A 71,873-nucleotide genomic window follows, 5' to 3' on the forward strand; every position below is an offset into this window, starting at 1 on the left:
TTCGGTAGCTTCCGCTATTTTTCTAGCATCGTGGATGCCTTTTTCACTCCTCTAAATAATCTCTTGCGCCAATTCTCGGCCGTCGTTATCCCAGATATCGGTGAAGAATTTCCCACCAACCATGCTTGCTTCGGGTGAGGGGTCTTTAATGTCTTCAGAGGACAAGGTAGCTTCGGTCTGCGCTAAGGATTTTACATGCTCGCAGCCTTTCCTCTCCAAAACAGCAGCAATCCCCCTAGCACCCGAAAAGGCGCAGATGTCACCACGGCTATTCAGAATTTCCTCGAAGGCCTCTGCTTCGTGACTAATCCATTCCATTGGACCTTCAGGATTGCCTCTTGAAAAATTCTCTTCACTAGAGAATGCGCCAACGCTGGTGAAGCTAGATTTTATCTTTTTGACGCACTCTATGGATTTAACATAACATTTACTCTGGGACGCACGAAGCTCTTTAACACTCATCTCCAAATGATTGGCCAGTTGATCACTAAGCTCGCGTCTTGTTTCTTCAAGTATACGCTCTTCTTTAGCTCTAGCTAGCTGTTTCTGAAGATCTTTAATCTCACGTCTTTGGGCTTCGACTTGGGCCTTTGAGGTAGCTTCGTCCTTTTTTACCTTGTCTACCAATGTAAGCAGAATTTTATCCTTTTCCAGAGCTTCATTTCTCAGTTTAATAACTTCTGATCGTAGGTTATTGAACGCAATTTCATAGCTCTCATCTTCGGCACTCTTTTGTGCTCTCAATGCGTTGCTTAAAATTAAACCCTATATAAAAAAATGGTTCGTATAAGAATAAAAGAATGAGTTACGAATTATAAAATTTGTAAACGTCCAATTCCCATACCTTCAGGCTATTGTACGCAAGACTATCCGCAAGATCCTCCTTCGTCATAGCACATAATCCAGCCTCAAGCTTTGGAAACCCCATACTTCTAGACATCTCCCGACAGACGGATAATTCTTTATTGTCTGGGAGGCAGTATAGGAAATCCTCTTCGTCAGTCCCATTGAACACTAGTGCCCCCTTCGGATATTTCAATTCTTTGGCATAGTGATTAGCTTCAAAAACTTCTTCTTCCGATAACTTTTTCCCCGAAGCATGACGCACAATATAATCGTAAATTTTGGAAGTTGCTTCGGGGACAGCAGTATCAATTTCTTTGACCAAAGTAGGCTCTGACATTTTCATTTCTTCAGTTGCCCTTGCAATTTTTGCTTCTTCTGCTTCCAAAGGTATTACCTTGGTTGGTTCTGAAGGCCCAGTGCCAACTTCAGTCTGTTGCTTCGGAGCCTCAGCAACGGATACTTCAGCAAGCGCCTCAGAAGTTTCAGCAGTCTTCTTTGGGGTTGTGCTTGGAAGTTTAATTGTTTCCAAAACATCTAACACATTAACCATTCTTTTTCTTTTTGGGGTCGCTGTTGGCCCCTTTTTAATTTTTGCTGCTTTAATTTCTTCTGAAGGACTCAAAATTTCTGATATTTTCACTCCCTCAGTTGATGCTTTTGCTTCTTCCATCTTTTCTGTCGATGGCGCTTTGGCCAGCTCTTCGGTTTCTGGTAACAGAGTCTTTGATTCTTCCAATTCTTTTGTTATTGGCACTTCGGCCAGCTCTTTGGCTCCGGGCAACGGAGTTGGTTCCTTAGCTTCGGGGGCTGAAGATGTTCCACTGTCGAATTCAGGCACTATGGCTAGTTCAATGTAACGTGGCCGGTGTGTGAGAACTTTCACCCTTTTTCTCTTCGGCGCTGGCTCGCTAGGAGCAGCTGAAGCAGTACCTTTCCTTTTCTGCCCTCGCACTGGATAATGGTAGTCGGGGTACACGAACCCAATTGCATCAAAAACTCGGTTTAGTCTTTTCTTTCTTCGGCCTCCGAAGGCTGCTGACATTGCGGTATCTTCGGCCTTCGAATATACCCCAAGCAATTCATCACTTAAAGTCTCAATGCTCTTTAACCAATCGTCATTTGGTTCAACGAATTTGTCTCCATACTTGAATGTATATTTCAGCCTAATTAGCCCACCTTCGTCAGTTTCTTTAACAGTTTCTTTCGGCATTTCCCAGTTATCTGCAAGAGGCCACACTCTGAAAGCAATGTGCTCTTGTATTAAATCCCTTGTCCCGATAAAAGAGCAGACTGCGCCGAAGGCCCGTTGGCATTCTTCGGCTACTTCGTCCATTTCCACCTTCGGTTTCCGGAGTCCGAAGCGCTACCAGATGGGGCGCATGATGATATCCTTAATATCTTCTCGAACCTTCAAATCATTTTTTACATAGAACCATTCTTTCATCCATTCTCCGGGCCATCTCTTCCGAAAGGTGGGCACGGGACAGCTTGATCCAGAGCGAGCACCGAAGTTGTAGCAACCAAAGTTGTTATGATATTGCTCTTTACCCCAGGGTTTCGTTTCATATAACAATTCATGTATATTGCAAAAGCTTTTCGCACTTGGCTCTAGACCCTGACTCTTCACAGCCCAGAAGAAGATTCCCATTCTTATTATTGCTTCAGGGGTAAGTTGATGAAGGTAAACCTGATATATTTTCAGAACTTCTACCACGAATCTGCTTAAAGGGAATCGTAGCCCAGCTTTTAGAAAGCTTCGGAAGATAACGACTTCATCATCTTTAGGGCTCGGCACAGTTCTTTCTCCGGCATCTGCTCTCACAATGGACATATCTCGAAAGTATCTCCCCTTCATGTTTTCAAGGTGACTTTGCCCAATAGTTGATTTTCCGAAGACTGAATGGCTTGGTCGCCATGGCCGATCTTCGGAATCTTCACCCCCGCTATCTGCATCGTAACTGTCACTCTCACCAGTATCTTCAGATAAACCTTCTAAAATCTCCCTTGTAATCTTCTCCGTATTCGTCTTCGCCATTGACTCAAGAAAACCCAGATGCATCTCTTCAGAAAGGCTCAGCTTCATTTTGGCAGCAACCTTCTTCTCCTCAGACATTCCTTCGGAATTCTTGCCTCTCGCTTCCGAAGCTTAAAACTAGGGAGGCAACCAAATTTTTGTAGGCAGAAAACTATTTGAGCAGGAAAAACAGATGGCAAGAGAGCGTGCCCAATAAATTGTGGCGAGCCCGTATTTATAAACCTATTATGTCGGAGACTGGAGGGCACCATTTGCCAATGACTGTTGCTATTCTAGCAAAAGAAAGGTGTTTTTTCGGACCTTCGGCTTATAGCCTTCGTCCATTTCGCAATCTGAATTTATCATTCTAACAAATTAATATTGCGAGGGGCTACTGTTGGGGGCCTTCGGCTTCCGAAGGTCCTCAAAAACATGATTTAACAATGTTTTCCAAGAGAAATATGTAAACAGGCACCTTCGAAGTTAGATTGCGGGTATACAAAAGCACGATTAAAGATGAAGCTTGACTGGGACGAAAGGCGATCACGACGAAGGATAAGACGATCACGAAGTTATGTGCAGAAAAGCTTCGGCATAACGGCAGAAAAGGGGAACCGACTTAAAGATGAAAAGCCAAATTAGACCTCGAAGAATTACTATAGGGTTATTGTTAAATGTAATGGGTATCAATGTAATTTTGCATGGGCTGTGACCCGTGCCTATAAATAGGTGAACAGTATTCCTGTACTGTTCACGCTGATTTGGCATTGGCTTTTGCGTCACACTTGTACTTTTACCTTCTCACAAGCTGAAGGTACATTTGTAATTTGATATCATTTCTATTCTTCCATCATAGTAAAATAGAGATGAGTTGTCAATAATACATAACCGATTCATGTTAACTTATATGTTTCATATGATTCTTTCTTCATTATTATATTTCATGCTGATGAAGGTATGTCCTTCATAACCTTCGTCCAAAAATCATTATATCCTTAGGGAAATAATGCTTCGAAGGGCGAAGGATATTAACATTTAACATTTTGTGTTGCCTTGTTCTTAATTCCTAGCATTTGAGAACAAGTCCCCAACAGGCTTGTAGTGTGCTTAAAGTTTGTGAATTTCAGTTTTCGCCTATTCACCCCCCCCCCCTCTAGGCGACTTTCAATTGGTATCAAAGCCCGGTACTTCATTAGAGTCTAACCACTCGAAGTGATGTCGGGAGGATCCGCCAAGAGGGAGATGGAAACAAGCCCAAGCCATGGGAAAGCTCCATCAAAGGAGTCCGGCGCTAAAGGGAGGGAGGAATCACCTCCCCGCGTCAAGTCGCATCGGAGTGGCGACAAGAAGAAGATGATGAAGAAAGTGGTCTACTACGAGACCGATTCTTCGTCGCCCTCCACCTCCAGCTCCGACGTCGCATATGTCACTTCTAAGCACCAAGAGCGCAAGAAGTTTAGTAAGATCCCCTTACATTATCCCCGCATTTCTAAACGCACTCCTTTACTTTCCGTCCCATTAGGCAAACCACTGGTTTTTTATGGTGAAGACTATTGTATGTGGAGTGATAAAATGAGGCATCACCTAACCTCACTCCACGCAAGTATATGGGATATTGTTGAGTATGGAGCGCAGGTACCATCCGTGGGGGACGAAGGCTACGACTCGGACGTGGTTGCCCAAATCCAGCACTTCGACTCCCAAGCCACTACTATACTCCTCGCCTCTCTATGTCGAGAAGAGTATAATAAAGTGCAAGGGTTGAAGAGCGCCAAAGAGATTTGGGACGTGCTCAAGACCGCGCACGAGGGAGATGAGGTGACCAAAATCACCAAATGGGAGACGATCGAAGGGGAGCTCGGTCGTTTCGTCCTCAACCAAGGAGAGGAGCCACAAGCCATGTACAACCGGCTCAAGACCTTGGTGAATCAAGTGCGCAACCTCGGGAGCACTAAATGGGATGACCATGAAATGGTCAAGGTTATTCTAAGATCACTCGTTTTTCGTAATCCTACGCAAGTTCAATTAATATGTGGTGATCCTAGATATAAGCTAATGTCTCCCGAGAAGGTTATTGGAAAGTTTGTGAGCTTTGAATTGACGATCAAAGGCTCCAAACAAATCGTCAACTTGGAGCAAGGCGGCACCTCCACACTCGAGGTGCAACCCGTCGCATTCAAAGCGACAGAGGAGAAGAAAGAAGAGTCTACATCAAGTAGGCTCCCCATCGATGCCTCCAAGCTCGACAATGAGGAGATGGCGCTCATCATCAAGAGCTTCCATCAAATCCTCAAGCAAAGGAGGGGGAAGGACTACAAACCCCGCTCCAAGAGGGTGTGCTACAAATGTGGTAAGCCCGGTCATTTTATCGCTAAATGCCATATGTCTAGTGATAGTGACAGGGACAACGACAAGAAGGGGAGGAAGAAGGAAAAGAAGAAATACTACAAGAAGAAGGGCGGCGATGCCCACGTGTTGCACCACCGACATGAGCTCTACTGACTCCTCCTCCGACGAGGATGCCGCCAACATCACCGTCAACAAGGGTCTCCTCTTCCCCAACGTCAACCACAAGTGCCTCATGGAAAAGGACGGCAAAAGGAAGAAGGTAAAATCTAGAGCCTCCACTAAATATACAACATCTAGTGATGAGGGTAGCTCTAGTGAAGATGAAGATAATTTTCTTACCCTTTTTGCCAACCTTAACATGCAACAAAAAGAAAAATTGAATGAATTAATAGAAGTTATTCATGATAAGGATGAACTTTTGGATAGCCAAGAGTAATTCCTTATTAAGGAAAATAAAAAGCATGTTAAGGTAAAGAATGCTTATGCTCAGGAAGTAGAGAAAAATGAAAACTTACTAAGGAGCTTAGCATTTTCCATGACACCATTTCCAACCTTAGAACTAAGAATACTAGTTTAATTGATAAGGTTGAAAAATCAAATGTTTGTCATGATTCAATTGCCAATCTTAGAAATGAAAATGCTAGTTTAATTGCTAAGATTGATAAATTGAATGAATCAATTTCTAGCCTTAAAACTGAGAATGCGAATTTAATTTCCAAGGCTAGAGATTTAAATACTTGTAATAATTCTATTTCTAGTCTTAGAAATGAGAATGCTATTTTACATGCTAAGATTGATGAATTAAAATCTTGCAAACCCTCTACATCTACTGTTGAACATATTGCTATTTGTACTAGATGTAGAGACATTAATATTGATGCTATTCATGATCACCTTGCTTTAATTAAACACAAAATGATCAATAGCTCAATTAACTAGTAAAATTAACGAGCATGAGATAGAAAATGAAAATTTTAAATTTGCTAGAAGCATGCTCTATAATGGGAGACGCCCTGGCATCAAGTATGGCATTGGTTTCCAACAGGGAAGCAATGTCAAGCTTAATGCCCCTAAAAGATTATCTAATTTTGTTAAGGGCAAGGCTCCCATGGCTCAAGATAACGAGGGCTATATTTTATATTCTGCTGGTTATCCTGAGCATAAGATTAGGAGAGTTCATGCTAGGAAAACTCATTCTGTTTCTCACCATGCATTTATATATAAGAATGAGGCTTCTAGCTCTAGGCAATCAACCCATGTTAAATTGCCTAAAAAGAAACTCCTACTGCATCAAATGAACCCAATGTTTCATTTAAAACTTTTGATGCATCTTATGTGCTTACTGTCTTTGGAAGAAGTGATGATTCAGTAGCATTTAAGGGAGTATTAGAGGGTCAGCTATACTTAGTTGATTTTAATAGAGCTGAACTCGATACTTGCTTAATTGCTAAGACTAATATGGGTTGGCTCTGGCATCGCCGACTAGCCCATGTTGGGATGAAGAATCTTCACAAGCTTCTAAAGGGAGAGCACATTTTGGGACTAACCAATGTTCATTTTGAGAAAGACAGGGTTTGTAGTGCATGTCAAGCAGGAAAGCAAGTTGGTGTTCATCATCCACACAAGAACATCATGACAACGGACAGGCCTCTGGAGTTACTCCACATGGATCTATTCGGCCTGATAGCTTACATAAGCATCGGCGGGGGTAAGTACTATCTAGTAATTGTGGATGATTATTCTCGCTTCACTTGGGTATTCTTTTTATAGGAAAAATCACAGACCCAAGAGACCTTAAAAGGATTCTTGAGACGGGCTCAAAATGAGTTCGGATTAAGGATCAAGAAAATAAGAAGCGACAATGGAACAGAGTTCAAGAACTCTCAAATAGAAGGCTTTCTTAAGGATGAGGGCATCAAGCATGAGTTCTCTTCTCCCTACACACCTCAACAGAATGGTGTAGTGGAGAGGAAGAATAGAACTCTACTGGACATGGCAAGGACCATGCTTGATGAGTACAAGACTCCAGATCGGTTTTGGGCTAAGGCGATTAACACCGCCTGCTACTCCATCAACCGACTCTACCTTCACTGAATCCTCAAGAAAACATCGTATGAAACTCCTCACTGATAAAAAGCCCAATGTTTCATATTTTAGAGTCTTTGGTAGCAAATGTTTTATTCTTATTAAAAGAGGTAGAAAATCTAAATTTGCTCCTAAGGCTGTAGAAGGATTTTTACTAGGTTATGACTCAAACACAAGGGCATATAGAGTCTTCAACAAATCCACTGGATTAGTTGAGGTTTCTTGTGACATTGTGTTTGATGAAACTAATGGCTCTCAAGTAGAGAAAGTTGATCTTGATGAACTAGATGATGAAGAGGCTCCATGTGTCGCGCTAAGGAACATGTCTAATGGGGATGTGTGTTCTAAGGAATCCGAAGAGCCTACACAAGTCCAAGATCAACCATCATCTTCCATACAAGCATCTCCACCAACTCAAGATGAGGATCAGGCTCAAGACAATGTAGATGAAGATCAAGAAGATGAGCTACCTCAAGAGGAGGACAATGATCAAGGGGGAGATGAAGTTGATCAAGACAAGGAAGATGATCAGGGTCAAAGACCGCCACACCCAAGAGTCCACCAAGCGATTCAAAGAGATCACCCCGTGAACTCCATCCTCGGCGATATTCATAAGGGGGTAACCACTCGATCTCAAGTCGCTCATTTTTGTGAACATTACTCTTTTGTCTCCTCTATTGAGCCATACAGGATAAAGGATGCACTAAGAGATTCGGATTGGGTGCTGGCAATGCAAGAGGAGCTCAACAACTTCACTAGGAATGAGGTATGGCATCTTGTTCCACGTCCTAATCAAAATGTTGTAGGAACCAAGTCGGTGTTCCGCAACAAGCAAGATGAGCATGGTGTGGTGACAAGGAACAAAGCCCGACTTGTAGCCAAAGGATATTCACAAGTCAAAGGTTTGGATTTCGGTGAAACCTATGCACCCGTAGCTAGGCTTGAGTCAATTTGCATATTATTTGCCTATGCTACTTACCATGGCTTTAAGCTTTATCAAATGGACATGAAAATTGCCTTCCTCAATGGACCAATCAAGGAAGAAGTCTATGTTGAGCAACCTCCCGGCTTTGAATATAGTGAGTACCTGTTGGGGGCCTGCTTCGTCGCCGAAGGTCCTATAAGCAAGTTGGCACATAAGCAGACACATCATGAAGGTACAGGCCGAAGCTACGATCCAGGGAGCTTCGGCACAGTGACATGCCTTGAGATGAAGGGCTGCACCGACCTAAAGAGGAAAAGATCGATCAGTCCGTGATAGTTTGTGTCATGTTTATAGTTATTTGTCAAGGGCATGAATGTAATTTCGACCGGGCTGCGTCCCGTGCCTATAAATAGATGAACAGTAACCCCGTACAGTTCATGCTGACTTGTATTCACTTGCATGTCACACTTGGAATTTTGCCTTCTGTCAAGCCGAAGCATTTGAGAACAAGTCCCCAACATTGGCGCCCACCTCCGGTGAACTCACTTCCACTGTTGAGCTGATGGCTTCGTTCAACAACCAAGTCGTAGCACCTTCGGCTACGAAGCTGGTGCTCCCAATCACGGGCGGTTCAAGTTTAGAGCCAGCTAACAAGAAGCAGAAGAAGGAAGCACGGAGAAGAGTGCAGCATGTTGGGGTGCAAGGACCCTTCATCAGGTCCAAGTGGTCCCACATTCCAATCACCTTCTCCCAGGAGGATCTTCAGCTAAAAGATTATCCTCACAATGATGCTATGGTCATATCTTGTGTCATCAAGGGTTTTCTGGTCCATAATGTTCTGGTCGACATAGGAAGTGCAGCGGACATTATATTTGCAAAGGCCTTCAAGCAGATGCAAGAACCATAGGACAAGATTCATGATTATACACACCCTCTTTGTGGCTTCGGAGGACGGCAGATTGTGGCAGTTGGCAAAATCACAATGCCAGTTAACTTCGGCTATGTCCACAACACAAGAACTGAGCAAGTTGTTTTTGACATTGTCGACATGGAATACCCATATAATGCAATCATTGGTCGAGGGACACTTAATGCCTTCAAAGCAATACTTCATCCAGCATACTTATGCATGAAGATACCTTCGGAACAAGGGCCCATTGTTGTCCATGGAAGTCAAGAAGCTACTAGAAGGGCTGAAGGGAGTTGGACAGATTCAAAGGCAATACATAACATAGATGGAGCCGAAGTTTGTCAACAATATAAGCACAAAATAGAGAAGGCTGCTTCAGCAGACCAGCCGAAGCCTATGCTTTTATATGAAGACATAGCAGATCAAAGGGTACTGCTGGGATCTCAGCTATCTGATGAGCAGGAAAAAACTTTGATAAGGTTTTTGTTCAACAACAGAGATGTCTTCGCTTGGACAGCTAATGATCTCTTTGGTGTCAACAGAGATGTCATCGAGCATTCACTTAATGTGGATCCATCTTTCAAGCCAAGGAAGCAAAGACTTCGGAAGATGTCAAATGATAAAGCTGAAGGTGCTCGGAACGAAGTTAAGAGACTCCTCAGTGTCGGTGTTATCAGAGAAGTAACATATCCAGAATGGTTAGCCAACACTGTTATGGTGAAAAAGGCTAATGGTAAATGGAGAATGTGTATTGATTTCATAGATCTCAATAAGGCATGCCCAATGGACGAGTTCCCATTGCCAAGAATAGACTCCCTTGTAGATGCAGCAGCTTCTTTAGAGCTCATGAGTCTACTGGACTGTTATTCAGGCTATCATCAAATTTGGATGAAGAAGGAAGATGAGCCAAAGACCAGCTTCATAACTCCTAGTGGCACCTATTGCTACCTTCGGATGTCTGAGGGGCTCAAGAATGTTGTAGAAAGCTTCAGCAGAATGACAGCCAAAGTCCTTTACTCTCAAATAGGCAGGAATGTGCTGACTTATGTTGATGATATCATAGTAAAGAGCACGAAGCAAGAGAATCACATTGCTGACTTACAAGAAACATTTGCTAATTTGAGGCAAGCTGGTTTGAAATTAAATCCAGAAAAGTGCGTTTTGGAGTAAAGAAGGGCAAGTTTCTTGGTTGTCTAGTATCAACGAAGGGAAACGAAGCTAACCCCAATAAGATCGAAGCTATCCTTCGGATGGAGCCGCCAAATACAAAAAAGGGGGCCCAACGGCTGGCAGGAAGACTGGCATCATTAAATAGATTCATATCCAGATCAGCAGAAAGAAATCTGCCATTCTTTGAAATACTGAAGTCAGCCGAAGTTTTTCAATGGGGTCCGACTCAGCAAAAAGCTTTCGAAGAGTTAAAGCAATACTTGATAGACTTGACAACTCTAACTCCACCTTCGCCAGGGGCTCTGTTGCTTCTATATGTAGCAGGTTCTCACTCTATAGTTAGTGCAGCGCTTGTTCAGGAGATGCAAGACGACCACGTCAAAAAACAAGCGCCAGTATACTTTGTCTCCGAAGTTCTAAGCTTATCAAAGAGAAATTATACAGAATTGGAGAAGGTGCTATATGATGTGTTGATGGCCTCAAGGAAGCTTTGGCACTACTTTCAAGCATATCATATAATTGTTCCTTCATCACAACCTCTGAAGGATATAATGAGAAATAGAGAAGCTACTGGGAGGATCGGAAAATGGGCTGCCGAGCTCAACGAATTTTCTATTGATTATGTTCATAGATCCTTAATTTAGTCTCAGGCCTTAGCAGACTTCATTGCTGATTGGACGCCAGGGGCTCAAGGAGAAGAAGCAACAAAAAATGTCGAAGCCTGGACGGTTTTCTGTGATGGTTCTTGGGGAACCTTCGGCGCAGGAGCGGTTGCTGTTCTAGTAGCGCCTTCCAAAGTCAAAACATGCTATGCAGCAAGGCTAGATTTTAGTTATACAAATAATATTGTTGAATACGAAGCCCTTCTGTTGGGGCTTTGAAAGTTAAAGGCAATGGGAATAAGAAGGGCAATCCTTAAAATTGACTATCAAGTCATTTCTGGTCATGTAGACAAAAGTAGCAAGGCAAGAGATCCGAAGCTTGAAAAATATCTGGATACAGTTCGAAGGCTGGAGGCTTCTTTCGAAGGTTTTTCTGTCAAAAATAATCCAAGAGGAGAAAATGAGCATGCAGATCTGTTAGCCAAATCAGCGGCACAGGGGCTCCCTCTACCTTCGGAAGTATTTTTTGAGACAATAAAAGCACCTTCGGTTGAACTCATGGAGAGAGCAGTACTTGCAATATCCCCTATACATATTGAAGATTGGAGGACTGAAATTATATCTTTCCTCCAAGATAATTGTCTTTCGGATGACGAAGCTTATAATAAGAGAATGGAAGCAAGGACAAGACCGTATGTGATAATAGAAGGGGAATTATACAAACATGGAGTCTGTTCTCCACTCCTCAAATGTTTATCCAGAACCGAAGGTATAGAATTAATGAAGGAGATACATGCAGGTCTGTGTGGATCTCATATTGGGTCTAGGCCCTTGCTAGGAAAAGTTTTTAGACAAGGATTTTATTGGCCAAAGGTAGCTTCGGATGCAGCAGAGCTGGTTCAAAAATGCGAGAATTGTCAAAAATGTGTAAGAGACCAGAAGCAACCTTCATCTCTCACGTAGCTGATACAGCCTACTTGGCCATTGCAAAGATGGGGCCTGGATTTGTTAGGTCCACTTCCACCGGCATAAGGTAATTTGAAGTATGTTATGGTGGCAGTAGAATATTTTTCTAAGTAGATTGAAGAAAAGCCCTTGGCTACAATAACTTCGGCCACAGTCCAAAAAATCTTCTAGCATAATATTGTTTGTCATTTCAGCGTGCCAAAGGCAATAACCGTGGACAATGGAACACAGTTTGATGCCGAAACATTAAAGGATTTATGTGACCAGATTGGTACGAAGATCCATTTTGCATCAGTTAGGCATCCGAAGTCAAATGGGTTGGTAGGAAGATCAAATGGCATCATAATGACAGGAATAATGAAGCTAATCTTCAATCAGCCCAGAGGAAAGTGGCCACATGAGCTGATTAAAGTGGTGTGGAGCCACAATACAACCACGTCAAGATCAACAGGATTTACACCTTTCAAGCTATTATTTGGTGACGAAGCTATAACTCCAGAAGAAGCAAAAGCAGGATCAATAAGAACAATAGCTTCGACAGAATACGAAGCTGATTATCATGTAACAAAAGATACTATAGAAGGGACCAGACTTCAGGCTATAGAGAACATCAATAAATATCAGGTCGAAACAATAAAATGGTGTGACAGAAAAGTTCGATTGAAAAATATCAAGCCTGGACATCTGGTGCTTCGGAGAGTGGCCAATCCAGACACAGTGGGCAAATTGCAACTGAAATGGGAAGGTCCTTTTCTGGTAGTATCTTCGTCAAGGCCTGGTTCTTATAGATTAAAGGATATGGACGGCAACGACATACTCAGATCTTGGAATGCGGATGAGCTTCGGCCATACTATGTGTAATATTGATGTAATCTTTTTTCATTTTTTCTATGGTACCCTTTTCCTTTCAAGAGGGGAGAAAGGTTTTTAATGGGCCATAGCTTGTAATTTTTCATTCTTAATTAGCTCCATGAGGGCCAAATCCCCCAAAAAAGATGTAATATGTAAATCTGAGCATGCACCATCGGGTGCAAAAAAGAAAAACAGGAAGAAACTCAAAAGTCGTCCCCAAGGGGATGTAGAGCATGACGAAGCTACAAAAAGTCATTCCTAAGGGAGCACAGCGTAAGTTTTCTGCTCAAAAGTCGTTCCAAAGGGAATGCAGAGCCAAATACCGCCGAAATACAAGGCGAAGAAGTTCAAAAGTCGTTCCTAAGGGGATGCAGAACTTATACCACCGAAATATAAGGCGAAGAAGTTCAAAAGTCGTTCCTAAGGGGATGTAGAACTTATACCACCGAAATAGAAGGTCAAGAAGCTCAAAAGTCATTCCTAAGGGGATGCAAAGCTTAAGACTCAAAAGACGTTCCTAAGGGGATGCAGAGTCTGGGTGTGGCTTCGTGTGTGTATTTGGACATTCATTTGCACATTACATTTCATCATTCATTGCATTCATACACATCCATGTAGACATTCGTAGGTTCATCATCAGCATAACATAAAGCACAAGCAGATGCTTCAGCTTTGATAACAATGCTTCGATGAGCAAAAAGAAGCAAGAATACGCTTCGTTGTGTACAAAAAGAAGGGAAGGTGTTTTTCGCCTTCGACTCAAAAGATACAAGTTTCATCCACAGCCAAGCAATTCACACACGGATGGAAAGGTAAAAATATATTACAAGGTATGGACAAATTTACAAAGTGATGTTCGATTCCCAATTACAATGTCTTTTACAAAGATATTTCAAATGTTTCTAAGCTTTGTTCAGCGGTTTCAGCAATCTTCGAAATGAGCTTCGGACTATTGACCTTCGGCATCGTCATCCTGTACACAACAAAGCAGTATAAGGTAAAGAGTAATTACAAGAAAGCAAGCAACAGGTATAAGTATCGTACCGGCTTTAGCAGGCTTCGGGCCTCATCACTAGCCAACTCTCGACCACCCTTCGCCCAAATTTGTGTTATAAACCTGCTCCCTATGCTTCGAGCTATATTGGGGAGATCAACCAAATCCGATGCAGATAGGCTGAAGTTTGGTCTATTTAAAATTTTTGCGTGCGTACAGCCAGCCTTTAGAAATGTTGTAGCTGTGCCACGAGAAGCTAGCAGGGCACAAAAGTCTCCATGCCCGGCTATTACTTCGTCGAGCGCCTCTACTTCGCCCTCGATATGTTCGAAGGTGCTGGAAATGTTTTCGGCCGAAGGAGTAAACTTTTCAGCGCTAGCCCCAACCGAGTTGTATGCAGCGGTAGCCAAAATCCAGACACAAGTTCCGAAGCTCTTCCAAAGATTGTTTCAGCTTCGTGTTTTCAGCAGTTTCAGCTTCGTATTTTGTTTGCAAGTTTTTTCTTTCCTGTTCGAAGCTCTCTGATTTCTGCAGGAGTTCCTTGTTTAATCTGATATTCTCGGCCTGCGCTTCTGCAAGGGAACCTTCCACTTCTTGGATTAGGAAATCTTTCTTTTCAAGAGAAGCTTCGTATTCTTTGATTTTGCTTTCCAGACCCTCGATTATAATTTTATTCTTCTTATCCTCGAGGTCCTGTTGCATTTGCAGCACTTTACTCAGCAGCATACTCTGTTTCATCGATTCAAACAAATAATAAAATTTTGTTTTATTATAAGAATCTTACCTTAAAGTTGGAATAAAATAAACTACCAACGATATGTTGTCGTCGGTAGCTGCTAATATCGGCTTCAAGCTTCGGAAAACCGACACTCTTCGATAGAGTGCCAATTACCTTCGCCGGGATACGGTCACGAACACATCCCAAGGCCTCTTCATTGATTCCACCAAAGAGCACGACTCCTGGCTGGTAGCCACAGGAAATGTTGTATTCCTGTAGCTCCTTCTTCTCAGCCTCAGATAGTTCCTGTCTGATCAGGTTCCAAAGCTCAAAATCTTCTTCAGCCGAAGCAGCTTTGGCAATTTTCTTTCCTTTGTCATGCACTGGGGCCATGACCTGTTCCGCAGCTGCAACTGTTTCTTCTGTGGCCATATCCAATAACAATTTATCAATCCCAGATAAGGTAGCCTCCAGGTTGGTAGCTTCGGTGGCAGATGCAGCTTCGGCAGATGTGTTTGCTTCGGCAGTGGATTCGGTACTTGCAGTAGGTGCTATCTTAGATACCGAGGCCGAAGGAGGCGTCTTTTCAATAGCTTGCATCACGCTACCAATCCTTCGCTTCTTCAGCCCATTTGCCTTCTTTGTAGCCGAAGGTTCTTGTTTCTTCTAAAAAAGCTTCGTTAGATGCGGTCCCAGAGGACTTAGCAGCTTGATAGGTAAAGATTTGGTCATTATCTTTAAAATTTCTTCTACTTCGGCAGCGGGAGGTGTTGAAGGAATTTCCTCTTCCACCTCGGTCACCTTCAGCTCTGGAGTTGCAGCCTTTCTCTTCTTCAAAGCCGCCGCTTTCAGCTTGGGACTGGATTTTCTCTTTTTCAAAGTTTTTTCATCCTCCTTTACCATTCTGGCAGCCTGCCTGCTCAGAACGCTGACAACTCTCTTTCTTTTTGCCCCTTCGGCACCTTTGTTGAGTCGCTCGTAATCAGGGTATTCAAAATTTAGAGCGTCCATTACCCGGTTCAACCTTCGTTTTGGTCGGGTGCCGAAGGATGCAGTCATTAATTGATCTTCTTTTTTGGTGTAGTTTCCCAAAATTTCATTGCACATTGTCTCAATCATTTCTAGCCACTCTTGGCAAGGCTCCTTAAACTGTTTTTCAAACTTAAAACGGTAAGGCAATCGCACAAGTTCAAGTGCTTTCTTTGTTCCCTTTAGCTTCGGCATGCTCCATTCACTTACCGTTGGAGACGTTCTGTTAGCCAAGTATTCTTGAACTAGATCTCTAGTGTTGATTTGTTCAGCCACCACCCTGAATTCTGATACAGACAGGTGGCAAGCTAACCTTGGCTTCATGTTGCACAAAGGTCTGTCATTCTGAAGCTCAATGCCAACGGGCACATGACCACACTACAACACATGTGACCTTCTATGACATTCCCATTACGTCATAAATAAGGGTTTTTTTGTTATAGTCTTTATTGTTGTGACGACTCTGTGACGAAAATACCATCGTCATAGAAGGTGCGTGTTAAAAGACCTTTTATGACGAAAGGCAAAAATACGTCATAAACGTAGTGACGAAAAATGTATTCGTCACAAAATTTATGACGCTCTAAATCATCATAAACGAGACCAAAAAACGTCACAGACTGTAGCATTGTACCATTGCCACGTGGTAGCTTTGTGACGGATATATTCGCCATAAATGTGCTGACATGGCAGCTGACGTGGCATTAAAATTATGACGATTAATTTCGTCATAAGTAGGATGAGGTGGCAGATGACATGGTAGCTGACATGACAAACAAATTATGACGAATATTTTCATCATAAAGCGTGGTGACATGGCAATTAACATGATGGTTTATTACACTTTTAGGTCATTAATTAAATTAAATTCAAATCAAACATGTGTATACAATTTCATTAAACAACATGAGTGTACATAACTTTGTCTACATCCATATATAACTGTAGCATAAAACATCCAAAACAAGTATTAAAGATCAAATATTTTTAAATATCCTATAACTTAAATCTAAAAGTAAGTAGAATGGGTTCAACGGCCACAAGTTGCAGTTGAGCACAACATTCCAAAACTTGAAAGGTGCATGCATCATCTTAACATGAAGCTCCACTCCTCCTTTTAGTTTAATTGTTGGAGACCCGACGCTCCAACTGCATAGAGAGAACAAATAACACATGAGTCCTATACATGGAAAAGAAGAGAACAAATCATAATCACATTATAAATATGTAATGGCCAAAATTAGGAACGAGCAAGAAGCAAGACCGAGAGAGATGTGGTTGGAAGACCGAGAGAGTGACTAATTGTTCAAAGAAATCACAGTATGGTCCAAACCGAAAGCAAAAAGGGCAACAAGATGAATCAATATGCAATATTTGCAGGAATTTTTTCTAAGATAGCCTTGCAAATCTACACTCTGACACGCTAGAACAAACAGGAACATACCTTGAATATGTTCAACCAAACAATGTTAGAATACAACAATCCAAACATTCCTGGGACATCAAGGAATTGGTGGTGCCACCTCCACTTATCTCCACTCTCTAGGCATAGCTATATCAGTGATCTAATAATGAAATGCGAAGCACTTTGTAGACATCAATTTCAATTTAAGCAACCTAAGGAAGAAGGGTTAGAAAAAATGTTTATCTTATACACAGGAAAGGAACAGAAACACCTTTCAACTTCATACTATGATCAGAAATGCATATTTACATTTAATTTAGAATAGCTTATTAATTTCTCACTCAACTACTGGGTAGCTCCCAAGAAGACTACTTGTACCAGCTGTTGCATTGACATGAATACGAAAGAACAGTAGCACACCTCCTTTTTTGGTTTCATTGTAGGAGAAGAGCATAACCTTGTCATGGGAATAGGACAATCCAGAGCTTTGTTTGGGGCTAGATCAGCTCGGAAAAGTACAATATAACCTTTAATATGTAAGAGGCTGAAAGATACCTGCTAGTCCATATGGTAAACACTCTGACCAAGTTTCATCCTTGTACTACAAATGGCTTCTCAGAAAGCAATGTGCTAAATGAATTCAAAATCACATCAATCATGTGAGCAAGAAACATAAGGTATATTGCAAAATTCCCTGCACATAATGCAGCTTAGACTGTAAAAGATAGGAAACCATTCAAGAAAATTTTCTAGAGTCAATTTACCAGAATGGATTAATTATGATAATATTATGATACAATAATGATGCCAAACTGAGCGGAGGAAAAATGTGGTTCAGCAAAAAATAGTGTATTCACCCGGAGGAAGAAGTCAATTCAAGACTCGGAAATTTTCAAGGAAAACTTCGTATGTCATTTTTGGATTGCCAATAGTAGGGAGAGTTCCTATCAACAGTAGGGCTGTTATCTGCTAGCTCTTGTGGTCAGGCGTTGGGAGTGCTTTTGGGTGGTCTCGCCTACTACAACCTCATGCATGCCTCTGAATTAGGCTGTGAACAGATGTAGTGTGTGAACAGATGAGAACAGATGCAGTGTGAGTACTACAACCTACTAATGTATCTTTAAGACAGAAACATATAATCTGCAATGCCACCAGTAAGTAAATAAGCTAAATATGTACCATTTAAGTAGCAGTTCACCTACTTCGCATGCACAAGTATCACAGAACAAGAAACACCAAGCTAGGAGCCCTAAGCAAAAGACATTTGTCAAATTAAACTTTAATGTATCTTCCAAACACCACCAATCACATGAGTCAGCCTCAAGAAGCAATATAGGTAAGCACATACCTTCACAAAAATAGTCTGGGTAGGCTATTTGTATCAGCAGCGATGTATCAAAAGATCACTGAAGAAGTCCTGAAGGAGGGGAAAACAGGGATGGGAAGGTGGACATTAGAAACCAAGCCAGTACATGTTCACATGGCCAGTCACAGATAAAGTACAAGTAACAAAATCAAATAAGATGAACTACATCAGGAATATTATCATAATTCCTTACAATGTGTGCGGTGTTGACAGGACCAAACAACTATACGAATTATGTTTACTATGCATATTTTGTGCACTAACACGGATATATTTTCTGCGCTTTCTTTTGAAGACACCAACGGGCTAGTCCAACAGAATGCACAACTAAGAAATCAAACTCACATGCTCTCAGCTATTCTTGACCAGAGGACATGCAACCACATGTAAGTGCGAGACGACACTGTTTTTTACCACAAAATTTTAATTGTTCAATCAATCAATCGCTAGTTATATTATCAATTTCAACTGTGAAGATACTTCATCTTATTATTACCTTTGCAAGAGAGCTTCCAAACTAAGTCAAGGAAATTACCGAGGCTGTTGTGCCCAAGGCACAAAAGGCTATGAAGAAATCTGAAGAATAATCAATGATGACTGATTCTCTTCACCGATCTATATGTCCTACATATCGTTCTTTTGGAGACATAGAAAATCCCTCTGCGTTGAGAACATAACTATACTAATCGCTGCATGCACCATGAACCACAGGGTAGGCTATTGTTATTCCATTTTTTTGCTGTGTAGATGGCGATGTATGGGAAACTTTGTGAGGAGCAGTAGAAGGCTCATTCAAATATTTAATCAGCATCCACTACTGTAGAAGAAGGTTTGTTCCAATATTTCTTTCTCTTTGTAACTGCGGCACTCGCATAGTGAACTCTTGGTCTTTCGTTTATCTATTGATGAGAACTTTTCTGTGTTATTCTTCATGCTGATTTGGTACAAGACAATTTGTACAAAATGACATATTCAACTGCTCGATGCAATTAGGAGTACAGTCTACAGCAGCCTGCAGCTCTAGTCATAATCAACAACACCGTGGATGCACAAAGGATTGAATGTGTGCACCTGATGATTTTTGCAAGAACTCGAAGCAAGTAGGAATCATGGCCAGGTCCGGGTTCAGATAGCTTAGAATTTGGGGTGCTTGGCTTCAAAAAGGAAGAAAAGGGAGAGAAGGGAGCAGGCGTACCTAGTGGGTGATAGTCTCTGGCGAAGAGGTGGCGAAGCGAGGCATCGTTCGCTCGGCCGTCGTTGGTGGTGCCGGTGAAGACCTGACCGTTGAGGTGGCAGTTGCCAGGTTAGTCATTGCATGGAGAGAGAGAGCGAGTGAGGTGAAGGGAAAGGACTCTAGGGTTGGGTTGAGACCTCATAAGATTTGGGTGGCGGGGACCGGCGACTGAGGACCCGGAGGGGGGCAACTTCACTTCGCGCATTGCGTGCGGCGGTGATAATCGCCTCGCCGAGGCCCAACACATCCAGATCCGATCGCCGTGGCTCTCCTCGGAGCGGTGGCGGCGAAGGCATCAACAAGAGCCGACGGAGGATCCAAGAGGGAGGGGATAGGATGCGGCGATGTTTGGGATGAGTGGGAGCACGTCCATGGTTGAGGCATTGAGCCGAGCGACAACAATAGAGGATCCGAAGGGGGAGGGAAGCACGAAGTATGGGAGAGAGAAGGGGACGGCGACTTCGCGACCAGAGAAACAAGCGGACTAGACGACCGAGCAAGACATCCAACCCATCCGAACGGCCATGATTTTCCCGATGACATGGACCGCCCCATAACTTGGAAAATCACACCGAGTTTTAATATAAGAGAAGAGATGATAGATAATAAAAAGAGATATATTACGTTTCTATGTAACCTCTCTGTTTCAATATATTATTCATTTTAGCATCTTATTTTTGTATCCATATTCAAATAGATAACAATGAATTTAGACACATATATAATACACATACACCAAATATCGTATGAATCTATTAACACTCTAAAACAATTACTATTTTGGGACAAAGGGAATATTATATAGATAGACAATATTTATTTAAATGAGACATTTATTTAAACTTGATTATATTTTTTTGATTTGGTCAGAATTTATTTGCTTGGCTCTCCAACAGATGTGCAGCATGTGGGGAACGCACGATGAAAACTCGTGCTTTAGAAAAAATGATATTAGAGATAGGGGTAGAGACAAAATACCTAATTAAAATAAATAAAATACCTAGTTTTTTATTTATCATATAACGAAGGCCGCTGTATATTAATTACACATTTTTTGAAAAATTAAAAACATAATTATAATATCTTTTGATATGATCTTACGTAAAAATCTAAAATAGAGCTAAAGCATGAAATATATTAATTTGTAAATGAAGAGGTAGAATTCATGTTCAGCTAAAAAGATGAGACGACGACTGACCCAAGACTCCCACAACATTGGCAATTTCTATAAGATATTTACACATGGACAATAATATTTTAAAAAACTACATTATATGTCTATGACATATACGCATTGTCATGCAATATCGTCATAATTATTATGTTGACAAGGTTATGACAATTTATTCTTATGACAATTCCTGCATTGTCATAGAAAATTGTCATAAACATGATGCTAAATTATATTATGATGGTTTTAATGACGGAGATTAAATTTTCGTCAGTACACTAAGATATCTTTTCAAAATCGTCATAAACAAGGTGATCTAATGACGAATTGTTCTAGTGTCATCGACTAATCGTCATAGAAGGCCATAAGTGTTGTAGTGCCATCGTCATTAGTTTCCCCCTTTTCTTCTCATCGGCCTTAATATAAAACCATTCACTCTTCCAGCCGGTTGGCCACTTGGTGCGGTAGCTAAGAACTAGAGCCTTCGTATCCTTGCGATACACGAAATTATAGCAGCCAAAATTTTCATGCAACCCGTCTGCTCTGGCTTTCGTTTGGTAGTGCAACTCATGCACTCGGCAGAATGCTTTGGCATTTGGGTCCATCCCTTGGCTTCGAAGGGCCCAGATGAAGATGCTGAACCTAACGATAGCGTTAGGCGTCAACTGATGAAGATATATTTCAAAATTTTCCAAAACTTCTCCTATCATCTCGTTCAGGGGAAACCGTAATCCTGCTCTGAAAAAGCTTTTGAAAACCACTACTTCATCATTCTTCGGCGATGGAGTGGTTTCTTCTCCGGCAAAAAGAACAAGCTTCTTTTCAGCTTCTCCGAAGTAGCCCAGTTTCATCATCATCATGGGCACGTCGGCTTCAGACACAATAGATTTCTCAAAATCTAGGTGGCTGGGTTTTGATGGGATCAAAATGTTATAATCTTCCTCTTCTTCATCAGCATTTTCTTCAATATCAGCCTGCTCAGTTTCGGCAGCAGAAGTACCTTCGTCAACGGTTCCCTCTGTCACAACTAAGCCCAACTGCCTCATGACTTCAGAAATCGGAGCTATCTCAGTGGCCTTGGTCTCCTCTCCTTCACGAGTTACCCTTGCAGTCGAGCGTACTCAGACCATCTGATGGATCTTTTCCGGTTTTTATGAAGTTGATGTCTTTTACAGTTTTGACGAAGCTCTCTTTTTGACGAAGCTAATTCAAAATGATGGTTCGCTTGAGAATGCAGTGAAAAAGCTTTGGCTATGGTTAAATTTTTTAAACAGCACAACAGTGCAATGATAATGAATGTTGTGGTAACTCCACACCTACCTGTCTGTTTATATAGTGCTGCAGGTGGGAAGGTGAATCGCCAAGTCACCCGCACCCACTGAACAGTCGCCCGCACCCGCTGAACGGTGGACCACTCGACGCCTGGGAAGTGAATCACTAGACCGTTCATACCCGCTGCATGGTGGGCCACCTCGCGCTCGAAATATTTTAATCGTTTCTCGACAACGAGCTCAGGGAAGGTGTTTTTCGGACCTTCGGCATTCCGAAGCCTTTGAGATTTTTTTTCACAGATCAAGCTCATTACGAAAAATGATCTAGCACTGCGAAGGGGCTACTATTAGGGGCCTGCTTCGTCGCCGAAGGTCCTATAAGCAAGTTGGCACATAAGCAGACACAACATGAAGGTACAGGCCGAAGCTACGATCTAGGGAGCTTCGGTGCATTAACATGCCTTGAGACGAAGGGCTGCACCAACCTAAAGAGGAAAAGACCGATTAGTCTGTGATAGTTTGTGTCATGTTTATAGTTATTTGTCGAGGGCATGATTGTAATTTCGACTAGGCTGCGTCCCGTGCCTATAAATAGATGAACAGTAACCTTGTACTGTTCACACTGACTTGTATTCACTTGCACGTCACACTTGGATTTTTGCCTTCTATCAAGCCGAAGCATTTGAAAACAAGTCCCCAACAATACCCTAACCATGTTTATAAACTCTCAAAGGCGCTTTATGGGCTCAAGCAAGCCCCAAGAGCATGGTATGAATGCCTGCGATATTTTCTTATCACTAATGGCTTCAAAGTTGGTAAAGCCGACCCTACTCTCTTTACTAAAACTATTGCAAAAGATCTGTTTGTATGTCAAATTTATGTTGATGATATCATATTTGGGTCTACTAACAAATCTACTTGTGAAGAGTTTAGTAGGATCATGATTCATAAATTCGAGATGTCTATGATGGGGGAGTTGAAGTATTTTCTAGGATTTCAAGTCAAGCAACTCCAAGAGGGCACTTTCATCCGCCAAACCAAGTACATACATGACATACTTACCAAGTTTGGAATGAAGGATGCCAAGCCCATCAAGACACCCATGGGAACAAATGGGCATCTCAACCTCGACATGGGAGGTAAATCCGTAGATCAAAAGGTATACCGGTCGATGATAGGATCTTTACTCTATTTATGTGCATCTCGACCGGATATTATGCTTTCTGTATGCATGTGTGCAAGGTTCCAAGCCGATCCTAAGGAAGTTCACCATAGGGCCGTAAAAAGAATCATGAGATATTTAGTTTATACTCCTAAATTTGGTCTTTGGTACCCCAAGGGATCCACCTTTGATTTAATAGGATATTCAGATGTTGATTGGGCAGGGTGTAAGATTGATAGGAAGAGCACATCAGGGACTTGTCAGTTTCTGGGAAGATCCCTGGTGTCTTGGGCTTCAAAGAAACAAAACTCAGTAGCTCTTTCTACCGCCGAAGCCGAGTATATTGCCGCAGGTCATTGTTGTGCGCAATTACTCTGGATGAGGCAGACCCTCAGGGACTATGGCTACAAATTGAGCAAAGTCCCTCTCCTATGTGACAATGAGAGTGCAATCCGCATGGCGGATAATCCCGTTGAACACAGCCGCACTAAGCACATAGACATTCTGTATCACTTTTTGAGGGATCACTAACAAAGGGGGATATCGAGATAGCTTATGTTAGCACCAAAGAACAATTAGCTGATATCTTCACCAAACCATTAGATGAGAAAACCTTTACCAAACTTAGGAATGAGCTAAACATTCTTGATTCTCGGAATTTTGATTGAAACATTGCACACATAGCTCATTTATATACCTTTAATCATATCTCTTTCACTTTGGTACAAATGCATAATTCTTATTATTTGTGTACCAAGGCTATGACTAATGTGTTTTGAAGTGTATTTCTTGCTAAGTCATATATTGAAAGGGAAATGGAGTCTTCGGCGACGACAAGGCTTCCACTTCACTCTGTCGGTATCATTTACCCTTCGCAGCCACTCCACATCACTCTCCGATTGGTATAATCTTCACTCATATTTTATTTACCGATGGAGGAGAAAGTACAAGGGCTCACAAAGTCTCTGTTTTGGCGATTAATGCCAAAGGGGGAGAGAGTATTAGCCCAAAGCAAAAGGACCGCACCACCACCTAATTTCAAAATTTTCAAAATAACGTTTTCAATTGGTATAAGTTTTTCAAAAACTAGCATCTCAATATATTTCCAATTGATATATATTAAAACCCTCTTGAAAACTAATAGGAGAATTTCATTCAGGGGGAGTTTTGTTTAAGTCAAAGGAAAAGCATTTGAAACAGGGAGAGAAAATTTCAAATCTTGAAAATGTTTCTTGCTATCTTACTCATATACCTTTGACTATTTGCAAAAAGACTTTGAAAAGATTTTCCAAAAGAATTTGCAAAAACAAAACAAGTGGTGCAAGTGTGGTCCAAAATATAAATAAAAGAAAGCAAACCATGCATATCTAGTGAAACTATAAATTGGTTTAATTCTAAGCAACCTATGCACTTACCTTATGCAAACTAGTTCAATTCTGCACTTATATATTTGCTTTGGTTTGTGTTGGCATCAATCACCAAAAAGGGGGAGATTGAAAGGGAAATAGGGTTAAACCTTTTCCTATAAATAATTTTGGCGGTTGAATGCCCAACACAAATAATTGGACTAACTAGTTTGCTCTAGATTATATATTCTACAGGTGCATAAAGGTTCAACACAAACCAATAAAAGATCAAGTTAGGGTTCAAAAATAAAGGAGCAAAAGAAACCGAAGAGCACCCTGGTCTGGCGCACCGGACTGTCCGGTGTGCCACCGGACAGTGTCCGGTGCACCAGGGCCGTACGACTCTGAACTCTTCACCTTCGGGTTTCTAAGGCCGCGCTTAGCTATAATTCATTGGACTGTCTGGTGTGCCACCGGACTGTCCGGTGCACTAGCGGAGCAACGGCTAGCCAGCGCAAAGGTCGGCTGCAACGGTCGCCTGCAACGCTACAGTGCGCGGACAGTTCACGCAGAAGATAGAGCAGCCGCCAGAGGCGCACCGGACAGTGAACAGTACCTGTCTGGTGCATCACCGGACTGTCCGGTGCTACCAGAAGACAAAGCTCCAACGGTCGAAACGTCAGAACCCTAACGGTTGGGTGAAGTGGCTGGCGCATCGGACACTGTCCGATGGCGCACCGGACTGTCCGGTGCGCCCATCGACAGCAGCCACCCCCAACCGTTGAATTGGTGGTTGAGGGCTATATATACCCCCAACCACCTCTACTCCAACCATCCAAGCATTCACAACAGTGCATTCAATACAAGAGCAATACACTTCACTCCAAAGACACAATTCAAGTGATCGTCGATCCGCTCAAAGTCTCAAATTCAACTCTAGCGCATTAGGACTTGTGAGAGGATTCTTTGTGTTCCTTGTTGCTCTTGTTTGCTTGGCTTGGCTTTCTTTTCTTTCTCACTTCTTACTCTCAAGCTTTGTAAGCGAGGCAAGAGACACCAATTGTGTGGTGATCCTTGCGGGGTCTAAGTGACCCATGAGATTAAGAAAGAAGGCTCACTCGGTCTACGTGACCGTTTGAGAGAGGGAAAGGGTTGAAAGAGACCCGGTCTTTGTGACCACCTCAACGGGGACTAGGTTCTTTAGAACCGAACCTTGGTAAAACAAATCACTGTGTCATCCACTTTATTTTCTTGGTTGATTTGTTTTCCTCTCTCTCCCGGACTCGGATTTTATTCTAACGCTAATCTCGGCTTGTAGTGTGCTTAAAGTTTGTGAATTTCAGTTTTCGCCTATTCACCCCCCTCTAGGCGACTTTCACTAAGCAACTCTCCTCCTTGTACCTCGACTTGCGACCAGGCTATGCTGCACCAACATATGCATGAGACAACATAGACAGAGTTGGAAACTACATATATCAAATTAGTCAAAAATAATTTGAGGTTTGTATATATATTTCCAAATATATGTATAGTTCTATTGTAATTAGTGGGGTTGCAATAGAATTATTCATAATCGAAAACATTGGAATTCACTCTAATAATTGTATACATGAGCTTAGTACCTGCCAAATTATACACTGTTCTGCATTAATAAGCATCAATAGTGATCTTGATAAATATTGCGGTTGACCTGTTTTCAGGTTTTTATAGAGGAATCAGCCCTACTGGATCTCTTGCGACTCACGCTACATATTTCTGTGTTATTGAATCAACCAAGACATGGTTGGAGATAGCTCACACCGGTCACATTTTAAATTTTTATCGCTAGAGCGATCGGTAAGCACTCTATTTTCCGTTTTTTTGTATTTTATTTACTTTTTGAAAAAAAAAGTTGACACTGCTTAACGTGGTTAGATTTGTACTTTTTTGCATGGGGACTTTAGTTTTGTCTGGTTAGGTATGGCTGTGAAAAAAGTTGTTGCGGGCTGTGTGTTGGGTCCATGCTTCGTCGCTGAAGGTCCTGCAGAAAGAGACAGCTTTGGCTGAAGCTGCTCGTACGTGACGCCGAAGGCACCATTCATGAAGCTTCGGTATTACAACATGTCCGAAGACGAAGGGTCGAACCGACTTAAAGATAGAATGACCTTTTAGTCCATAAAGGTCTGAGTCAATATTGTAAACTTTTATGAGGGGCATGGTTGTAATTACTCACAGGCTGTGTCATGTGCCTATAAATAGTGAACAGTATTCCTTTACTGTTCACGCACTCCTGTAATTGCAATTGCATTACTCTGAGACTATTCTTTGCCAAGGCAGAGGTATAAATGTATTTAATATTTGAATACATCAAGTTCATTCAATATGTAAATGATGTCGTTTACTTATAATTTACTTGTCTATCGAGCTTTATATCTCGCATTATATAATTTCTGAGAGTTCAATTACGAAGATTCAACCTTCGTAATTGTATTATTTTAACCTTCGTCCGAAGTTCATTAAACCCTTGAGGGAATAGTGCTTCAGCGGGCGAAGGGCATTAACATTTAACATTCTATGTTGCCTTGTTCTTAATTCATAGCATTTGAGAACTAGTCCCCAACATTGGCGCCCACCTCCGGTGAACTCACTTCCACTTTTCTGAGCTGATGGCTTCGTTCAACATTCAAGACGGAGCTGCTTCGGCTCCGAAGCTGGTACTCCCGATAACAGGCAGTTCATGTTCAGAGCCAGTCAATAAGAAGCAGAAGAAGGAGGCACAGAGAAGGGTACAACATGTCGGGGTGCAAGGACCCTTCATCAAGTCAAGATGGTCTCACATTCCTATTACCTTCTCCCAAGAGGATCTTCAACTCAAGGATTACCCACACAACGATGCTATGGTTATCTCTTGTGTTATCAAAGGATTTCTGGTCCACAATGTTTTGGTTGATACAGGCAGTGCAGCTGATATCATATTTGCTAAGGCCTTCAGACAGATGCAAGAGCCCGAAGATAAAATTCTTGATGCCACACATCCCCTTTGCGGCTTCGGAGGAAGGCAGATTGTAGCACTCGGCAAAATCTCAATGTCAGTGGCCTTCGGATTTATCAACAACACAAGGACTGAACAAGTTGTGTTTGATATTGTTGACATGAAATACCCTTACAATGCAATTATTGGTCGTGGTACTCTCAATGCCTTCGAAGCAATTCTACATCCAGCTTATCTTTGCATGAAGATACCATCGGACCAAGGGCCCATTGCTATTCATGGAAGTCAAGAAGCTGCCAGAAGGGCCGAAGGAAATTGGACAGACTCAAAAGCAATCCATAATATAGATGGAACTGAAGCTTGTGAGCAATACAAGTTCAGAAGGGAAAAAGCTGCTTCAGCTGACCAGCTGAAACCCATGCTCTTATGTGAGGATATAGCAGAGCAGAAGGTGCTATTGGGATCTCAATTGTCTGAAGAGCAGGAGAAAACCTTGATAAGGTTTTTGTTCAACAATAAAGATGTTTTTGCTTGGTTAGCTAATGATCTTTGTGGAGTTAACAGGGATGTTATTGAGCACTCGCTCAATGTTGATCCATCCTTTAGACACAGGAAGCAGAGGCTTCGGAAGATGTCTGATGACAAGGCTGAAGGTGCTCGGAATGAAGTGAAAAGACTCCTCAGTGCCGGAGTTATTAGAGAGGTAAAATACCCAGAATGGTTGGCTAACACTGTTATGGTGAAGAAGGCCAATGGTAAATGGAGAATGTGTATCAATTTTACTGACCTCAATAAGGCATGTCCGAAGGACGAGTTTCCATTGCCAAGGATAGATTCTTTAGTCGATGCAGCAGCTTCATCAGAGCTTATGAGTTTGCTGGATTGCTATTCAGGCTATCATCAAATCTGGATGAAGAAGGAGGATGAACCGAAAACCAGCTTCATAACCCCTAGTGGGACATATTGCTACCTTCGGATGCCCGAGGGGCTTAAAAATGCTGGAGGAAGCTTCAGCAGAATGACAACGAAGGTTCTCCATTCTCAGATAGGCAGGAATGTACTAACTTATGTTGATGATATCATTGTAAAAAGCACGAAGCAAGATAACCACATTGCTGATTTACAGGAGACCTTCGCTAATTTTAGACAGGCTGGTCTAAAGCTGAATCCAGAAAAATGTGTCTTCGGAGTAAAGAAGGGGAAATTTCTTGGTTGCCTAGTTTCAACAAAGGGAATTGAGGCCAACCCAAGTAAAATCGAAGCTATACTTCGAATGGAACCACCAAGTACAAAAAAGGGGGCTCAAAGATTGACAGGAAGGCTGGCATCTCTTAACAGATTCATATCCAGATCAGCAGAGAGAAACTTACCATTCTTCGAAGTGCTGAAGTCAGCCGAAGTCTTTCAATGGGGACCAATCCAGCAGAAAGCCTTCGAAGAGCTGAAGCAATATTTGATAGATCTAACAACATTAACTCCACCTACGCCAGGGGCTCCTTTGTTATTATATGTGGCAGCTTCGCACTCAGCGGTAAGTGCAGCACTTGTCCAGGAGAAGCCTGAAGGCCAAGTTAAGAGGCAGGCCCCAATATATTTTGTATCCGAGGTTCTTAGTTTATTAAAGAAAAATTATACAGAGTTGGAGAAGGTACTGTATGTTGTTTTGATGGCCTCCAGGAAGCTTCGGCACTATTTTCAAGCTTACAACATAATTGTTCCTTCTTCACAACCTCTGAAGGATATTATGAGAAACCGAGAAGCTACTGGAAGGATTGGAAAATGGGCTGCAGAGCTCAATGAATTTTGTATTGATTATGTTCATAGATCTTCGATTCAGTCCCGGGCGTTAACAGACTTCATTGCTGACTGGACGCCAGGGGCTTAGGAGGAAGAAACAAATAAAGATGCCGAAGCATGGACAGTGTTTTGCGATGGGTCTTGGGGAACCTTCGGAGCAGGAGCAGCTGCTGTGTTGGTTTCACCTTCCAAAGTTAAAACTTGTTATGCGGCAAGACTTGATTTTAGTTGCACAAATAACATCGCTGAGTATGAAGCTCTGCTCTTGGGTATTCGGAAATTAAAGGCAATGGGAATCAGAAGGGCCATTCTTAAAACTGATTCTCAAGTTATCTCTGGTCATATTGACAAGAGCTACAAAGCAAGAGACCCGAAGCTCGAAAAGTATCTAGATACAGTCCGAAGGATTGAGGCTTCCTTCGAAGGTTTCTCTGTCAAAAATATTCCTCGTGGAGAAAATGAATACGCTAATCTATTGGCTAAGTCAGCAGCCCAGGGGCTGCTTATACCTCCGGAAGTATTTTTTGAAACAATAAAAGCACCTTCGGTCGAGCTTCTTGAAAGAGCAATCCTTAACATATCCCCTGTTTATAGTGAAGATTGGAGAACTGAGATCATCTCTTTCCTTCAGGGTAATTTTCTTTCAGACGACGAAGCTTATAACAGGAGAATAGAAGCAAGAGCTCGACCATATGTCATAATAGAAGGGGAGTTATACAAGCGTGGGGTCTGTTCCCCATTGCTCAAGTGTTTATCCAGATCCGAAGGTATAGAATTAATGAAGGACATACATGCAGGTCTGTGTGGATCTCACATTGGATCTAGGCCCTTGCTTGGGAAAGTTTTTCGCCAAGGATTTTATTGGCCAAAGGCAGCTTCGGATGCAGCGGATTTAGTTCAAAAGTGTGAAGGTTGTCAGAAATGTGCAAGAGATCAAAAACAACCTTCGTCTTTAACTCAATTAATACAACCCACTTGGCCGTTGCAAAGGTGGGGTCTTGATTTGCTAGGTCCATTACCACCAGCACAGGGGAACTTAAGATATGTGGTGGTGGCAGTGGAATATTTTTCCAAATGGATTGAGGCAAAGCCCTTAGCTACAATAACTTCATTTACTATTCAAAAGTTTTTCTTGCAAAACATTGTTTGTCGCTTCGGAGTGCCGAAGGCTATCACTGTGGATAATGGGACACAGTTTGATTCTGAAGCCTTCAGAGAATTTTGTGATCAAATTGGCACGAAGATTCATTTTGCATCAGTCCGACACCCAGAGTCAAATGGACTTGTCGAAAGAGCTAATGGGATCATAATGACAGGCATAATGAAGTCAATCTTCAATCAGCCCAGGGGAAAATGGCCAGACGAGTTAATCAAAGTGGTGTGGAGTCATAACACAACCATGTCAAGATCAACAGGCTTTACCCCCTTTAAACTATTGTTCGGTGACGAAGCAATAACCCCAGAAGAGGCCAAAGCAGGATCAATAAGGACAGTAGCTTCGGCAAAAAGCAAAGACGAAGTTGATTGCTCTGTAGAAAAAGATGCTATTGAAGGGATCAGACTTCAAGCTGTGGAAAACATCAATAAATATCAAGCTGAAACAATAAAGTGGCGTGACAGAAAGGTCAAGCTGAAGAACATTGAACCAGGACACTTGGTACTTCGAAGGGTAGCCAACCCTGAGACGGTAGGCAAATTACAGCTGAAGTGGGAAGGTCCCTTTTTGGTAGTATCTTCGACAAGACCTGGTTTCTACAGATTGAAGGATATGGACGGCAACGACATTCCTAGATCATGGAATGCGGATGAGCTTCGGCGATATTATGTTTAGTTTGATGTAATTTTTTATATTCTTTTTTGTGGCACCCTTTTCCTTTCCAAAGGGGGAGAAAGGTTTTTAATGGGGCCACAACATGTAATTTTCCTTATTTCAATTCTATGAGAATGATATCCCACAAAAAATGTAAATGTAAATGCAAAGGAAAAAAGAAAAGGAAACAGGGAGAAGCTCAAAAGTCGTTCCTAAGGTAATGCAGAGCCTACAGCGAAAAATAAACGCTGATTCCGCTGAAAGTAAAAGGCGAAGAAGCTCCTAAGGGAGGCTTACAGCGAAAAATAAACGCTGATTCCACTGAAAGTAAAAGGCGAAGAAGCTCCCAAGGGAGGCTTACAGCAAAAAGTCAACGCTGATACACCGAAAAGTAAACGGTGAAGCCGAAAAGTAAACGGCAAAAAGATTTGTATCATTCTTGAGGGGATGAAGGGATGTGCTTATGGTTTTTGAACATGTGTCCCAATATTCATTTGCACAGTACATTTCATCATGTCATTTGCATTCATAAACATTCATTTAGACATATATAGAATCTTCATCATACTACACAAAGAAGACAGATGCTTCAGAAATGAGGAAAAGCTTCGAAGGAAAACAATTTTATGCTTCGTTGTGTACGAAAAGAAGGGAAGGTGTTTTTCGCCTTCGGCTCAAAAGAGAAGTTTCGTCCACAGCAAAGCAGACTGTATGCGGATAAGGATGACAAAATATATTACAAGGTATGTACAAATTTACATGAGTTGTTCCATAGCTATATTACAAGAGTTTTTCCAGAATTTTTGCAGGAGAGCATATTGTAAACAACTTTAAGCTTCAGCCTAGGTTTCGTCTTCAGCCTTATCAAACTTCAGCTTCGCCATTCATCAGCTTCGTCATCCTGTGTATATCAAACATCAGAATAAGAAAGGTGCAAATTTCAAAGGAGAAGGTAAAAGTAACAAACATAAGTTTCTTACCGGCTTAAGATGGCTTCGAGCTTCGTCACCTGCCATTTTTCGCCCGCCGCTTACCCAGATCTGGGTCATGAATCTATTTCCAATGCTTCGGGCTAGGCTTGGGATATCTATCAGATCTGATGCTGACAAGCTGAAGTTTGGTCTGTTCACAATATTTCCATGTGTGCAGCCAGCCTTCAGAAAAGCAGTAGCTGTGCCCCGAGAAGCTACTAGGGCACAGAAGTCGGCGTGTCCACCAATAACTTCGTCAAGGGCATCAACTTCGCCTTCAATATATTCTAATGTGCTGGGCAGATTTTCAGCTGAAGGTGTAAATTTCGCGGAGCTGGCTCCAACAGAATGAAACACATCCTTTAGCCGCTGCACGCATCGGCTGCCGAAGCTCAAGCATTTCTCTTGAAGTTCTTTAAAGGATTTCTGCAAATTTGAATTTTTATCCACCTCGGTTTTCAGGCTTGCTTCAAGATATTTCTTTTCTTGCTCAAATTTTTCTGACTGTTGGAGCAATTCATTCTTTAACTTGTCATTCTCAGTTTGGACTTCAGCCAAAGAACCCTCCATGGTCTGAATAACGAAATCTTTCTTTTCTAATGCACCTTCGAGCTCTTTAACCATGATTTCAAGGTCCTGGATGGTGAAGTCTTTCTTTTTCAGATTAGCTTCGTAATTTTCAACTTTTTCAGCTAAATCTTGGATGACGGCTTTATTCTTCTCTTCTTCGAGATCTTGTTGCATTTTTAGAACCTTGCTTAATAATATGCTCTGTCGAAACGATCTTCGTTAGAACACGACCAAAAAGGTAATAATAATAGTAATAAAATAACAAAAATATTTGTTACCTTGAAGTTAGCATAAAGCAAGCTTCCGGCGATATGGTGTCGTTGATAACGGCAGAGGTCCGCTTCTAGCTTCGGCAAGCCAATGTTTTTGCAGAGAGTTCTAACAATTTTAGCTTCGCTGCGGTTTCGAAGGCACCTCAGTTTTCCTTCGTTAACTCCACCGAACAGTGTAGCCCCTGGCTTATATCCGCAGGCTCTGGCACATTTTTAAGCTCTGCTTTTTCAGCGTCTGTCAGTCCTTGCCCAAGTAAATCTTGAAATTCAAAATCTTCTTCCTCCAAAATGTCCTCAGCTTGTTCTTTCCCCTTTTCAGTAGCTGTGCTTGCCGCAGCCACAACAGGTTCTTCCTCAGTCATTTTCAGGAGTATGTTATCGATAACTTCAAGTGTCTCTTCTAGGTTCGGATCTTCTGTAACCCCGATTTTAGCCCCAGCAGCTTCGGCTGCGCCAGTTTCAGCTTTGAAGATTTCTGCTCTGATGGCTTCGGCTGCGGCGCCTTTAGCTTCGGCAGTTTCGACAGTCTGACCAATGGCAATTCTTGATGCCGGTGTTGGAGACGGTGTCCCATGAATTACATCTGCTATCTGAATAATCCTTTGTTTTTTCAGCAGTGCAGGACCTTCGTCTGCCGAAGCTACCTTGTCCTTCTGAAAAAATTTCGTCAGTTCCAGTGCCAGCGGACTTAGCCTGATAGGCAAGGGTTCAGTCATTACCTTCATAATCTCTTCTACTTCAACAGCAGAAGGCGTTGCAGGGGTACCTTCTTCTCGAACCAACGTTTCCGGTTTCGGAGATGCACTTTTTCTCTTTCTTGCAGTGGCCACCTTCGGCTCAGGGTTTAACTCTTCAGGACTAAGTTTTTTAGAATCTTTCTTTTTCTTTTTAGCTACCTTGGCAACCTCTTCGTTAGTAGCACTGGCAATTCTTTTCCGCTTCGGGCCTCCAGCATCTCCGCCCAGTCGACCATAATCAGCATATTCAAATCCTATAGCATCAAGCACCCTGTTCAGCCTTCGCTTCGGCCGAGTGCCGAAGGCTGCTGTCATCAGCTGGTCCTCTTTTTTGGAGTAATTTCCAAGAATTTCATTACTCATTATTTCAATAGTATCCAGCCATTCTTGGCAGGGTGCTTTAAAATATTTCTTAAACTTATAATAATAGAGTAGTCGGACAAGTTCCCCCTCTTTCTTTTCCCCTTTAAGCTTCGGCATAGTCCACTCTTTCATAGTTGGAAATACCCTGAAGGCCAGAAATTCTTGCACTAAATCTCTAGTGCCAATATGTTCTGCAATAATTTTGAATTCAGCCAGTGCAGCCCAAGTTGGACCTTCTACTGCCATTTTGCATCGGGGTCTTGTTTCTCCGAAGATCAATTCAAGAGGGCTCTGTACCAGCTTCTCTTTGTCTTCGTCAACTTTGACATAAAACCATTCTGACTTCCAGCCTGCCGGCCATTTGCTTCGGTAACTGATCACATGAAACTTTGTGGTTTTCTGATACGCAAAATTATAACAACCAAAATTTTCATGCAATCCATCTTTTCTGGCCTTAGTCTGGTAATGCAGCTCATGAACTCGACAAAAGCTGTCGGCAAACGGCTCCACCGCCTGGCTTCGGAGAGCCCAGATATAAACGCTAAGCCTGACAATGGCGTTAGGAGTCAGTTGATGAAAATAGATCCCAAACTTTTGCAGCACATCAGAAATCATTCTATTCAAAGGAAATCTCAACCCAGCCTTCAGAAAACTCTTGAAAATAACTATTTCATCCTTTTCTGGCTTCGGGGTAGTTTCTCCCCCCCCCCGAAGCGAAGCAGCTTCTTCTCATTTTCACTGAAATAGCCCGAGTTCACCATTTTGGAGAAATCAGCCTTGGAGACAGTCGACTTTCCGAAGTCCAAATGGCTGTGCTTGCTCGGTACGGCGATATGGTAATCATCATCGGAATCAGCTTCCTCAATATCTCCTTCCTCCGCTTCGGCAGCAGCTTGTTCTGTATCGGCAACAGTCTGTTCTGTCTCGGCAGTGGGGATTCCTTCCGAGGTCACCAATCCGGATCGTTGCATTGCTTCGGAGATAGGAACAGTTTCCGCTCCTTCGGCTTCGCCTCCCTCACGCTCAACTCTAGCGGTAGAGCGCACTCTGGCCATTTAATTTTGAATTTCTTGAAAGATTTCTTGGGAGCTAAATAACTTCTTCTCCCGAAGTTTTTCTTCTGACGAAGTAGGCACTAAACTGAAGCTTCGTCTCATTACGAGAGTCAAGCTTCGGCTATGGTTAAAAATTTTGGCAGCAAAACAGTGCAATAGCAATGAATGCTGTGGTAACTTCACACCTACCCGTCTGTTTATATAGTGCTGCAGGTAAGAAGGTGAATTGTCAGGATTTTTACACCAGGCAAACAGCTGCTTGTAGGGATGAAAGTGGTAATCCGAACTGTTAGGACAAATTTAATATTTTAAAATAGATATGTATAAAATTTGATGTTGATCTTTTGTTATGTTATCAAGCACATTAGTACAAATATGAATAAAATATTACATACATTGTTTTATGTATTATTTGCTCCCTACAACACAAAAAGTTGAAAAAATTACCGGATTTATTTCCGAATCCATACCGAAATTTATATCTATTATCTAAGAAAATGTAGGATGAATTTGAGGTTTATATTTTATGAATCTTAACAAGCTGGATGTTAAAAACAAGAATACAAATTTGTATTGTATATTCTATATCCTATTTATTCGAAAAACGACTAAAAACTGGTTACCGAAAAAATACCGTTTCCGACCGTTTTCATCCCTAGCTGCTTGCACCCGTTGCGCGGTGGGCCGCAAAGACCAAATAGTAAACCTGCAGGGTGGGACCGCTACGCGCTCGGAAACTGTATCGTTTCTCGACAACGAGCTCAGGGAAGGTGTTTTTCGGACCTTCGGCTTCCTGAAGCCTAAGAGACTTTTTTCACGGATCAAGCTCGTTACGAAAAACGATCTAGCATCGCGAAGGGGCTACTGTTGGGTCCATGCTTCGTCGCCGAAGGTCCTGCAGAAAGAGACAGCTTCGGCTGAAGCTGCTCGTACGTGACGCCGAAGGCACCATTCATGAAGCTTCGGTATTACAACATGTCCGAAGACGAAGGGTCGAACCGACTTAAAGATAGAATGACCTTTTAGTCCATAAAGGTCTGAGTCAATATTGTAAACTTTTATGAGGGGCATGGTTGTAATTACTCACAGGCTGTGTCCTGTGCCTATAAATAGTGAACAATATTCCTTTACTGTTCACGCACTCCTGTAATTGCAATTGCATTACTCTGAGACTATTCTTTGCCAAGGCAGAGGTATAAATGTATTTAATATTTGATTACATCAAGTTCATTCAATATGTAAATGATGTCGTTTACTTATAATTTACTTGTCTATCGAGCTTTATATCTCGCATTATATAATTTCTGAGAGTTCAATTACGAAGATTCAACCTTCGTAATTGTATTATTTTAACCTTCGTCCGAAGTTCATTAAACCCTTGAGGGAATAGTGCTTCAGCGGGCGAAGGGCATTAACATTTAACATTCTATGTTGTATTGTTCTTAATTCATAGCATTTGAGAACAAGTCCCCAACACTGTGTAAAAAATGTTGTGGGTTGTGAGCTATTAAAAATCTTAAAACGGTTTGGTAGAACCCACTAAAACAGTTAAAAGCTTTTCCATGTATATTTTTACAGTTCCATCCAAAAATCACTAAAAGCAGGTCCCGAAGTGCTTTTAGTTTTGCACTGAGAGAAAGTCGACTTTTAGAAAAAAAACTGCTTCTTAGATCTAACCCTTTGGTTTGTCTTTTGACTTTTAGAGGGCAAAAGGCAAAAGTCAAACCAAACACACCCTTTATATCTACACCAACAAACTTTTCTAGCACCCCTTTTGTTAGTTACCATACTTTGTTGATTTCCTATGTCGCATCCTGATACCACATATATGTTTCATTCTTGATTCTAGGGTCTATGTGCCTTACAAAGTCATGAAACAAAGAATGCATGTCCAAGGTACCCAAAAATATTGGGCATAAGTTGTAGCTAAGAGATGTGTTGGGAGCAAGGGTAATGAAAGGGATTGGACGGACTAAAATCCCATTGCTATTCAATCTGAATATCAAGGGGATTTTAGCATCATCCAATTCCCTTGCTCCTAAACAATCCCTAAAGGAAATATTTCTCAAACTCATGGGACTCGGATGTTTGGGTACTACAATAGAATGTTCCATACTGGTTGTTCTATCTAGAGAGGCCATGGCTTGAAGGGGCTTTATGGGTATTCCACACGTAAAAGAAAAGATATAAGGTAAAGGGAAGTGGGTTTTGAAGATGAAAAAACAATTACCAATCTATTTGGTTTGAGGAATGAAGTAATCCATCATCTTCTCATTCCTCACTTTCTTGTTTGGATTGTGGAATGAAATGAGTTGATCTATCACCATTTTATTCCTCATACATTAATAATTAGTAATAATATAAGGAATGAGTCCATTTTACCAAATTTATAGGATAGACTCATGATACACCACCCTATCTAGAATTAACTGGTTTTCAAACCAAACACCCGCTCCATGTACGTCTCGAGCCACGTATTTGAGTTCGTCTACGGTAACTTTTATATAAGTTAAACTTCCACGGTCTATGGACCCAAATAATTTCTCGCTAGAAACAGAATGTTCTGGGTTCATTGGGCTAACAATCAACGGTGTGGGAGTTTTACCTCCTTAGGGCTACTTTGGGAACCTCAAATCCCCTTCGGGATTGGAGGGGATTGAGGTGGAAATAAGGCTGGACGAAATACTCGTGGCTCGATAACTCGCTCGACTCGGCTCGTTAGTAGCTCAACTCGGCTCGTTTTAATTTTGTAGCGAGCCAAGCTAGCATTCTAGCTCAGTTCTCTAATGAGCTAGCTCGAGTTAGCTCGTGAGCTAGCTTGCGAGCCAAACGAGCCAAGCCACAATACAAGTTTGTCTAGTCGTTGGTGTCGTCTCATCTCTCATATTCTTGTTTCTCGTAGTTATGATCTGTGATATGGACATGTGTGGACGTGCCATGTGCTTAAATATTTGCATTATTGCATGGCTACATACCTACATTGTATATTTAATATTTGATTATCGGATATGATTTTGTGAACTTTGTTTCTAGCCGTATATGATGTTAGTGTTGTGCAATAAAATGTTACATGTTTGTAGAATGGATGATGAATTGCTTTATAATGATGCTTGTTGCTATCTTATTATAATAAGGGTTTGTAAATATGTAAGTTAATACATATTTGGTTATTTAATTTAATATTAAAAGTTAGAAGCTAGGACGATAATATGATAATAATATTATAAAAGTTTTGGTTTTGTAGTGTTAAACACTACAAATATGATTTTTTGGTTATATATATATATATATATATATATATATATATATATATATTTATGTACATAGATCTTTGTATTTAGTTGTGTAGCTCGCGAGCCTAACAAGCTGGCTCGAGCTTCCTAACGAGCCGAGTCGAGCCAGATGTTTAGCTCGTTAGTATAACGAGCCGAGCCGAGCTGGCTTGTTACAGTAACGAGCCATAACGAGTCGAGCTGGCTCGATATCCAACCTTAGGTGGAAATGAATAATTTCCTCTCCAATCTCCTTCAATCTCGAAAGGGATTTGAGTTAGTTTGAGAGCCACAAAATCGGAGGGGCTAAAATTCCCTCCTTATATAATTTTGAATAAGAAAGGGATTTTAGCACATCTAATCTCCCCCGGTATTTGGACTCCCAAACTAGCCCTTAGCAGAGAAACTCATCTCGGTGTTCATGGTGTTCATGGTGCGGAGAAAAGGTTAAAAAATAAAATATAAATGCAAACATTTCTGAAAAAAAGATAGAAAATAAAAAAAAAACATGCCACTTTTACGTGAGAGGGAAACGCGGAAATTATGGCGAATCTCAATCAGCCGAGGAGTCGGTCGGTTTCAGTTCCTTTTGAATGAATGAATTGCAAAAGGAAAATTCCTATAATAAAGCAAACAGAGTCCGACATCTGGGAGGTTTGTGTGGCCGTTGCAACGAAACAAAAAAAGCCAAAGGGATCCCAAACGAAAACGAGCCAGCTGAGCAAACACAACACTCGCATCGGCACCCACACTGCCACTCATCACATTGGCACCCCTCCGACACGGGCCGGGACTTCTCGGACTGCAGGCAGCCAGGCACGCACCAGCAACACCCCCCACCCGCCGGCTCGGAGCGGGGCCCCACCCGAATCACACAGATCGGGACGCCGGAGGAGGAGCAACGCCGTCCCGCATCACCGGAGCAACGCGGGCGCGGAGAGGCCAGCCAGCGCAGGCGCAGGTAACTGCAGCCCATCTCCTCCTCCTACCTCCTCCTCCTCCCCTGCCCTTCGCGCTCGCGGGGCCGGTGGTGACGGTCGAGAGGCCGTGCAACACGCAGGGCTCGCCTGCTCGCCTTACGCACCGTGGCAGGCAGTTCGGCGCCGCCGGCTGCCTGCTCGCCTCGCGGCCCAGACGCAGCGCGTGCGTTGTGGTCTCGAGTCGTCTCCTTCTGGGGGGCCTCAGTCAGATCCCGTGGCCTCTGCTCTGCTCGAGACGTCGGACGTGAGCCCGTGATGGCGTGCGGCTCCAGTGCCCGGCGGTTGATAGGCTCAGTAGGAAGCAAGTGCCCGTTTCAACCTGACCAGCGCCGGTTAGGCCCGCTCGACCTCCTAGATTCCGGTCCTGGATCCTGCACTTGGATGGACGCAGGGCGTGGGGAATCCACCCTCGTGTAGCCTTAGCCTAGTTACCTGACGGGCCTTTGCCGGAAATCTCAACCCCCCCCCCCCCCCCCCCCCCCCCCTCCCCACTGCTCAAAGCTTGTGATGAGTGATGCCTGATGACAGCTTTACTCCTCCCTAATCTGATATTGATGCTTGCTTTGCTGGGTGAGCTTGGCTGGTTGCATCACACTGCACTTATAATATTTATGATTAGTCACCTCGCTCCCTGCAGTTCAAGCTTTGGATTCCCGGATCCCACACCACCGGTCTCTCTCGGGGAGTGTAATCCAGCGAGCGTTGAGTTGAAAGCCGCGCAAGTGGAGATGAGTACTCTGAAGAAATCCGACAAGAAGGCTGCCCTCGACTTCGCAGCATGGAGTTTCAATGTCACCACATCGGTTGGACTCATCATGGTCAACAAGGCCTTGATGGCTACGTATGGGTTCAGTTTCGGTATGCCTGTGCTCTGCTCGTCCAGGGATTTATTTACCATACCTCCGACTTTCACCTTCGGTCTCTACTTCTTGCGCTTCTGACTGCTTAGCGCTATTATGTTATGGCAGTGTTGTATTTTTGTTGTGCGATTGCTAGATTCCAAATACCTAAGTAATAACCAGATTTGCTTTGCTAATGATTGAAGAATTATTGTGAAGTTATGAAGTGCTGCAGCTATTTGAGGTTTCTGCAGAACCTAAAACCTACCTGGCTCCCCTCTTATGGACTTCCTTGCAAAATTGGTAGTGTCTCTGCTAATTGAGCCTTCATGGCATTAGTGGAAGCAATCGAAACATGCTAGCATATGTGATTTCTTACTGTATGTTAGGTGGCGATTGCAGATTCTACCGTATTTCTGGACATTCTCAACAAAGTGTGCATCGATGTGAACTTGGATATATCTCCTGTCATGTCATTAATTACCTTTTCCTCTTTTTTTTCAGCCACAACATTAACCGGGCTTCATTTTGTGACTACTACCTTGATGACTATCTTATTTCGTTGGTTAGGCCTGAGTCAGCCATCCCACTTACCCCTAGCAGATCTAGTTAAATTTGTGATATTTTCGAACTTGTCAATTGTTGGGATGAATGTGAGCTTGATGTGGAACTCTGTTGGCTTTTATCAGGTTGGTGAGATTTTTTAGTAGCTGCTATATTATGCGACCTTGAATCGTTAACATCTATATTCATTTTATTCCCTTGCTCAGATAGCAAAGCTGTGCATGATACCTGCATCATGTCTTCTGGAGGTTGTATTTGATCATGTACATTATTCCCGGGACACAAAGCTGAGCATAATGGTCGTGCTTATAGGAGTTGCAGTCTGCACGGTTACTGATGTCAGTGTGAATGCAAGAGGTCTAATTGCTGCTGTTATAGCTGTTTGGAGCACAGCTTTGCAACAATACGTGAGTTTTAGCATCTTTAAATGCAGATTTCTTATACGTCACCTAACCAGTAAGATTGCTTGCTACCTCCTGTTTGCAATTACCTGCAAGTTCGTCGGTGCGCTTTGAGCCTTTTCAAAGGACAATATGGCACTTCAGTGACAGTGATACTTGTTTATTATGGAAAGTTGTTGATAATTAGCAGTTGTCAAATTATTCATTGGTATCACCGCAGCTTTAGGATATAACTCCTTTTTTTTCTGGAGATTATGAATAGCCACTCACCATGGCCACTTGATATCTTTCATACTTGAATTGTCAGACTTCATAAATGTGCTCATGAATCATGATGCCACTAATATATTGTTCTTTACACAAATTATAACTCCATTTCCCAAATTTTGAACATGTGATACCTTTTGATTCCACAACTTTGGCTTTTTCTACTATTTAAGTGCCACTTTTTCATTTGGACTTCGGCCCTGTCATGTGCCCAATATAATGGGCACAATTTAGACTCACTTTTATTTCTGCTCCTTCTGCAGTATGTCCATTTTCTCCAACGCAAGTACTCCCTGAACTCATTCAACCTCCTGGGCCACACAGCTCCAGCCCAAGCTGGGTCACTGCTGCTAGTGGGACCATTTGCGGATTACTTGTTGACAGGCAAAAGGGTGGATCAGTTCAGTTTGTCATCGCTTGCTCTGGTAAGGACAGACTAAAAATGTTTCTATCTCTGTGATCACCACAATTTGTGCTTCTGCTTCTGTATATAATTTGTCTATCTGTTTGCTTATTAGAGATAAAATGGAGATTAGGCTGGCATTTTATCTGGTTGAGAATTTGCAACACTGATTTATAAGCTCACCAATCTCATGAATGTTATGCAAGAAACTTATTCTGCATTTTTCCCCCTGATTCTGCAGTTTTTCCTGGCACTCTCATGCTTCATCGCCATTGGTGTTAATCTGAGCCAATTCATCTGCATCGGGCGGTTCTCTGCCGTATCCTTCCAAGTCCTAGGCCACATGAAGACCGTACTTGTTCTGTCCCTTGGGTTCCTTTTCTTTGGCAAGGAGGGCCTGAACCTTCAGGTAGTCCTTGGGATGGTCCTGGCCGTTCTCGGAATGATATGGTACGGGAACGCGTCTGCTAAACCAGGTGGCAAAGAGCGGCGCAGCATCCTGCCGGTGAGGTCTGCGAGTCTCAAGGGAAGTTCCGAAGAAAAGGCCGGTGCCGAGAAATAGTCTTGCTATATCTGACTGCAAACTTTTTATTTAGATGGGGAATTTTTCGTTCCGAAGGTTAAATTTCTGGTGAGGTGACGCGAGTATCACAGATTGGGAGCTCTGCATTATGTCTGACGCGCACAAAACAAACGCGTCCCTTGTAGAGACTCTGGATTGTTATAGTTACAGGTATACTGTAAAGCTTCATTTTTTTTTGGCGCTCTGAATCGTTTGCAGTGAGGGGGAAAGACGGACATGGTTTACGGCCCGTTCGGTTCTTCCGGAACCGTAGCCTGGAATGGTTCCTAGCTCAATTGTTTACCTAATTTATATAAGTTTTGATCAACCCGAATGATTCTTGGATGAATCCAGGACAAACGAACAAGGCCTACGGAGGGTTTAAGACAGTTTTTTTTTATCTTATCGAACATATAGTTCGGTAGTTTGAGGAACATATCCTTCTGAATTTCGAGGGGAACTGGGGATGTGCTGTAGTAAGAGATTAATCAAAATATAGGTCTGCATTTGCTGAAATGGATTTATTTAAAACTTAGAAAATGCATTTTTGCGTCTGGGAAGTTTTATGAGCTAGCCAAAGCATCCGTGTCGTTTTAATGGAGATCAATCTTCGGTTTTAGAGGATGAAAGGTTGTTCTGGTTGCCAAGAAGTTAGACAGAGACACTAGCAATAAAATATTTTTTTTTGTAACTACTTGGACCGGAGGGAGTAGATGCTCAATTTACTTTATTCTGAACTGTTTCAGTATTCTAACCCAATGTTATCTAAGGAAATTAAGTTTGGACGTACCACGTTTCAAAATTCAAATTATTGAAACAACCCCGTATTTGTGCGGATTGGAGATCAATTAGACCTTGTTCGTTTGTGCCGGATTGGTGGGTCGGAACGATTCCTAACCAGATTGCTTCTCTAATTTATATAAACTTGAATTAGCTGGAACGATTTCGGGTGTAATCCGACACAAACGAACAAGGTCTTAGCTGGACGGAGATTGGATTAACAGGTAGACAAGTTACTGATCATCATCGCATCTATCGATCTATTCTTTCTTACGACAGCTAGCACAAGGAAATCGTGCGAGACAATGGTAGGAGCGACGATCGACAAGGTAGAGAGCAAGCTACTAGTTGATCCGCGTCAACGGTGGCTAGTGCAAGAGAGAGCGTCCCACGACTCCAAGGTCGGGAAGCAGCCGCCGAAGCCCAGTCCCAGTCCCACTCCCACACCAACGCCGCCACCGGTCCCCAAGTCCACCTCCAACGTCCTCGGGGCGGACCCGCCGCCGAGCAGGAGCGCCGACGTGTCCAGCGTCGCGGCGCGGGAGGGCGCCGGGCGGCAGAGGGTCGCCTCGTGCGGCGGTGCCAGAGGCGGCGGTAGATCCTCGGCGGCGCCCGTCGCCTGGTGCACCATGCGCCGGAAGCTGGCGGGGTCCGCGTTGATGTATGTGGTGGGAAGCCTCCGCGAAGGCCGTGGGCGGCGCCTGCTGGAAGGTCGGCGCGCGGCACCGGGGCGGAGGTGGTGGTGGTTGTTGCGCGGCGGCGCCGGCGGCAGAGGTGTCGCGGCGAGGTCCGGGTCGTAGAGGCCGGCCGCCGCCTGGTGCAGCTGGTGGGTGGGGAAAGGTACATCAGGGCGCCATGGCGGCGACGAGATGATGGACCGGGAGGAGGGGGAGGGGTGGGTGGAGTCCCTGTGCATGTAGGTGGCGGCGGCGGCCATGCGCATCCTGAAGGATGAACACGCGGCGAGTTGAGCAGAGCAGGCAGCGAGTGGGCTACTGGGCTCGCTGGGACCTGGGAGACAGACAGGTGACGGAAAGAAAAGGCCGCGCTGTGCGGGGGTTATATGATAATTGGAGGTGGGCCCAAGTCTGTCGGTCGGACCCACCTGTACCACGCTCGAAGGTGGAACTTCTGTTCGGTTATTCTCATTACACATAGATTAAATAGTATTGAAAAAATTAATAAGAAATTTGATTTGTTTGAGATTTAAACTCACTCGATCTCACTTAATTCATATGGATTGAAAGCTAACCGAACAAGCTCTAATAGCATGTACAGTGATATCAATGTAGAGGGTTTTGAGATGTCTAAACTCTAAAGTGATATCTTCATGATCGTTGGGTTCTTGAGGTGTCTAAAGAGGTGCTCATAATCGTCGGGCTAGGTATCCATCGAGTTTTAGGTTTACGAAGCTCGCTCATGTTAAGCACTTATGGTGTGTTTGGTTTGTAGAGTCACCCAATGCTTCATGAGATGATGCATCATAAGTTCATTCCATTAATCTTGGTGTAATCAACCCACTCCTCATATATATATACTAATTATTAGCTTATAAGGAATGAGGTGGTGATGAATCAACTTATTCTATTCCTCAAACCAAATAAAAATGTGAGGAGTGAGAAGAAGATGGATCACTCTATTCCTCAAACTAAACACATTCTTAAGCTTCATGTTTGGGTTAAATTATCATCACTACCGGAAGGTATCGTTGAGCGCGGGTGCCAGCACAATTGACTGTACGCATGCTGTACGGTGGGCGGATGCTACCAATGATGATGCTATTTTAAATGCTACACCGACCTTGCGCTTGGCATGCGACGACTGGTAAAGAGTTGAACAACGCATACATTTTGAATTTTTGACCGCCGCACCTTGCATGCCAACTTGCTATCACAGTTTAATCACATCCAAAAAAAATCATTCAAAGTTCACCCGTAGTAGCTGGTGTACCTCTAGTCTGAGTATAGTTCTCTAGATATATCGATTTCTAGAGGTGGAGTAGCGTTGAGATGTAATTTTTGCCCAGCGTCTAATTTGCTTCTGGGTACATACTCCTCCGAATGCTATAAGTATAGCCAGTAGTGCCCGTTTTGTTTTGTTTTTTTAAGAAAAAAAAATGGTTACCAAAGTCAGTCAACTTTATTTAGCTCGCGGTATGGTATGGACGTATGGTATGGCTGGCTAGTGTGTGAAAATGGTTTGGGTACGAGCTCACAATTTGGGGGGCAGTGTGTCAATGGATTTTGCGGCTGGTGCTGCTTGACCCTGTCAGAGATCGGGGTAACGTACGCACTGTGGGCCCGTAGCTGGAAAAGACGGTGGCTGTGTTTGGATCTGCATGCGCGCGATCATCACTCGCCACTGTCCATTTTCCGCTTTCTTTCATGCCGTCGGTGACTACTCCTGGATCTTCATGACAAAAAAGTGATAGATTGGATGAAGCCAAAGTTTGACAAGAAAAATATCCACGGTTAGGCTTAGGGCCGTCTCCGCCAGCTCTGCTATGTCATCTTTTATCATGATTATATTTCAAACTTCCCTTTATAAACAATGTTAAACAGTGTCACCTACTGTGACATATTCTCTATTTTACACAACCCACTGAAGACAGATTAAACATGGACCGTTTAACCCTATCTGACCCGCTCGGGACAAAAAAACACCTAACCAATATAGACGGGTACGAGATATAGCTTTTGACCCGCAATAATCCACCGACTAATCATGAACCATAATTTTTGACCTAAAACATGAAAAAAACGAATCTGACACTTAAAAACTCGATAGATCCAATAAGGCTCTGTTTGGAAGCGGAGTTTTTTTAAGGTTTTTGAGAAATACCGTGGTATTAGCTAATACTAGAGTATTCTAGACCAAAATCTGTTTGGGAGATCATTAGAAAACAAAGTTTCTAAAACCATAGTTTAGCCAAAACTGTGGTATTTTTACAGTATTTGACACACAGGTCTGAACCCAAGTTTTTCTTCACGCGCGCACGTTGGCGCGCAATTTTCCCTCCACCTGACCCATCTCGCGCCTTCTGTTTTCTCTATGTCCTCTCACAGAACCTGTCGCCAGCCATTTCTCCATCACGGAGACCTGCGGTGCCTCCCTAGGGTTCCTTGGACCGCCGCCATTTCTCCATAGCCGCCGCCTCCCCAGGGTTCGTCGGACCTGCGCCGCCCCAGGATTTCTCCATTTCTCCATCGCCGTGAGCCGCCACCTCCCTCGTCGGCTCACCGACGTCTCCCTGTTGCGGACCCAGCTCCCTCGGACCCCGCGTCCGCGCAGTCGCCCCCAGCTCCCTCGGACCCCCGCGGCCGCGCCGTCTCCCTCAGCTCCCTCGGACCCCGCGACCACGCCGTCGCCCCCACTCCCTCGAACCCCCGCGGCCGCGCCGTCTCCCCCAGCTCCCTCAGACCCCCGAGGCCGCGCAGTCTCCCCCACCTCCCTCGGACACCCGCGGGCGCGTCGTCCCCAGGAACTCTCGCCGTGAACCGCCGTCCCAGCCTCGTCTGTCCCAGCCTCGTCCGTGAGCCTCGTCCGTGACACTGCAGCCCAGATCCCTCGCCTCCCTGTCGCTCCCAACATGCGAGGAGTATCTGGGAAGGAAGACAAGGCTGGTATGTTCACTGTTTGCATAGTTTAGCACTTCTCTGGTGATCCCTGTTTGGTTCATGTCATTTGAATTTTTTTTGTTCTAGGGAAAATTGAGATTAGAGCGGATTGGAATGAAGGAAGAACATGGTTTTTTGTGAGCATCCTCAAAGAGTACAACTCACCAAGATATTGTGCGCAGAATGGATGGACCAAAGAGGCATGGAACAGTATGACACAACGTATTAATGAAAGGTTTACATCAGCAAACTTTGTAGTGTCGCAGTTGAAGGATAGAGATCAAAGGCTAAAAAAGGACTACAATGTTGTGAAGATCATTGTGTCAAATAGTGGCTTCGGTCGGGATAATGATCTGAAAATGGCTACCACTGTGGGTGGGGTATGGGCTGATCTACCAAAGAATTTACAGAGATGAGATGGTAGATCATTCCCTTTCTACGATGATCTGCATGAGATTTACAATGGTATGAGTCTTTACTTATGTCTTTTACCTTAACATAGATTCTACAATGTTGTGCTGATTTTTTTGTGCTTATACAGGTAAAATAGCAGAAGGGAAGAACTGTAGGCGATCTTTAGAAAAAGAATGCAAGATTGCCAACAAAACTGAACAAGAAGATTATGTGCAGATAAGTACACCTAGTCCAACTATTAATGGTATGTAGAGTTCATTTTTTGACTTATTAGAAGATGGTGCTGATTTGAACAATGAAAATGGGTTCATTATGGACATAAACACTAGTCAATATAGAGCTTTGGAGGAAGAACAATTTGGTACAGAGACACAAGTTGATATTAGTGAGATGAGTGAGACCCAAAAAAAGAAAAATTAATGCTACTACGTGTGACAGTGAAGAAAAAGGAAAAAAGAAAACTAAAAGAAATGTCAATGCCATGGATGATTTGCTAGCTTTGTGGAAAGAAGAACTAGAAGCTTACAAGGAGCTAACAAAAATGCAACTTCATTTAAAGAGTAAACAAATAGATCAATCTAATCCAATCAATGATCCGTTCAGCATGTCCAAATGTATGTTGAAATTGAAGAGTTTGCCTCTAACTCAAACTGAACTACTCAAGGCAATCAATTTTCTGAAAGGGGACAAAGAAGCTAGAGAGATATTCATTTGCTGTGAAGAGCAGTCTCTTGCAGAAGCTTACATCATTGGGTCTATTTCTGACTAATGCAAGTTAATCAGTTTACTGCTACTAGTTGTTTGCAACATGTTCTAGATAATCTGTCCACATAGCCTGTGCAATCTGATTTCTTTTGAAATTCCCTGCACGCCTTCGTTCATTGCATGACATCACATGTTCAATGCAGTTTTCATCTCCTTCTGGAATATCCACTATGTCGGCAGGATTAACTTGCATGTTATCTTCATTAAGCCATTGTTCAGAACCATCATTGAATTTAATGAAATTGTGTAGTACACAACCAGCCAGTACAATATCTCTTTGAGTCTCTATAGAGTAATAAGAAGCACATTTGAGAATAGGGAAACGCATTTTGAGCACACCAATAATGCGTTCAACATGGTTCCGTAGTTGGGCATGTCGTAGGTTGAACAACTCCTTTGCATTGCTTGGCCTTAGATTACTTCTAGCTTGCTCTTGCAAATGATATCGAACATTACGATATGGAGCTATAAAATTAGGAGTATTTGCATATCCTACATCAACTAAATAAAATTTGCCTGTAGGAACATAGAAACCATGAGCCATTGCATCCTGTAACACTCGGGCATCTGCAACTGATCCTTCCCATCCAGCACTTACATGCACAAATTTACTATTGAAGTCACACGCCACCATTACCAGCTGTGATAGACCACCCTTTCTATTTCGATATGGGTCTTGCAAGCTAGGAGATATAGTAATAGGAACATGAGTACCGTCGATCGCTCTAATACAATCCTAAAAAATATAATAGTTAAAGTATAATACCTTCAAGTATAGCATGAGTTACTTAAAATCAAATAGGGCATAAGTTACCTTAAAGTATGGCATAAACTTGGGGTTGCTAGATATAACAACTGGGGTATTGATTGGAGGTAGTTGTATCATCCTAGATGATAATGAGACAATAGCTTCAAGTACAAGATTGAAATATCGACTAATAGTCTCTCCGCTATGCTGAAACCGTTCTTGTATGGATCGATTACTTGCATTTGTTGAAAGGCAAAACAGAAATATTGCTAATTGTTCGTCAACTGAAACATCTCTTCCATTTTGCTGTCAATTAGAAGATCTACCAGTTTGCAAAAAATTTCCTTCTCCCTTATGTCCTTGTATAAGTTCTTCGACATGTTTTTCCCCGAAAGGATTCAAGTGTGGATAGGTGTACGCTCATGAGAATGATTTCCATCTAACCATTGGCTGATAATTTACATGTCTTCATCCTCTCTTCTCTTCCTGCTAAAGAAATTTCTCCACATCTATTCCTACTTTCAACTTATAGCTAGCTTGCACAACAGATTGTGGACTACATATGTATTTATACACAATATAAATCTGTGCATTTCTTTAGTCAAATCTGTGCAGTTATGAGTTTACCTAACTCTGATTATCATGGTCACTAATCATTATTCTCTGCCAGGTTAAAGCAGGTTGGCACACGAAGACCAACTTGTGGAAAATATAAGCAAAACTGAATTTGAACTTCTCTTTATGTTTTCGCTGGATTATCACGAAGACCAACTTGAATAGAAGCAAAATTGGATTTGTATTGGTTGCAGCAAACTTTTGATTGGAAGTGTCGATGCTTGTCTTGCAGCAAACTTGTCGATGCTTGTTTCACTAGTATTTAAATTTGAACTTGTCTCGTTTATATAAGCCAAATACTGTTCTACCAAACAGTGCTATGTATGGACAAATACTGTGATTTTACTCTGTTTTTGTTTAAATTGTGGTATTGTGTCACGTCATATTGTAGACCGTAGTACCGAAATAATGTGCTACGAGAAAAATCCATTTCCAAACAGGGCATAAGGAGGCACATGTTAATCCAACCCTATCTTACACTGGACACGGGTCGTACCAAACAAATTATGATCTGACAGGGTTAGGCTTAAGGTGACTGATTCTGCATAAGGTGACTGATTCTGCATGAAGCCAAAGTTTCAGATGACAAATATCCACGGTTAGGCTTAGGGCCGTCTCAGCCAGCTTTCATATGTCATCTTTTAACTTTTATCATAATTCTATTTCAAACTTTATTATGTAAACAATGTTAAACAGTTTCAGCTACAGTTACATATTTTCTAATTTACACAACCCACCAAAGACAGACTAAGCATTGACCGTCTGACTCTGTCTAACCCGCTCGAGAGAGAAAAAAACACCAGACCAATACAGACAAGTGCGAGATATAGCTTTTGACCCGTAATAATCCACCGACTAAACATGAACCATAATTTTTGACCTAAAACATAAAAAAAACCGAATCCGACACTTAAAAACTCGATAGATCCAATAAGGAGGCACATGTTAATCCAACCCTATCTTACACTGGACACGGGTCGTCCCAAACAAATTATGAACTGACCTAGCGTTGCTTCAATTGGTCTTTGAGCTGGATTCCTGTGTTTGGATTTGGATGTGTCCGTCCATTCTCCATTCCCACGTCTAGGTCTAGCGCTGCGCAGATAGACCATCTAGTTAGGATCGAAGAGGGTGTCGATGGCAAGCGGAGCTCTTGGCGATGTGCGCAAGTACACGGCGCTCTCTCTCCAGCAGCAAGCAAACTTTACTGCTGTGGTCAGGTCACATCACGTGGTAAAGAAACGGCACCTACTGCTGTTGACTACTCAATTTATAGGCTTGAAAAGAAAAAGGTAAAGTTTGATGTTGACGTAAATCAGGCATCATCTTTCGCCAGAAGAATTTCGATAGTTGTTCTTATAGACGAATCTTCATTAACCTACTGATCAGTTCGGAGTCCCAGAATTCGATTGCTAGAGCGTTGAGCAAAAGTCCCCGGCGGTGACCGGACCGTCCGCGGTTCGGACGGTTCGTCATAGCGACACAGATCGTCTACGTGTGCACAAAATCAGTTAGGGTTTTAGATTTCTTGTATGATTTGTTAGCTAAATCTACAGAGTTAACTCAATCGACTTGTAATAGTTCTAGACCTTCCCTTTATATAGATGTGTTACGGCCGATTAAACCCTCCACAAACGATCCAATGAACTATACTGCTCGTTTTTACCTTATGCAGTTGCACTAGTTTAGTCTTCCTATACCTCGAATATTCAGGTCTTTTTGGCTCTACGTCGTTTAGAGACGTCTTGGATTACCTGTCAACACCAAAATACATGCTAGGATCTCTTCTTCCCCGACAGATTCCTCCCGGAATACGAGATCTAGGTCCAGACGTGGACTGCCCCAAGAGGAGCTGCTCCTGCGCGCAGGTCACGAACCGTCCGACCTTGTGTATGTCTTCTCAGAGAGCATCACCAGATGATTCGTTCCCATGCCAGCATAGAGAGTATAATAGCTCCAATTTTGAAAAAAAAAGGAAGGAAGGAAAAATCCCAGCCTGTAAGAGGCAGGCAGTGCGCGTCATTGTACTGCCATCGACCAACTGGTTGAAGTTTCTTTTTCTTTTCGCTTTTCCTTTTCACCGGCTGTCTGTACTATGACGCAAATAAAAAATGTTTTGTTGGTGCTGAAGGTAAAAACAGGTCGATGGCTGCCATAGATTTCAGTGAGCAGTCCTGCACAGTTCTCAAGGCTGCACTGTATGGTCCCAGCAGCTGGGTTGTTGTAGTAAACTGCAGAGGTCAGAAACGAGCCGCGGCCAACGAGGGGAGCACGACAGTCAGACAGCTACGACTAGGACTAGTAGGAGGGAGACTGGGAGGATAGTTCTGCAATGGCTTGGCTGGCTGGCTGATGCCATGATTGCTCCTGCGCAACTTTCCGGCCGCCCGCAGGCCGCAGGCATCGCCGCGCATCAAGGTCAGGGTCGCCGCTGCCTTTCCGTGCCGGCCGACCAAAGCGTTTCATTTGTGCCGGTGGCGTGGTGTCGCACTGTCGCTGCTGCCTCTACCTCCGAAGCAAGGAATCCTAGCAGAGGAAAAAGCAGAGACACGCTGCACTGCGGCTCCGTGCTGTTTGCTTCGCTTTATTCCCCTTCCTTGTTCCAGCACCAGCTCTCCTCTCCCCTGTCACTCTCCATCCGGCCATCCCGCCGCCCACCCTTTCCCCCATCCGCCGAACCCTTCGCCTGCTGCGTCCGTCTGGTCCGAGGCGTTTCCGTTCCTGACGCCAAGAACGAGCTCTTCTACGTACGCCTGCACGCTGAGGTGGTTTCTTTGCTCCTGCCTGCCACCGTCGTCGATTCTTCTTCTTATTCTTTTCCCCTTGGTCCGTAGCCATTGTTGGTTGGTGTCATATACTTTCATGCTTCGTGTCCTCCTGCTCCTTCCATTCCTCTCCTTCCCGTAGCCATTGTTGGTCCTTTTACCTGTTATATATTGGTAGTGCCATCTTCTTGCTGCTACTTCTCTTTCCCCTCATCTCATTTGTCCTGATCTTGTGTCGACTTTTCTGTTCCCAGTTTAGATCTCCGCGTCCGCAGGCAGGGCCGAATCCAGTTGAAGGCAGGCGGCGAAGAGCCAAAGATGGGACTCGACGCAACCAACGCCCTGCTGCACATCAAGAGCGCGTTGCGTTCTTCCGCCAGGCTTGCCTGCCAGTCCGCGTCCGAGTACCCCGTGGCGCTCGGCGTCGGCACGCTGCTGCTGTTCCTGCACAGGCTCTGCCCTGCCCTGCTCGCTCTCCTCCTGTCCTCGTCGCCGGTGTTCCTGCTAACCGCGCTTCTGCTCGGGGCGCTGCTGAGCTACGGGGAGCCAGGTGACGGCGCTCCAGCGACCGGAGACGGAGAGGGCCCGTCCCCCCCTGATGCTGTGGCTGTGGCTGTGGCTGTGGCTGTGGCTGTATCCACACCATCCGTTGCTGAGTCTTGTCCAGCAGTTGCCGTGGAGGTTCAGCGTGTCGCCGCCGTCGCCCACATGCCAAGGAGTTCTTCTGCGAGCCCCGTTGTCCGCGCCGAGGAAACAACGTCCGGTACCACCTTCTTCCATGAAGCCCACCGTGACGAGGGCAGTATCGTCGCATCTGTCTCTGCTGACGACGCTCTTCGCCGCGCGGAAGTTGTTGTTGTGGAAAGAGAGGAGCAGCCGGCCACCAAGGAAATCTGCGAGAATGTTCAGCTGCGGCAGTTTCGGAGCAGCGCTGGTGAAGGTGTTCCGATCGAAGTGGACAGCAAAGCTTCTGGAGCTGTTTCGCTTGATGCTCGGTGGGTGGCTATGGAGTCTTCTAGCTTTCACAGGGACAACGGTGCCATCGCTGAAGGAGAGGGAGAGGAGGATGAGCATGTTAAGGAGATATGCCAGCAGGCTGAGAGCGCCGTCGCAGGGAGGTGTGGTGGCTATGGAGTTTGCAGCCAGTATCAGTTCGGTGAGCTCATGAGCTCGTGTTGGCAACCTGTTACGCGGCAGGATCCTTGTTCCGAGTCCGAGTCGGATTCTAGTGAAAGCTCTTCGGATGCGTCGATCAGTGACATCATACCGATGCTCGACGAGCTGAACCCGCCTGTGGACTTGGGTGCTGGCCACCCTTCCTCAGCCTTCAGAGAGAAGTTGAGCGCCGGCTCATCGGATGATGAAGATGGCTCGGAGGAGGACAATAACCTTAGCTCAGATGAAGATGGAGAAGAGGAAGAGGAGGAGGAAGAGAAAGGTGATGGAAACAACTGGAAGGGCTCTGTGGATCCAAACTCTCTGGAAGCTGAAGAAAAGAACGGGAGCTCGGAGAGTCTGATGGCGCGGCGAAGAGCAAAGAACGCTCTCGTGTTCGATCTCGACAGGAGGCTAATGGACCTGCAGGCAGCTGATGCAGTCTCGAAAATGGAGGCGGCGTCACGCTTCCGCGTCCAGGTGCCCTCCATCTCCACACCGAGGCGGCCTGGCCCTTCAGACGATCCAGCAGAGGGGGACACAGTGGAGCTGCCGCAGATCCCTGGCTCGGCGCCGCCGTCCGTTCTGCTTCCACGGAGGAAACCATCCGATGATGCTCCGTTCGACGACCAGATCGTGGACCGCGACAGGCGTCTGCAGGAGACCTGGACTCCTCCTCGCTCAGGCTTTCCATCATCAGCACAGGGTAGTAGGACACCTGACACTGGCAGCTTGTTCGTGAGGCCGTCTTCTTCTCCGCGACATGGCAGTGGCGTGGTAGAAGTAGAAGCAGAGGAGCCTGGATTGTCCGGTGCCAAAGATGCCGCTGACGACCACTCGGAGTCGGAGAGCGGTTCCGAGGAGGAACCGCCGCTTCCGCTTGGCAGCAATGGCAGGCTATTCGGCTCGCTGGAACCGCGTATTGGCGACGAGATCAGAATTCTGGGCGCGGCGGTCTCAGACGTGTGCGTGCTAGAACTAGAAGCAAATCTGGGAAGAAGTAATGGAGGCAGCGCTGGTTCCATCGACGCCGCAGATTCCTCTCATGTCCAAAAGCCCGTGTCGAGCAGCGGGTCGGATGATGCGGACGATTCAGCTTCCGCAGGTAATATGGGGTCGGGTTTTCTTTTCTTTATTTTTTTATTTGATATCGATTCTAGCTACGCGGGTCGTGTCTCGTGTGTCTGCAATGTTTTTACTCATCATGTAAGGCCGACAACATGCAGATGCAGGCAATGCGCGATCGGTAGTACTGCGTCCTCTATCTGAAGAAGAAGAAGAAGACGGCGGTGCTGAGGAACACGTCGTCGTTGATGAAGAAGGAGAAGAAGGCTCCATGAGCGAGGCCACCTCGCTGTTCAAGTGCCGCATGGAGCAAGTGCTGGTGCAGTCCGTTTCGGAGGCCGGCGTAGGGCAGCCCCTGGCGGTTGGACCCGGGCGTGAGCGGCTGAGCCTGAGCGATGCTCTGTTACCTCCTGCGACCCCTTTGGTTGTTACTGGTGAGGCGAGACCGTCGGCAAAGGAGCTGCTGAGCTCACGGCTTGCTCAGGTGGATGGAGAAGAAGCGCTGGCGCCGGTGATGCCTGCTGCTGCTGGTAGCCCAGAGTCGGAGCTCATGTGTGCTGTTGGTTGCGGTGTGCTGGGTCGTGACGCAGAACCTGCTTCGGAGGACGACGCCAACGACCCTACTACTACTACTCATGTGCCGTCAAGCATCGGCGGCCGCGGCGGCGGCGACATTGCTGGTGATGGCCAAGTATAACCCTGCTTGTGCTTGCTCAAGGTGGTGGTGGGAATGGGCGAGGGAGACGTCATCGTCTTCTCGGATGTGTGTTTTTTGATCTTCGGAGAGAATGGAGTGCGCATGTGTATGGTGGTCTGTTCTTTTTTTTTTCTTTTTTCTGTTTAGTTTAGTTCGTCTGTTCATACTTGTTCCTTTTCTTTTTTTTTTTATTGTCGAATTCGGATGGACAAAGTAGGGCGACGCATGCAGTTTGGTAGCAGCGTGGATCGCTGGTTGTTTCGTGTAACGCGTGCCGAGTGCAGTTTTTTTTAAAAAAAATTATACATGTCTTCTTCTTCGTTTGATTCGTTTCATGTGTTTTGCTGATGCATGCTAACTATGTAAGCACAGTAGTTAATGTTGCTGCACCGGCCACCGGGTGCGGTGGGTAGGGTTGTCCAAACGGGCCGCCCAGTTCAACACGGTCCGAACTCGTTGAAGCACAGCACGGTTAGGCATGAATAATCATCCAGATTGGGCTGCCCAACGAACTCAATTCTCTGAACGGGCTCGACACGGTATAAGCCCAACCGTGCTGGGCTAGCCTGTTAAGCCCGACCCGAAAATAAGCAATGTGCCGATACGAGCCCGCGTATAAACTAAGCTTAAAATTAGATCACCATAAAAAAATGAACACATTTATTACAAATCTCTACTACTTATTAAGGCTGCAAGGTAGCCAGCCGTTCTGCCATTCTGTGATCTCAGCCGTCCGTTCCTGCCCACCAACCCCACGTGGCCTCTCCCACCCTGCCTTCCGTCGCCCCCAATCCTTTTCCTCCCCGTCGCGGCGTCGCCGGCTGCCACGGTCCACCAACGACTCTTCTTCCTCACCTCCCTCCCGCTCCAGCTCTAGCTCGTCTCTCTCCTCGCCTCGCGTAGGGTTTCGCTTCCCGTCTCGCCATCGTTAGCATGGGGGACAAGTAAGTATCTCTCCGCTCTGTGCCCCCTATATCTCTCTGCCTCTCCTAGGGTTTCGACGCCTCACTTTGATTCCCCTCCTCGATCTACTCTCCCAGCTACGATGACGAAGGCGAGCCGATCGTGAACCTCGACGAACGGGAACCCTCCCCTGAGCATCAGCCGTATTAAGACCTCGATGACGACCTCGACGGCGGCGGCGATTGGACCCGCGACCGCTCTCCGACCCCCGTCCACGGCGACGACGGCGGGGCAGGGTCCTCCTCCAAGCCCCGAAAGCACCTTCTCAAGAAGGGCGGCGGTGGAGGCATGCCCAGCGATGACGGGCTGGATGACTTTGGGTTGGCGGACGAGGACGTGGACCCTTCGGCTGAGGCGAGGAAGAGGAAGGGCCACGCAAGCAAAGATCCCCTGTTCCCCTCCCCTTCCGCTCGAGTCCGTCGCCGTCGCTCTGCCCTCGTATCCCCTCCCACGACACCGAGACAACGACGGCGTAGACCGCGGAGGAGCTCACCACCCAGATCGAGCAGCAGAAGCTCGAGGAGCAGAAGACCGAGGTGAGATTTCACACACACTCCTGTCGTTTCCGCAACCCTAGCTAGCTCTCACTACTCCCTTCGCATCAACTGCATCCCACTCCCCTCATCTGCGTGAGCCGCAACCGTTGTCCGCCGAGACGCCGACACCACGCCGAGCCTCCACGCGAGGCGCGACCGCGCCTCCGAGCTCTGTCGCCCCGGACCGCCGGCACCGGGTAGCTGTGAGCTTCGATCGGACCTGCCCGCGACCAGGCTGAGGCGCCGCCTACCCGAGCTCCACCCAGGCCGCCCGCCTGCTCGACAGGACGACTGGACGAGCTCCTCTCCGCGGGCGCTGAGCAGCCGAGCTCCTCTCGCGGAGGCGCGGAGGACTTCAGACCGAGGCACCGAGAAGAAGGACGACCGCGTGCTCGTGCCAGATTTGGGGTCGCTCACCAGCATCCTTTATATTGATTAAGCTTTATTGGAAAGTCGATGGTCATAGTGGGTTCTAAATGATTGCATTCCTTTATATTTTTCTCTATTTTCTACAGGTTCAATGTATCTCTATCTATTGAAATTTCAAATCATCACCCCAATATGCCTTAGTTGATGTTCTGTATGCAAGCAACAATGGATTTATGAGGTATGTTTTCTCTAATATGATATGAGTTCAGAAAATCATATATGTCATAGTTTACTCTCCGCACAACATCTAGGCTTAGTGGTTTAATCTATATTTGGGCTCCAACATTTGTGGTTGGATTGCTGCAAGATAACGACATAGCTATTGAAGTATGTTCTACCTCTGCAATTCATTGACATTATGAATGTATAATTGTACACACTTGTTTTAATTGTTTGTTCATTATGTTTAACTTTCAGCTAGCACCATCTTTTCCAAGAATCTTGCTTTTCAGAACTAGATTTGTTTAAGTGTCTTCCTACATGTGTTCATTATGTTCAAAGCACCCCTGCCTCCATCGGCGCTGTGTTGGCGATTTCTCATACGGGCCATCTCGGTCGAGCATCAGCCGAGCGGGGGGGCAGGCGAGTAGGAAGCAGTCGAGTGGAGCAACCAAGTATGCAGCTAAAGTGAAGATTTGTTTGTATATAGGAAAGCAATCCTTAATACAGTTCAGGCATTTGTTCAGTTTGTGGTGTTCTACACATATATTTTTTACAAGTGCTTGTAATTCTCTTTTAGATTACTTGATTATGTTGCCATTACAAGTTTTTCTGTAGCTTAGTTTAATTGCCACTTCAAATTGCAGATTTCTTCTGCTGGGATGACTCTAAGTCTTCTTGTAGTTGCTATTGTATTTTACATCAAGGTATGTTCAGGTTCCTTTGTGATACGATTCTGATGAGAAAATAGTTCTTCTTCTGTACTCTTTGCATCGATTGGGCTTTTTCTGAAGCGCTAATAGTGTTCTTCCATAGTCCATTGTCCTTATGTTCTTTGTGGAAGGTCGAGGATATTTTAGGTTCAAACCATGTATAATTTCATTTCTGCTCCAATTAGGTGGCTACAACTTACCTGCATAGACAAAATATAAGTATGTGCAATAATCTAGCTAGCAGAGTCGATCTTCCCTATGCTATAGAGCATGTAAATTAGGTTGACTGCTATGAATGATATAGTCCTTTTATCCCTTTATGTTTAAGCCTCGCAACTTGGTCTGTTTGTGCCAAAAAACTTGGTCTATTTGTGCAAAAAACTACATGTTTATATTGTCCCGCACTATTGTGTATTGTGGCCGACAATGCCTGCCCACTCAGCCGCCACCATAGCTTCATCAAGATCCTAGACCCCGACACCATGCTGCACTGATCTGAATTCTATTTTTTTTGTGTGCTAATGTCCTATGTCCAAACCTTTATGTAATTTGGTCATCTGGTCTATTGTCACTATGTTCGCCCATTGGCATGTTAATAAACACTTTGTATCGTCTATTTATGGTATTATGCATCCTCTGGACATGTTGTTGTGCTGCCATAACATGATTAGTAAGTTTTACTTTTCCTTCTTCTTGCTTACGCGATCTTCTAATGATAGAAACTATATGCATCCTCACAGAATAGTTGGGTTGTATTATCCTGTGATCTAATATTAGATGAAGAGTTAAAAACCTACAAATGATGGTATATTGCCATGTAAGACCTATATGTTTGTGTATCTTTGTGTTATGCACTACATGTTTACTTGAAAATTGCGAGCATGATGATTCTTTCATAGTAGTGAGTGTGTGTGTTGTGAGGCATTCTATAAGGTGTAATTTTTTATAGAAAAACAGTTGTAATTAGGCAGAAGCACACATTTTATTGAACTTACTAAAAGCACAATAAAAATTTTTAAAGAGGGGCTTTGTCATCCTTAAACGCAAGCAAGAGAAAACAGAAAAAACAATATTGTCTCACAGAAATCAAGTGTAGCCGCCATGATATCCTTGTCATGTTATTTTTCCCTAAACTTGTTACCCATTTGAAAATTTGGTCATCACGTATGCATCTCTCTTTTTAGGTGGAGAGTGGTGGTTCTATATGCCTCTATCTACAAGGATGTCCCTATATTGGTTAACCATTCTGGTCGGTTTCATTTGGATAAAGGCATTGGAGAGTGCTAAGGGGACATGTCTGGCCTATATTGAGCGCTACGGTACATAAACCATATCTTCTGTCTATAATTTATTTACCTTTCATATAAATAAGTTCTTTTATTTATTTCAGCTTGCTCATCCTCATGTAGCTTCAATCCATCTATCATAGGTCTCCAGCAAGCAACTTCGTGATGATTTGATGACCATGCTCATTGCTGGTCATGAGACTTCTGCAGCAGTCTTGACATGGACATTTTATCTTCTATCCAAGGCATGCTATATTAGTATCCAAAGCTCGCTTTGTAGTAACTTATAATATCCAATGCAATGGTGGTCTTTTATATTGTCTTCGTAACTTACAAGTAGCTTAATATTTGTGTATTTGATCTGATTTCACCATCTTATAGTAGATGATGATGAGAAACCTCAGCATATTGAAAGGGAAATGTGACTTTGGGCCATTTCTAAGTATTTTGGTGATTAAGTGCCAACACAAGTGCTTAAATGTAAATCAATGCCCATGGATGAACAAAGTGCAAATCTTCAACAAAGGTATGTTTCTAAGTCTTAGTACATTGGTTTTGTGTACTAATATATTTGTCTAAGTGTTAGAAACAGAAAGAAGAAGAGAAGAGAAGACTTGGCTGTGTGCAGCCAAGGGACTGTTTCGGTCTGGGGCACCGGACTGTCCGGTGGTGCACCGGACAGTGTCCGGTGCACCAGGCTGCCTCGGCCGAACAGGCCGCTCTCGGGTTTTTCTCCGGCGACTTCGGCTAAAATTCACCGGACTGTCCGGTGTGCACCGGACTGTCCGGTGTGCACCGGACTGTCCGGTGAGCCAACGGTCGGCCGGGCCAACGGTCGGCCGCGCGATCGGCGCGCGACACGTGGCCGTGCCAACGGTCGGAAGGAAGCACCGGACTGTCCGGTGTGCACCGGACTGTCCGGTGCGCCAGATCTGCAACGGTCGGCAACGGTCGGCTTCGCCAATTAAGGAAAGGAATCGGGCACCGGACACTGTCCGGTGTGCACCGGACTGTCCGGTGCGCCCGACGACAGAAGGCAAGGATAGTCTTCCAGATGTGCTCTCAACGGCTCCTAGCTGCCTTGGGGCTATAAAAGGGACCCCTAGGCGCATGGAGGAGATAACCAAGCATTCTTTGAGCACTCTTGATCACTCACACATCAATCTCGCGCACTTGTTCGACATTCTAGTGATTTAAGCTCCGTTCTAGTGTGCTAGTCTTTTGAGCTCAAGTCTGGGTATTGTGTGTGCGTATTCGCTGTGATCTTTGTGTCGTGTGTGAGTTGCTAATCCCTCCCTTGCTCCGTGATTCTCTGTGAACATCTTTTGTAAGGGCGAGAGGCTCCAAGTTGTGGAGATTCCTCGCAAACGGGATTGAGAAAAGAAAAGCAAGAACACCGTGGTATTCAAGTTGATCATTGGATCACTTGAGAGGAGTTGAGTGCAACTCTCGTCCGTTGGGACGCCACAACGTGGAGTAGGCAAGTTTTGTACTTGGCCGAACCACGGGATAACCACCGTGTCATCTCTGTGATTGATTTCTTGTGGTTATTGTGTTTTGACTCCTCTCTAGCCACTTGGCCATAATTGTGCTAACACTTAACAAGTTTTTGTGGCTTAAGTTTTGAAGTTTTACAGGATCACCTATTCACCCCCCCCCTCTAGGTGCTCTCAATTGGTATCGGAGCCGTTCTCTTCAAGAAAGGGACTAACCGCCCGAAGAGATGGATCCTAAGGGGAAGGGAATTGTGATCAACGACAAGGAGAAGGAGTCCTTCGTCAACGAGCCAAGGGATGACAAGTCCAACGACTCGGGCTCGGGCCACAGGCGCAAAGATGGGAAGAAGAAGAAGACAAGGCGCATCAAGGAGATCATCTACTACGACGATAGTGATGAATCTACTTCTTCCCAAAAGGATGGTGACAACGACTACAAAAAGACGGTCAATTCGAACTTTTCATTTGATTATTCTCGTATTCAACATAGTTCGAATTCGCATTTGCTTTCCATTCCTCTTGGCAAACCCCCACACTTTGATGGGGAGGACTACGGATTTTGGAGTCACAAAATGCGTAGTCACTTATTCTCTCTCCATCCAAGCATATGGGAGATTGTGGAGAATGGAATGAAATTTGATAGCTCGGATAGTCCTATGCTTATAAATGAACAAATTCATAGAAATGCACAAGCTACTACTGTTCTCTTAGCATCTTTGTGCAGGGAAGAGTACAATAAGGTGAGCGGCTTGGACAATGCCAAGCAGATATGGGACACCCTCAAGATCTCTCACGAGGGGAACGACATCACCATGCTCACCAAGATGGAGTTGGTGGAGGGCGAGCTTGGACGATTCGCCATGATAAGGGGAGAGGAGCCAACTCAAACTTACAACCGGCTCAAGACCCTTATCAACAAAATAAGGAGCTACGGAAGCACGCGTTGGACGGACCACGACGTCGTCCGCCTACTACTCAGGTCCTTTACCGTTCTTGATCCTCATCTCGTGAACAATATTCGTGAGAATCCCAGGTACACGATGATGACGCCCGAGGAAGTACTTGGAAAATTCGTGAGCGGGCGAATGATGATCAAGGAGGCAAGGTACGTCGATGACGCGTTGAACGGTCCAATCCACGAGCCTCAACCCATTGCTCTCAAGGCATCGAGAAGCAAGGAGGCACTACCAAGCAAGGTGGCGCAAATTGAGGCGGCCGGGCTTAATGATGAAGAAATGGCTCTCATCATTAAGCGCTTCAAGACGGCGTTAAGGGGTCGCAAGGAGCATCCCAACAAGACCAAGACGAAGGGGAAGCGCTCATGCTTCAAGTGTGGTAAGATTGGTCACTTTATCGCTAATTGTCCCGATAATGATAGTGACCAGGAAAAGAAGAGTGGAAAATGGGAAAAGAAGAAGAATTACAAGAAGGCAAAGGGCGAGGCTCATATTGGAAAGGAGTGGGATTCGGATTGCTCCTCGTCCGACTCCGACAACGAAGGACTCGCCGCCACCGCCTTCAACAAGTCATCCCTCTTTCCCAACGAACATCACACTTGCCTCATGGCAAGGGAAAAGAAGGTAATCACTCGTAATGCTAATACTTAATTCTTCTAGTGATGATGAATCTAGTGAGGATGAAGTAGATTATTCATGTTTATTCAAGGGCTTAGATAGATCTAAGATAGACAAAATTAATGAATTAATTGATGCCTTGAATGAAAAGAATATACTTTTAGAAAAGCAAGAGGATTTGTTGTATGAAGAACATGATAAGTTTGTAGAGGCTCAAAAATCCCTTGCATTAGAAATTAAGAGGAATGAAATGCTTGCTTGTGAAGTGTCATCATGCCATGATTCTATTTCTAACTTAAAGAGCATAAATGATGATTTAAATGCTAAACTCGTAGAAGCAAATAAATCCAACTCATGTGGTGAAACTGTTGTTATTTGCAATAGATGTAAAGACTTTGATATTGATGCTTGTAGTGAACACATAGCTTCTATTGCAAAGTTAAATAATGAAGTGGCTAGTCTTAATGCCCAACTTAAGACTAGCAAAAGTGAATTTGATAAACTAAAATTTGCAAGGGATGCCTACACTATTGGTAGACAGCCCTCAATTAAGGATGGACTTGGCTTCAAGAGGGAAGTCAAGAACTTAACAAGCCATAAGACTCCCATTCCCACTAAGGAGAAAGGGAAGGCTCCTATGGCTACTAGTGCTAAAAAGAACCATGCCTTTTTATATCATGATAGGAGATATTCTAGAAATGCTTTTAAAGGTCATGATGTTTTTGGTTCACATGCTTATGACTCTTATGCTATGACTGCTTCTAGTTCTCATGTTATGCCTGGTAGAAATGTGCTTAGAAGAAATATTGTTCATCAAATGCCTAGGAGAAATGATGCTCATAGTGCTCCTAGGAAAGTAGTAAATGAATCTTCTACAATTTATTGTGCTTTAAATGCTTCCTTTGCTATTTATAGAAAGGATAAGAAAATTGTTGCTAGGAAGATAGGGGCAAAATGCAAGGGAGACAAAACTTGCATTTGGGTCCCTAAGGATATTTGCACTAACCTTGTAGGACCCAACATGAGTTGGGTACCTAAGTCCCAAGCCTAAATTTGCCTTGCAGGTTTATGCATCCGGGGGTTCAAGCTGGATTATAGACAGCGGATGCACAAACCATATGACGGGGGAGAAGAAGATGTTCACCTCCTACGTCAAGAATAAGGATTCCCAAGATTCAATTATATTCGGTGATGGGAATCAAGGCAAGGTAAAAGGGCTAGGTAAAATTGCAATTTCTAATGAGCACTCTATATCTAATGTGTTTTTAGTAGAGTCTCTTGGTTATAATTTGCTATCTGTTAGTCAATTATGCAACATGGGGTATAACTGTCTATTTACAAATGTAGATGTGTCTGTCTTTAGAAGAAGTGATGGTTCACTAGCTTTTAAGGGTGTATTAGACGGCAAACTTTATTTAGTTGATTTTGCAAAAGAAGAGGCCGGTCTAGATGCATGCTTAATAGCTAAGACTAGCATGGGCTGGCTGTGGCATCGCCGCTTAGCACATGTGGGGATGAAGAACCTTCACAAGCTTCTAAAGGGAGAACACGTGATAGGTCTAACTAATGTTCAATTCGAAAAAGATAGACCTTGTGCAGCTTGTCAAGCAGGGAAACAGGTGGGAGGCTCTCATCACACCAAAAATGTGATGACGACATCAAGACCCTTGGAGATGCTGCATATGGACCTTTTTGGACCCGTCGCCTATCTGAGCATAGGAGGAAGTAAGTATGGTTTAGTTATTGTTGATGACTTTTCCCGCTTCACTTGGGTGTTCTTTTTGCAGGAAAAGTCCGAAACCCAAGGGACCCTCAAACGCTTCCTCAGGAGATCTCAAAATGAGTTTGAGCTCAAAGTGAAGAAGATAAGGAGCGACAACGGGTCCGAGTTCAAGAATCTTCAAGTGGAGGAATTCCTTGAAGAAGAAGGGATCAAGCATGAGTTCTCCGCTCCCTACACACCACAGCAAAATGGTGTGGTAGAGAGGAAGAACAGGACGCTCATCGACATGGCGAGGACTATGCTTGGAGAGTTCAAGACCCCCGAGCGTTTTTGGTCGGAAGCCGTGAACACGGCTTGCCACGCCATCAACAGGGTCTACCTTCATCGCCTCCTCAAGAAGACGTCGTATGAGCTACTAACCGGTAACAAACCCAATGTATCTTACTTTCGTGTATTTGGGAGCAAGTGCTACATTCTAGTGAAGAAGGGTAGAAATTCTAAGTTTGCTCCCAAAGCTGTAGAAGGGTTTTTGTTAGGTTATGACTCAAATACAAAGGCGTATAGAGTCTTCAACAAATCATCGGGTTTGGTTGAAGTCTCTAGCGACGTTGTATTTGATGAGACTAATGGCTCTCCAAGAGAGCAAGTTGTTGATTGTGATGATGTAGATGAAGAAGATGTTCCAACGGCCGCTATGCGCACCATGGCGATTGGTGATGTGCGACCACAGGAACACTTGGAGCAAGATCAGCCTTCTTCCTCAACCATAGTGCATCCCCCAACCCAAGATGACGAACAGGTACCTCAAGTGGAGGCGGGTGATCAAGGGGGAGCACAAGATGATCATGTGATGGAGGAAAAAGCGCAACCGGCACCTCCAACCCAAGTTCGAGCAATGATTCAAAGGGATCATCTCATCGACCAAATTCTGGGTGACATCAGCAAGGGAGTAACTACTCGTTCTCGATTAGTTAATTTTTGTGAGCATTACTCTTTTGTCTCTTCTATTGAGCCTTTCAGGGTAGAGGAGGCCTTGCTAGATCCGGACTGGGTGTTGGCCATGCAGGAGGAGCTCAACAACTTCAAGAGAAATGAAGTTTGGACGCTGGTGCCTCGTCCGAAGCAAAATGTTGTGGGAACCAAGTGGGTGTTCCGCAACAAACAGGACGAGCACGGGGTGGTGACGAGAAACAAGGCTCGACTTGTGGCAAAAGGTTATGCCCAAGTCGCAGGTTTGGACTTTGAGGAGACTTTCGCTCCTGTGGCTAGGCTAGAGTCCATTCGTATCTTGCTAGCATATGCCGCTCACCATTCTTTCAGGTTGTACCAAATGGATGTGAAGAGCGCTTTCCTCAACGGGCCAATCAAGGAGGAAGTGTACGTGGAGCAACCCCCTGGCTTCGAGGATGAACGGTACCCCGACCATGTGTGTAAGCTCTCTAAGGCGCTCTATGGACTTAAGCAAGCCCCAAGAGCATGGTATGAATGCCTTAGAGACTTTTTACTTGCTAATGCGTTCAAGGTTGGGAAAGCCGATCCAACTCTTTTTACAAAGACATGTGATGGTGATTTGTTTGTGTGCCAAATTTATGTCGATGACATAATATTTGGTTCTACTAACCAAAAATCTTGTGAAGAGTTTAGCAGGGTGATGACACAGAAATTCGAGATGTCGATGATGGGCGAGTTGAACTACTTCCTTGGGTTCCAAGTGAAGCAACTCAAGGACGACACCTTCATCTCCCAAACGAAGTACACGCAAGATCTGCTAAAGCGGTTTGGGATGAAGGACGCCAAGCCCGCAAAGACTCCGATGGGGACCGACGGACACACCGACCTCAACAAAGGAGGTAAGTCCGTTGATCAAAAAGCATACCGGTCAATGATAGGTTCTTTGCTTTATTTATGTGCTAGTAGACCGGATATTATGCTTAGCGTATGCATGTGTGCTAGATTTCAATCCGATCCTAAGGAATGTCACTTAGTGGCGGTGAAGCGAATTCTTAAATATTTGGTTGCTACGCCTTGCTTCGGGCTCTGGTATCCAAAGGGGTCTACCTTTGACTTAGTTGGATACTCAGACTCCGACTATGCTGGATGTAAGGTCGATAGGAAGAGTACATCAGGGACGTGCCAGTTCTTAGGAAGATCCCTGGTGTCATGGAATTCTAAGAAACAAACTTCCGTTGCCCTATCCACCGCTGAGGCCGAGTATGTTGCCGCAGGACAGTGTTGCGCGCAACTACTTTGGATGAGGCAAACCCTCCGGGACTTTGGCTACAATCTGAGCAAAGTCCCACTCCTATGTGATAATGAGAGTGCTATCCGCATGGCGGAGAATCCTGTTGAACACAGCCGCACAAAGCACATAGACATCCGGCATCACTTTCTGAGAGACCACCAGCAAAAGGGGGATATCGAAGTGTTTCATGTTAGCACCGAGAACCAGCTAGCCGATATCTTTACCAAGCCTCTAGATGAGAAGACCTTTTGCAGGCTGCGTAGTGAGCTAAATGTCTTAGATTCACGGAACCTGGATTGAACTGTAGCATACATGTGTTTATGCCTTTGATCATGTTCCTTTTTGCATTTTGTTGCTTATTATGGTGCTCAAGTTGTACAAATACTCCCTGGACCTCACAAGTCCGTTGCAAAGTGATGCACATATTTAGGGGGAGATGTGTTACAACTTGACCCTTTGAGACTAACCATGTGCTTGAGTTTGACGATTTAGTCTCGGAGGAGGATTGAAAGGGAAAAGGTGGACTTGGACCATGAAAGACTTCCACTGCACTCCGATGAGAGGGTAACTAATTCCAAGTTCATCTCATGAAATCGTATTGCCATTTGCTCTTAATTGAAGACTTTGGTGAGGCAATGGGGTTAAGAGCCAAGATTGATCCCGTTTTGGTGCTTGATGCCAAAGGGGGAGAAAATAAAGGCAAAAGTGATAAAATGGATCAGCTACCACTTGAGAGATTTTGAAAATTTTGAAGCTACCACTTGAGAGATTTTGAAAATTTTGAAAATAGTAGAATAGTAGAATAGAGTTTTTGTTTTGTCAAAAGTTTTTGTCTCTTATTGTCTCTATTATCAAAAGTTGGTTTCTTGTGGGGAGAAGTATTGATTATGGGATTTAGGGGGAGTTTTTGAAATCTTTGATCAATCTCGTTTGGAATGACTCTCTTTATGCCTCAACATGTGTGGTTGACATAGAAATAGAGATTTGAGTTTGATTTGCAAAAACAAACCAAGTGGTGGCAAAGGATGATCCATATATGCCAAAATTGAATCAAAACCAATTTGAGTTTTTATTTGAAGTGATTTTGCACTTGTTCTAGTTGCTTTATGTGGTGTTGGCATAAATCACCAAAAAGGGGGAGATTGAAAGGGAAATGTGACTTTGGGCCATTTCTAAGTATTTTGGTGATTAAGTGCCAACACAAGTGCTTAAATGTAAATCAATGCCCATGGATGAACAAAGTGCAAATCTTCAACAAAGGTATGTTTCTAAGTCTTAGTACATTGGTTTTGTGTACTAATATATTTGTCTAAGTGTTAGAAACAGAAAGAAGAAGAGAAGAGAAGACTTGGCTGTGTGCAGCCAAGGGACTGTTTCGGTTTGGGGCACCGGACTGTCCGGTGGTGCACCGGACAGTGTCCGGTGGTGCACCAGGCTGCCTCGGCCGAACAGGCCGCTCTCGGGTTTTTCTCCGGCGACTTCGGCTAAAATTCACCGGACTGTCCGGTGTGCACCGGACTGTCCGGTGAGCCAACGGTCGGCCGGGCCAACGGTCGGCCGCGCGATCGGCGCGCGACACGTGGCCGTGCCAACGGTCGGAAGGAAGCACCGGACTGTCCGGTGTGCACCGGACTGTCCGGTGCGCCAGATCTGCAACGGTCGGCAACGGTCGGCTTCGCCAATTAAGGAAAGGAATCGGGCACCGGACACTGTCCGGTGTGCACCGGACTGTCCGGTGCGCCCGACGACAGAAGGCAAGGATAGCCTTCCAGATGTGCTCTCAACGGCTCCTAGCTGCCTTGGGGCTATAAAAGGGACCCCTAGGCGCATGGAGGAGATAACCAAGCATTCTTTGAGCACTCTTGATCACTCACACATCAATCTCGCGCACTTGTTCGACATTCTAGTGATTTGAGCTCCGTTCTAGTGTGCTAGTCTTTTGAGCTCAAGTCTGGGTATTGTGTGTGCGTATTCGCTGTGATCTTTGTGTCGTGTGTGAGTTGCTAATCCCTCCCTTGCTCCGTGATTCTTTGTGAACATCTTTTGTAAGGGCGAGAGGCTCCAAGTTGTGGAGATTCCTCGCAAACGGGATTGAGAAAAGAAAAGCAAGAACACCGTGGTATTCAAGTTGATCATTGGATCACTTGAGAGGAGTTGAGTGCAACTCTCGTCCGTTGGGACGCCACAACGTGGAGTAGGCAAGTTTTGTACTTGGCCGAACCACGGGATAACCACCGTGTCATCTCTGTGATTGATTTCTTGTGGTTATTGTGTTTTGACTCCTCTCTAGCCACTTGGCCATAATTGTGCTAACACTTAACAAGTTTTTGTGGCTTAAGTTTTGAAGTTTTACAGGATCACCTATTCACCCCCCCCCTCTAGGTGCTCTCACATATAGACACACTTCCTAGATTAATATTGAATTTTATGGTTGGTTGTAGTAAATTTTTAAACCATAATTCCTGGACTTATCTTGATCGATAGTTGTGACTTTTAGAAGACATTAGATTGATTTTGGAATATGTAGCAACAATGAATAGAGGATAAGTAGTCACTTTTAGACACGGTGTATGAAAAGTAATATGTTTGTGCTCAGGTACCTAAATTTAAGGCACCTGAATTTTAACAACTTCAAGGGGCATGGAATTCCAAAGCTCTTCCCAAGTACTTCCAAGTAAGTATTTTTTTTCATTTTCAGTGTTTCCATTTTCTCTCATGCTGCTTGAGTCACCTTTCCTTCCTCCTGAGACCCAGCTCATACCAGCTTTACATTACTGCAGTTTTTTCTTCATCGAATCCTCTTTGGGAGGCTTGGAAAGGTAATTTAGTACATAAATATTGTGCTTTTAAAATGATTGATTTAGATTTCTGTTGTGGTTTTTTAGACTTCAGTTAAGCATTTTATATGAGTCATTTAAAAGCTTAGTAAAAGCTTCCATAGGTTTAATCCTATGAAACAATCTATTTTAGACTAGCATCTTACTTCCTTTGATAATTAAAACAGGGACAAAAAAATCCTGGTCTTCTCATCCTTCACAAAGTATAGACCAACTTTTGGGAAACCTTTTTGTTATAAATAAGGAATCATAGCCTATCCACACAACTAGGAGTTCTTAGGCTTTTGAGATAGTAGAAATAATATAGGATACCTACCATAACTTCAGTTCAAGAAAATAAATAAGAGTGTGGTACAGTTCAATTGGTTGTTTCGTTCCCTAAATTAAAGACAACAGGATCTCTACTAGGTGGTGTTTATGTGGTTGGTTGTAGTACACATGATGAGTTAATTGACTGTATCATATCAAAATCTGATGGATTCGCTCTTCTCTTAAGTTTGATGTTTGCTATTAGTGTTGAACATAGTTCTAATGTGCAAGTACTTCACCTGCATTGCTCAGTTCAATTGGTTGTTTCGTTCGCTTGTTCAGTTCTGTCACTAATGTCCATGCTGCTGCTCGTCCGCAGGTCCGTACTACTGGGTGAAGTGCAAGCCTGACGAGCCCATACCAGTTAGTCAGCCGAACCAAGGGAGCGTGCGAGGGAGGAAGGAGAAGAAGCGGATCAAGCAGCGCAAGGACTTTATCATGGTGAATGCCCTTTACATTCTCTATAGTCGTTACTGTTATTATTATAATAAATATATCACTTGATTTACTGCTACGGTATTCTGTTTTATGCTATGTGAGCCTAGCATGATTTTCCTTTATGCTGGAAGGGGGATTTTTTCACCAATAAAATCTTGAGAGTTGATAGGTAGATGTCGTCTAGCAGTCCCAAGTGTCACCATGAAACGGATCTACACAATAACTTTTTGTGCCACCCAGTCAATTCCAGCGGTGCTCAGCAGAGTTTAAAATCAACCTTCTTTTGATTCACTATTTTACAATTTGTTCATTTTCATGGACCCAAGCAAGTGAATGGCATAACCCAAGCCTGGCATAGAGATACATGTATAAACTGAAGTATCAACCAAAGCAACTTAGTCGATATGGCTGAGTAGTGTTACCTGGATCTGAGCTCTGATGTATCGCCCTTAGTTTCTAATGAAACACTTAAAATGCATGTGTTACTTGTACAGGCTGAGAAGAAGAAGCGCAGAGCTCAGTATTATGCTGCTGTTGAGAGAAAGGAGGCAGAACGAACATAAAGGAAGATGGCTGCTGTGGCAAGAGAGCGGGCATGGGCAGCAAGGTTGATAGAGCTAAAACAGCTTGAGGAAGAAATTAAAGTTGTAATGGCATAAGGGCCTGCTCTAGAAAATGGCAAGGCGTCTAACCTGTTTCTGCTGCTCTATTTTCTCCTCCTTTGTTCCTACATAGTTTAAATTGTCACAATTCTTGTGATGGAATGGAAGACCAGTACCACTTCTTTCAACAGTAATATCAAATGTTGGAACTATTTTTTAATACAGACTCTCATTAGACCATGTTTGGAGTTTGTTTACTTTTGATGTAATTTAGAATAAGTGATGCGATGGTATCTGTGTGCTTGACATCTGAGATGGCTGTTGTCTGCAATATATAGTTTTGGTACACTTGTTCTATGATACATAATTTGTACTGTCAGTATTCAAGCAATTAATGATGCATGCTTTTGTGGCTGTGCCTGATTAATTAAGCATATAATGTTGTATAGTATGTGTCGTTTATACAGGTCCATATATATATATATATATATATTGATATGCATTTGTCCATGCATGGTGCTTATTTTACCTGAAATGGAAGAAGGGCCCAAGAAACCCGGCCTGTCCTTGAAGGAAATAATCATTTTTAAAATAAATGATTTGTATTGTTGGTGTGCTGCGCTCCATCGAGAACATTGAGTGAGGTGGTGTGTTGCTGCTCTAAAGAAGGGAGGAGAGGAAGTAGCGACAAGGTCGCCAAGACCACCTGGCGCGATGTCTCCTACCAGATCACCAAGATCAACATGTACAAGGTGGTCCAGTCTCGAGCCTTCTCCCTGCATGCTTCCATTGATTTTTTATTTCATTCCAATCGATTTGTCGTGATATATGCAATGCAGGATGGTCGGCATGTACAAGATATGCTTAAGGTGAGGTTGCAATTCAGGATGTGCATATATTTCTTGGGCTTGAATTTGTTTAATCTAAATAGATTATTTTTTATCCAATCCAAATTTCCAATGACTTGCCATATCATTAGCATCAGAGGCTCCGTAAAGCAGCTCTGCTGGGATTAACGGATTCACTGTCAAGGTCAAACATCACTATGATATTGCTGAGATGGTCCAATCAGTGACAATGCTGGTGGTATTGTTGTGATGGCTGGAATGAGCCACAAAATCTGAGAGAACTGATGCTCTTGGTGCTGCTGGCAACCCAACTGCTGCTATTAGAAAGGTAGAAATGCTTTTTATCCATTTGTTGGCTCAATTTGTTTCATTTGTCACTGCCATCATTGGCACTATTGGTAGGGTATGTATTTCTTAATATTTTAACATATGAGAATGAACTAATGAAGTAGTAGTAGTAGCAGATAATATACAACAAAAGAACCATTGTACTCGTCTGGTAACCTAATTCATCTGTATCTCTATTTTGCATGAGGTTTGTTCATCCCTCATCAATGCTAATTTCATGCTTAAACATATTGCATCGTAGCTTAATAAGGGGCGCGTGTGTGTATATATAGGTATGCATTGCTCTTCTGTTTAACTTCTGGCATTTTAATAATGGTAGCATTTCTCTTCTGTTTAACTTCAATAGGATGTGCTTCTCCTAAATCAGAAAAAAAGAAGCGCATCCGAAGAAACCATTTCTGGTTCTCCTCACCTCCCAACCCCCAGATAATGCCACTCATATACTCATTTTTGATACACTAATAACACCATATTTTCAGTTTTTTAACATGCGGGTTCTG

At 43.8% G+C, this 71,873-nt stretch overlaps 2 protein-coding genes across 7 annotated transcripts; both read left to right on the forward strand.

Annotated features, from left to right (window-relative positions):
* Positions 1-38,885: 38,885 nt before the first annotated feature.
* Positions 38,886-42,606, forward strand: LOC100282154 (integral membrane protein like). 4 transcript variants are annotated; one of them, NM_001155066.2, is made up of 6 exons: positions 38,886-39,194; positions 39,851-40,071; positions 40,557-40,741; positions 40,823-41,023; positions 41,548-41,709; positions 41,929-42,606. In NM_001155066.2, exons 2-6 carry the CDS (start codon positions 39,942-39,944, stop codon positions 42,247-42,249), a joined length of 999 nt encoding a protein of 332 aa, NP_001148538.1. In that variant the 5' UTR covers positions 38,886-39,194; positions 39,851-39,941; the 3' UTR covers positions 42,250-42,606. The 4 variants fall into 4 exon arrangements, with proteins under 4 accessions (NP_001148538.1, NP_001398970.1, NP_001398969.1 ...); XM_008669730.4 differs by lacking the exon at positions 39,851-40,071 and having other exon boundaries at positions 39,039-39,194; positions 41,929-42,577; NM_001412041.1 differs by having other exon boundaries at positions 39,851-41,023.
* An 8,702-nt stretch (positions 42,607-51,308) lies between these two features.
* Positions 51,309-55,196, forward strand: LOC103647124 (uncharacterized). 3 transcript variants are annotated; one of them, XM_008671683.3, is made up of 3 exons: positions 51,309-51,953; positions 52,208-54,213; positions 54,335-55,196. In XM_008671683.3, the coding sequence occupies exons 2-3, from the start codon at positions 52,272-52,274 to the stop codon at positions 54,868-54,870; spliced, it is 2,478 nt and encodes an 825-aa protein (XP_008669905.1). In that variant the 5' UTR covers positions 51,309-51,953; positions 52,208-52,271; the 3' UTR covers positions 54,871-55,196. The 3 variants fall into 3 exon arrangements, with proteins under 3 accessions (XP_008669905.1, XP_008669907.1, XP_008669906.1); XM_008671685.4 differs by having other exon boundaries at positions 51,443-52,127; XM_008671684.4 differs by having other exon boundaries at positions 51,465-51,953; positions 52,213-54,213.
* The last annotated feature ends 16,677 nt before the right edge of the window (positions 55,197-71,873 follow it).

This window comes from Zea mays, chromosome 2 (genome assembly GCF_902167145.1).
Source record: "Zea mays cultivar B73 chromosome 2, Zm-B73-REFERENCE-NAM-5.0, whole genome shotgun sequence".
NCBI lineage: Eukaryota > Viridiplantae > Streptophyta > Magnoliopsida > Poales > Poaceae > Zea > Zea mays.

Excerpts from the sequence above, each read along its gene's own strand:
- LOC100282154 (NM_001155066.2), top strand. The coding sequence starts at position 39,942 with ATGAGTACTCTGAAGAAATCCGACAAGAAGGCTGCCCTCGACTTCGCA. Across the intron at positions 40,072-40,556 it reads TACGTATGGGTTCAGTTTCG|CCACAACATTAACCGGGCTT; the intron begins GTATGCCTGTGC and ends CTTTTTTTTCAG. Across the intron at positions 41,024-41,547 it reads GCACAGCTTTGCAACAATAC|TATGTCCATTTTCTCCAACG; the intron begins GTGAGTTTTAGC and ends CTCCTTCTGCAG.
- LOC103647124 (XM_008671683.3), top strand. The coding sequence starts at position 52,272 with ATGGGACTCGACGCAACCAACGCCCTGCTGCACATCAAGAGCGCGTTG. Across the intron at positions 54,214-54,334 it reads GGACGATTCAGCTTCCGCAG|ATGCAGGCAATGCGCGATCG; the intron begins GTAATATGGGGT and ends GACAACATGCAG.